The sequence below is a fragment of the Delphinapterus leucas genome, chromosome X (assembly GCF_059928025.1).
Source record: "Delphinapterus leucas isolate spDelLeu-1000000601 "Yukka" chromosome X, BTC_Dleu_Yukka2, whole genome shotgun sequence".
NCBI classification, from domain to species: Eukaryota; Metazoa; Chordata; class Mammalia; order Artiodactyla; family Monodontidae; genus Delphinapterus; species Delphinapterus leucas.
In genome coordinates this window covers 87,113,595-87,185,683 of record NC_143150.1, presented here as the reverse complement: position 1 = coordinate 87,185,683, position 72,089 = coordinate 87,113,595, and the positions used below count along the sequence as shown (strand labels likewise).

The following is a 72,089-nucleotide window of genomic DNA, read 5'->3' as shown; positions in this document are numbered from 1 at the left end:
AAACAAGACAAAAAAAAACCCTAAGAATGGGAGAAAATCTTTGCAAATGAAGCAACAGACAAAGGATTAATCTCCAAAATATACAGACAGCTCATGTAGCTCAATATCAAAAAAAAAAACAATTAAAAATGGGCAAAAGACCTAAATACACATTTCACCAAAGAAGACATACAGATGGCCAAGAGGCACATGAAAAGATTCTCAACATCAGTAAGTATTATAAAATTGTAAATCAAAGCTACAATTTGGCATCACATCACACCAGTCAGAATGGCCATCATCAAGAAATCTACAAACAATAAATGCTGGAGAGCGAGTGGAGAAAAAGGAACCCTCTTGCACAGTTGGTGGTAATGTAAATTGTTACAGCCACTATGGAGAACAGTATGAAGGTTCCTTATAAAACTAAAAATAGAACTTCCTTATGACTCAGCTATTCCACTACTGGGCATATACCCTGAGAAATCCATGATTAAAAAGACACATGTACCCCATAGTTCATTGCAGTACTATTTACAATAGCCAGATCAGAGAAACAGCCTCAATGTCTAATGATAGATGAATGGATGAAGAAGATATGGTACATATAGACAGTGGAATATTACTCCGCCATAAAAAGGAAAGAAATTGGGTCATTTGTAGAGATGTGGATGGACCAAAGATTGTCATACAGAATGAAGGAAACAAGAAAGAGAAAAACAAATATCATATATTAATGCATATATGTGGAATCTAGAAAAAAGGTACAGATGAACCTATTTGTAGGGCAGGAATAGAGACACAGATGTCGAGAACAGACATGTGAACACAGTGGTGGAAGGGGAGGGTGGGTCGAATTGGGAGATTAGGTTTCACATAAATACTCTACCATGTGTAAAATAGATAGCTAGTGGGAACCTGCTGTATAGCACAGGGTGCTCAGCTCGGTACTCTGTGATGACCTAGATGGGGGGAGAAGAGTGGGAGGGAGGTCCAAGAGGGAGGGGATATAGGTCCAAGAGGGAGGGAATCAGCATATAGCTGATTCACTCCATTGTACAGCAGAAACTAACACAACATTGTAAAGTAATTTTACTACAATAAAAATAAAAGATTATATCTAAGTCTATTCATGTTGCTGCAAATGTATTATTTCATTCTTTTTTATGGTTGACTAATATTCCATTGTATATGTATACCACACTTTCTTTATCCATTCCTCTGTCAATGGACACTTAGGTTGCTTCCACGCCTTGGCTATTGTAAAGAGTGCTGCTATGAACATTGGGGTGCATGTATCTTTTTGAAGTATGAATTTCTCCAGATATATGACCAGGAGTGGGATTGCAGGATCATATGGTAGATCTATTTCTAGATTTTTAAGGAAGCTCCATACTATTCTCCACAATGGCTGTACCAATTTACATTCCAACCAACAGTGCAAGAGGGTTCTTTTTTCTCCACACCCTCTCCAACATTTATTATTTGTAGACTTTTTAATGATGGTCATTCTGACTGGTGTGAGGTGATATTTCAGTGTAGTTTTGATTTATGTTTCTCTAATGATTGATGTTGAGCATCTTTTCATTGTTGGCAATCTATATGTCTTTTTTGGAGAACTATCTATTTAAGTTTTTGGCCCGTTTTTGTATTCAGTTGTTTGTTTTCATATTGAGTTGCATGAGCTGCTTGCATATTTTGGAGACTAATCCTTTGCCAGTTGCTTCATTTGCAAATACTCTCTCCCATTCTGAGGGTTATCTTTTCATCTTGTTTACAGTTTCCTTTGCTGTGCAAAAGCTTTTAAGTTTCATTAGGTCTCATTTGTTCATTTTTAATTTTATTTCCATTAATCTAGGAGGTGGGTCAAAAAAGATTTTGCTGTGATTCATGACAGAGTGTTCTGCCTATGTTTTCCTCTAAGAGTTTTATAGTGTCTGGCCTTACATTTAGGTCATTAATCCACTTTGAGCTATTTTTGTGAATGGTGTTAGGAAGAGTTCTAATTTCATTCTTTGTATGTAGCGGTCCAGTTTTTGCAGCACCACTTATTGAAGAGGCTGTCTTTTCTCCATTGCATATTCTTGCCTCATTTGTCAAAGATAAGGTGCGATATGTGCATGGGTTTATCTCTGGGCTTTCTATGCTGTTCCATTGATCTATATTTCTGTTATTGTGCCAATACCATACTGTCTTGATTTCTGTAGCTTTGTAGTATAGTCTGAAGTCAGGGAGCCTGATACCTCAAGTTCCATTTATCTTTATCAAGATTGCTTTGGCTACTCGAGGTCATTTTTTTTTCAACATCTTTATTGGAGTATAATTGCTTTACAATGCTCTGCCAGTTCCTGCTGTACAACAAACTGAATCACCTATATCCCCATATCCCCTCCCTCTTGCATCTCCCGACAACCCTCCCTATCCCAACCCTTGTTTTTTGTTTTTATTTCCATTACTCTAGGATGTGGGTCATAAAAGATCTTGCTGTGATTTACGTCAAGAGTGTTTTTCCTGTTTTTCTCTAAGAGTTTTCGAGGTCTTTTGTGTTTCCATAGAAATTGTAAAATTATTTGTTCTAGTTCTGTGAAAAATGGCATTGTTAATTTGATATGGATTGCATTGAATCTGCAGATTTCTTTGGGTAGTATAATCATTTTCACAGTGTTGATTCTCTCAATCCAAGAACATGGTATATCTCTCCATCTGTTTGTCGCATGTTTGATTTCCTTCATTAGTGTCTTACAGTTTTCTGCTTACAGGTCTTTTGCCTCCTTAGGTAGGTTTATTCTTAGGTATTGTATTCTTTGTGTTGCAATGGTAAATGGGAGTGTTTCCTTAATTTCTCTATCTGATTTTGTTGTTAGTGTATAGGAATGCAAGAGATTTCTGTGCAATAATTTTGTATCCTGCTTCTTTACCAAATTCATTGATTAGCTCTAGTAGATTCCTGGTGGTATCTTTAGGATTTTCTATGTATAGTGTCATGTCATCTGCAAACAGTGACAGTTTTATTTCTTCTTTTCCAATTTGGATTCCTTTATTTCTTTTTCCTCTCTGATTGCAATGGTAAAACTTCCTAATCTATGTTGAATAATAGTGGTGAGAGGCGGCAACCTTGTCTTCTTCCTGATGTTAGAGGAAATGTTTTCAGTTTTTCACCATTGAGAATGATGTTGTCTGTGGGTTTGTCACATATGACTCTTATTATGTTGAGTTAGGTTCCCTCTATGCCCACGTACTGTAAAGTTTTTATCATAAATGGGTGTTGAATTTTGTCTACCCTTTTTCTGCATCTATTAAGATTATCATATGGTTTTTATCCTTCAGTTTGTTAATATGGTATATCACATTAATAGATTTGCATATACTGAAGAATCCTTGCATTCGTGGAATAAACCCCACTTGATCATCGTGTATGATTCTTTTAATGTGCTGTTGGATTCTGTTTGCTAGTATTTTGTTGAGGATTTTTTCATCTAGGTTCATCAGTGATACTGGCCTATAATTTTCTTTTTTTGTGACATCTTTGTCTGGTTTTGGTATCAGGGTGATGGTGGCCTTGTGGAATGAGTTTGGGATTGTTCCTCCCCTCTGCTATATTTTGGAAGAGTTTAAGAAGGATAAGTACTAGCTCTTCTCTAAATGTTTGATAGAATTTGCCTGTGAAGCCATCTGGTCTTAGACTTTTGTTTGCTGGAAGATTTTTAATCACAGTTTCAATTTCAGTGCTTGTGATTGGTCTGTTCATATTTTCTATTTCTTCCTGGTTCAGTCTCGGAAGGTTGTGCTTTTCTAAGAATTTGTCCATTTCTTCCAGGTTGTCCACTTTATTGGCATAGAGTTGCTTGTAGTAATCTCTTCTGATCCTTTGTATTTCTGCAGTGTCAGTTGTTACTTCTTTTTCATTTCTAATTCTACTGATTTGAATCTTCTCCCTTTTTTTTCCTGATGAGTCTGGCTAGTGGTTTATCATTTTTTTTATCTTCTCAAAAAACCAACTTTTACTTTTATTGATCTTTGCTATTGTTTCCTTCATTTCTTTTTCATTTAATTCTCATCTGATCTTTACGAATTCTTTCCTTCTGCTAAATTTGGGGGTTTTTTGTTCTTTCTCTAATTGCTTTAGGTGTAAGGTTAGGTTGTTTATTTCAGAGTTTTCTTGTTTCTTGAGGTAGGACTGTATTTGTATAAAGTTACCTCTTAGAACTGCTTTTGCTGCATCCCACGGTTTTGGTTCATCGTTTGTTTTTTTTGTCACTTGTTTCTAAGTAGTTTTTGATTTCCTCTTTGATTTCTTCAGTGTTCTCTTGGTTTTTTAGTAGCCTATTGTTTAGCCTACATGTGTTTGTAGTTTTTACAATTTTTTCCCTGTAATTCATATCTAGTCTCATAGTTTTGTGGTCGGAAAAGATGCTTGATATGATTTCAATTTTCTTAAATTTACTGAAGTTGATTTGTGACCCAAGATGTGATCTATCCTGGAGAATGTTCCATGTGTGCTTGAGACGAATGTGTATTCTGTTGTTTTGGATAGAATGTCCTATAGATATTAGTTAAGTCCATCTGCTCTAATGTGTCATTTAAAGCTTGTGTTTTCTTATTATTTTATGTTTGGATGATCTGTCCATTGGTGTAAGTGGGGTGTTAATGTCACCTACTGTTATTGTGTTACTGTTGATTTCCCCTTTTATGGTTGCTAGCATTTGCCTTATGAATTGAGGTGTTCCTATGATTGGTGCATAGATATTTACAATTGTTATATCTTCTTCTTGGATTGATCCCTTGATCATTATACTGTGTCCTTCCTTGTCTTTTGTCATAGTCTTTATTTTAAAGTCTATTTTGTCTGATATGACAATTGCTACTCCAGCTTTCTTTTGATTTCCATTTGCATGGAGTATCTTTTTCCACCCCCCTCACTTTCAGTTTATATCTGTCCTTAGGTCTGAAGTGGGTCTCTTGTAGACAGCATATATACAGGTTTTGGTTTTGTATCCATTCAGCCAGTCTGTGTATTTTGGTGGGAGCATTTAATCCATTTACATTTAAGGTAATTATTGATATGTATGTTCTTGTTACCATTTTCTTAATTGTTTTGCATTTGTTATTGTAGATCTTTGCCTTCTCTTGTGTTTCCTGCCTAGAGAAGTTCCTTTATTATTTGTTGTAAAGCTGCTTTGGTGGTGCTGAATTCTCTTAACTTTTGCTTATCTGTAAAGCTTTTGATTTCTCCATCAAATCTGAATGAGGTCCTTGCTGGGTACAGTAGTATTGATTGTAGGTTTTTCTCTTTCATCACTTTAAGTATATCTTGCCACTCCCTTCTGGCCTGGACAGTTTCTGCTGAAAATCAGCTGTTAACCTTATGGGGATTCCCTTCTATGTTATTTGTTGCCTTTCCCTTGCTGCTTTTAATATTTTTTCCTTGTGTTTAATTTTTGATAGTTTGATTAGTATGTGTCTTGCCATGTTTTTCCTTGGATTTATCCTGTATGGGACTCTCTGCGCTTCCTGGACTTGAGTGACTATTTCCTATCCCATATTGGGGAAGTTTTCAAGTATAATCTCTTCACATATTTTCTCAGAACCTTTCTTTTTTTTTATTTTTCTGGTATGCCTATAATTCAAATGTTGGTGTGCCTAATGTCCCAGAGGTCTCTGAGGCTGCCCATCATTCTTTTCATTCCTTTTTTTTATTTTTCTCTGTGGCAGTTATTTCCACCATTATTTCTTCCAGGTCACTTATCTGTTCTTCTGCCTCAGTTATTCTGTTATTTATTCCATCTAGAGTATTTTTAATTTCAGTTATTGTGTTGTTCATTACTGTTTGTTTGCTCTTTAGTTCTTCTAGATCCTTTTTAAATGCTTCTTGTATTTTCTCTATTCTATTTCCAAGATTTTGGATCATCTTTACTATCATTACCCTGAATTCCTTTTCAGGTAATTTGCCTATTTCCTTTACATTTATTTGGTCTTGTGGGTCTTTACCTTGCTCTTTTGCCTGTAGGATATTTCTCTGTCTTCTCATTTTGTCTAATTTACAGTATTTGAGGCCTCCTTTCCCTAGGTGGCAGCATCTTAGTTCCTCTTGCTTCTATTCTCTGGCCCCATTGGTGGGGTTGGTGCAGTGTCTTGCATAGGCTTCCTAATTGGAAGGAATGGTGCCTGCATTCTGGTGGGTGGAGCTGAGTCTTTTTCCTCTGATGAGCAGGGCCATGTCTCGTGGTGTGTTTTGGGGTATCTGTGAGCTTAGTATGACTTTAGGTAGTCTGTCTGCTGACAGGTAGGTTAGTGTTCCTGCCATGTTTGTTGTTTGTTGTGAGGCCTCCAGTGCTGGTAGGTGCTGGCAGTTGGGTGGAGCAGGTCTCAGATTCAGACAGAGGCCTCCATGAGTGCTCTCAGCGATTAATAATCCCTGGGGCCAGCAATTCTCTAGTAATCTAGAATCCTGGACTTTGTTCTCCCACCCCAGAACCTGATGCCTGACTTCTGGTTGAGGGATCAAGACCCCACAAGTTGCTCCTCCTAGCAACAAAGGGGATTACAAAAAAACACTAACAAAACCCCAACAAATGGTAAAAAGTAAAATCAAACAAACAGAAACAAGGAAACACACACACACACAAGAAACAAAAAAAGAACCAAATAAATCAAAAAGCAAGAGAACAACCAGAGAAACAAAAGAAACCAAGAACAAAATCAAACAATTAAAAAGAAAGCTGACAAAAACACAAAACAAAAGCAGAGCACTAACTGAAGCATAAAGCAAAGAAACAAAGCAGACAAAAATGATTTTAAAAAAAGAAAAGAAAAGAAAAAGAGAATGGGGAAAGAAGAGAGAACAACAGAAAAGCAACATAGAAACAGAAGTATAAAAAAGTAGAAAATATACTAAAGAAAAAAAAAGGCAAACAAAACTCCAGAGAAATGTTAAAAACAAAATCAAACAAAGAGAAATGGAAACAAGGAAACACACACACACATAACAGATACAAAAACAGAGCCAAATAAAACAAAAAGCAAGAGAACAACCAGACAAAGAGAAGAACTCAAAAACGAAATCAAACAATTCGGATTAAAACTAACAAAAACATATAACCCATAAAGAACCCCAAAGCAGTGTGCCAACTGAAGAACAAAGGAAGGAAACAGAACAAACTGATAAAAATGATTTGAAAAAAAATGATAAAAAAATAAAAAGGGAAAAAACACAGGACAACAGAAAAGCAAAGTAGAAATGGAAATATAAAAAAAGAAAAATATATTAAAGAAAAAGAAGAAAAAACTAAGGGAAAAGAAGACAGAAAAACAGAAAAGCAAAATAAAAATTGAAATGTATAAAAAACTAAAAATGAAAATAAAAGATAAAAAATATGTTATAAAACATGGAGATTCCAGAAGACTAAATAAAATAAAACTAAAACAACAACAACAAACAAAAAAAAGAAAGGAAAAAAAAGTTACATCCAACAACAGAATGCATCAAAACTTAATAAAATTGAGAGACGGGCGCGAGCCGCAGCTAAAAGCATGGACCCCAGAGACGGGCGCGAGCTGTGGCTAAAAGCACAGACCCCAGGGACGGGCGGGAGATGCTCAGGCTGCTGCTGCTGCCACCAAGCGGCCTGTGTGCGAGCACAGGTCACTATCCACAAGCCTCTTCCACGGAGCCTGTGCAGCCCACCACTGCCAGGTTCCTGGGATCCAGGGACAACTTCCCCGGGAGAATGCACGGCGGGCCTCAGGCTGGTGCAACGTCACGCCAGCCTCTGCTGCCGCAGGCCCGCCCCACACGCAGTGCCCCACCCTCCCCTCCAGCCTGGGTGCACCAGAGCCCCCGAATCAGCGGCTCCTTTAACCCCGTCCTGTCTGAGCAAAAAACAGACGCCCTCCAGCGAACTACACGCAGAGGCAGGGCCAAATCCAAAGCTGATCCCCTGTGAGCTGTGAGAATGTGAGAACAAAGAAGAGAAAGGGAAATCTCTCCCAGCAGCCTCAGAAACAGCGGATTAAAACTCCACAATCAACTTGATGTACCCTGCATCTGTGGAATACATGAATAGACAACGAGTCATCCCAAATTGAGGAGGTGGGCTTCGAGAGCAAGATCTATGATTTTTTCCCCTTTTCCTCTTTTTGTGAATGTGTATGTGTATGCTTCTGTGTGAGATCTTGTCTGTATAGTTTTGCTTCCACCATTTATCCTAGGGTTCTATCCGTCCATGGTTTTTTTTTTGTAATTATTTTTCTTAATAATTAATTTTAATTTTAATAACTTTATTATACTTTACCTCCGTTCTTTCTTTGTTTCTTTCTTTCTTTCCTTGCTTCCTTCCCTCCTTTAGACAATGAATTATCCCAAATTGAGGAGGTGGTCTCTGAGAGCAAGATTTATGATTTTTTCCCCCTTTACCTCTTTTTGTGAGGGTGTATGTGTATGCTTCTGTGTAAGATTTGGTCTGTATAGCTTTGCTTCAAACATTTGTCCTAAGGTTCTATCCGTCCCTTTTTTTTTCCTAAATGTTTTTTAATTCAATAACTTTATTATACTTTATTTTATTTTACTGTATCTTCTTTCTGTCTTTCTTCCTTCTTTCCCTCCTTCCTTCCTTCCTCCCTCCCTCCCTCCCTCCTTTCTTTCCTTCTTGCCTTCTTTCCTTCTTTGCTTCTTTCTTTCTTTCTTTCTTTCTTTCTTTCTTTCTTTCTTTCTTTCTTTCCTTCTTCCTTCCTTCCTTCCCTCCTTTCCTTCTTTCTTTCTTCACCCTTCTACTAATTCTCTCTACCATTTCTCCCTTTATTCTGAGCTGTGTGGATGAAAGGCTCTTGGTGCTCCAGCCAGGAGTCAGGGCTCTGCCTCTGTGGTAGGAGAGCCAACATCAGGACACTAGTCAACAAGAGACCTCCCAGTTCCACGTAAATCAAATGGCGAAAATCTCCAAGAGACCTCCACCAGCACCCAGATTCACTCAACGACCAGCAAGCTACAGTGCTGGACAACCTATGCCAAACAACTACCAAAACAGGAACACAACCCCACCCATTAGCAGAGAGGCTGCCTAAAATCATAATAAGGCCACAGACACCCCAAAACACACCACCAGACGTGAACCTGCCCACTAGAGAGACAAGATCCAGCCTCATCCACCACAACACAGGCACTAGTCCCCTCCACCAGGAAGCCTACACAACCCACTGAACCAACCTTAGCCACTGGAGACAGACATCAAAAACAGCGGGAACTACGAACCTGCAGCCTGCAAAAAGGAGACCCCAAACACAGTAAGATAAGCAAAATGAGAAGACAGAAAAACACACAGCAGATAAGGGAGCAAGATAAAAATACACCAGACCTAACAAATGAAGAGGAAATAGGCAGTCTACCTGAAAAAGAATTCAGAATAATGATAGCAAGGATGATCCGAAATCTTGGAAATAGAATGAACAAAATGCAAGAAACAGTTAACAAGGACCTAGAAGAAATAAAGATGAAACAAGCAGTGATGAACAACACAATAAATGAAATTAAAAGTACTCTAGATGGGATCAGTAGCAGAATAACTGAGGCAGAAGAATGGATAAGTGACCTGGAAGATAAAATAGTGGAAATAACTACTGCAGAGCAGAATAAAGAAAAAACAATGAAAAGAACTGAGGACAGTCTCAGAGGCCTCTGGGACAACATTAAATGCACCAACATTCGAATTATAGGGGTTCCAGAAGAAGAAGAGAAAAAGAAAGGGACTGAGAAAATATTTGAAGAGATTATAGTTGAAAACTTCCCTAATATGGGAAAGGAAATAGTTAATCAAGTGCAGGAAGCACAGAGAGTCCCATACAGGAAAAATCCCAGGAGAAATACGCCAAGACACATATTAATCAAACTGTCAAATATTAAACACAAAGAAAGCATATTAAAAGCAGCAAGGGAAAAACAACAAATAACACACAAGGGAATCCCCATAAGGTTAACAGCTGATCTCTCAGCACAAACCCTGCAAGCCAGAAGGGAGTGGCAGGACATACTGAAAGTGATGAAGGAGAAAAACCTACAAACAAGACTACTCTACCCAGCAAGGATCTCATTCAGATTTGATGGAGAAATTAAAACCTTTACAGACAAGCAAAAGCTGAGAGAGTTCAGCACCACCAAACCAGATTTACAACAAATGCTAAAGGAACTTCTCTAGACAAGAAACACAAGAGAAGGAAAAGACCTATAATAATGAACCCAAAACAATTTAGAAAATGGGAATAGGAACATACATATCGATAACTACCTTAAATGTAAATGGACTAAATGCTCCCACCAAAAGACACAGATTGGCTGAATGGATACAAAAACAAGACCCTTATATATGCTGTCTACAAGAGACCCACTTCAGACCTAGAGACACATACAGACTGAAAGTAAGGGGATGGAAAAAGATATTCCATGCAAATGGAAACCAAAGGAAAGCTGGAGTAGCAATTCTCATATCAGACAAAATAGACTTTAAAATAAGGACTATTAGAAGAGACAAAGAAGGACACTACATAATGATCAAGGGATCGATCCAAGAAGAAGATATAACAATTGTAAATATTTATGCACCCAACATAGGAGCACGTCAATACATAAGGCAAATACTAACAGCCATAAAAGGGGAAATCGACCGTAACACATTCATAGTAGGGGACGTTAACACCCCACTTTCACCCATGGACAGATCATCCAAAATGATCCATCCAAAAATAAATAAGGAAACACAAGCTTTAAATGATACATTAAACAAGATGGACTTAATTGATATTTATAGGACACTCCATCCAAAAACAACAGAATACACATTTTTCTCAAGTGCTCATGGAACATTCTCCAGGATAGATCATATCTTGGGTCACAAATCAAGCCTTGGTAAATTTAAGAAAATTAAAATTGTATCAAGTATCTTTTCCGACCACAACGCCATGAGACTAGATATCAATTACAGGAAAAGATCTGTAAAAAATACAAACACATGGAGGCTAAAGAATACACTACTTAATAATGAAGTGATCACTGAAGAAATCAAAGAGGAAATAAAAAAATACCTAGAAACAAATGACAATGGAGACACAACGACCCAAAACCTATGGGATGCAGCAAAAGCAGTTCTAAGGGGGAAGTTTATAGCAATACAAGCCCACCTTAAGAAGCAGGAAACATCTCGAATAAACAACCTAACCTTGCACCTAAAGCAATTACAGAAAGAAGAACAAGAAAATCCCAAAGCTACCAGAAGGAAAAAAATCATAAAAATCAGATCAGAAATAAATGGAAAAGAAATGAAGGAAACGAGAGCAAAGATCAATAAAACTAAAAGCTGGTTCTTTAAGAAGATAAACAAAATAGGTAAACCACTAGCCAGACTCATCAAGAAAAAAGGGAGAAGACTCAAATCAATAGAATTAGAAATGAAAAAGGAGAAGTGACAACTGACACTGCAGAAATACAAAAGATCATGAGAGATTACTACAAGCAACTCTATGCCAATAAAATGGACAACCTGGAAGAAATGGACAAATTCTTAGAAATGCACAACCTGCCAAGACTGAATCAGGAAGAAATAGAAAATATGAACAGACCAATCACAAGCACTGAAATTGAAACTGTGATTAAAAATCTTCCAACAAACAAAAGCCCAGGACCAGATGGCTTCACAGGCGAATTCTATCAAACATTTAGAGAAGAGCTAACACCTATCCTTCTCAAACTCTTCCAAAATATAGCAGAGGAAGGAACACTCCCAAATTCCTTCTACGAGGCCACCATCACCTTGATACCAAAACCAGACAAGGATGTCACAAAGAAAGAAAACTACAGGCCAATATCACTGATGAACATAGATGCAAAAATCCTCAACAAAATACTAGCAAACAGAATCCAACAGCACATTAAAAGAATCATACACGATGATCAAGTGGGGTTTATTCCAGGAATGCAAGGATTCTTCAGTATATGCAAATCTATCAATGTGATACACCATATTAACAAATTGAAGGAGAAAAACCATATGATCATCTCAATAGATGCAGAGAAAGCTTTTAACAAAATTTACCAACGATTTATGATAAAATCCCTGCAGAAAGTAGGCCTAGAGGGAACTTTCCTCAACATAATAAAGGCCATATATGACAAGCCCACAGCCAACATCGTCCTCAATGGTGAAAAACTGAAAGCATTTCCACTAAGATCAGGAACAAGACACGGTTGCCCACTCTCACCACTGTTATTCAACATAGTTTTGGAAGTTTTATTCACAGGCATCAGAGAAGAAAAGGAAATAAAAGGAATCCAAATCGGAAAAGAAGAAGTAAAGCTGTCACTGTTTGCAGATGACATGATACTATACATACAGAATCCTAAAGATGCTACCAGAAAACTACTAGAGCTAATCAATGAATTTGGTAAAGTAGCAGGATACAAAATTAATGCACAGAAATCTCTGGCATTCCTATATACTAATGATGAAAAATCTGAAATTGAAATCAAGAAAACACTCCCATTTACCACTGCAGCAAAAAGAATAAAATATCTAGGAATAAACCTACCTAAGGAGACAAAAGACTTGTATGCAGAAAATTATAAGACACTGATGAAAGAAATTAAAGATGATACAAATAGATGGAGAGATATACCATGTTCTTGGATTGGAAGAATCAACATTGTGAAAATGACTCTACCACCCAAAGCAATCTATAGATTCAATGCAATCCCTATCAAACTACCACTGGCATTTTTCACAGAACTAGAACTAAAAATTTCGCAATTTGTATGGAAACACAAAAGACCCCGAAGAACCAAAGCAATCTTGAGAACGAAAAACGGAGCTGGAGGAATCAGGCTCCCTGACTTCAGACTATACTACAAAGCTACAGTAATCAAGACAGTATGACTGGCACAAAAACAGAAAGATAGATCAATGGATCAGGATAGAAAGCCCAGAGATAAGCCCAAGCACATATGGACACCTTATCTTTGATAAAGGTGACAGGAATGTACAGTGGAGAAAGACAGCCTCTTCAATAAGTGGTGCTGGGAAAAATGGACAGACACATGTAAAAGTATGAGATTAGATCATTCCCTAACACCATACACAAAAATAAGCTCAAAATGGATTAAAGACCTAAATGTAAGGCTAGAAACTATCAAAGTCTTAGAGGAAAACATAGGCAGAACACTGTATGACATAAATCACAGCAAGATCCTTTTTGACCCACCTCCTAGAGTAATGGAAATAAAAACAAAAATAAACAAATGGGACCTAATGAAACTTCAAAGCTTTTGCACAGCAAAGGAAACCATAAACAAGACCAAAAGACAGCCCTCAGAATGGGAGAAAATATTTGCAAATGAAGCAACTGACAAAGTATTAATCTCCAAAATTTACAAGCAGCTCATGCAGCTCAATAACAAAAAAACAAACAACCCAATCCAAAAATGGGCAGAAGACCTAAATAGACATTTCTCCAAAGAAGATATACAGAATGCCAACAAACACATGAAAGAATGCTCAACATCGTTAATCATTAGAGAAATGCAAATCAAAACTACAATGAGATATCATCTCACACCAGTCAGAATGGCCATCATCAAAAAATCTAGAAACAATAAATGCTGGAGAGGGTGTGGAGAAAAGGGAACACTCTTGCAGTGCTGGTGGGAATGTGAATTGGTTCAGCCACTATGGAGAACAGTATGGAGGTTCCTTAAAGAACTACAAATAGAACTACCATATGACCCAGCAATCCCACTACTGGGCATATACCCTGAGAAAACCAAAATTCAAAAATAGTCATGCACCAAAATGTTCATTGCAGCTCTATTTACAATATCCTGTTGATGGAAACAACCTGGGTGCCCATCATCGGATGAATGGATAAAGATGTGGCACATATATACAATGGAATATTACTCAGCCATAAAAAGAAACGAAATGGAGCTATTTGTAATGAGGTGGATAGACCTAGAGCCTGTCATACAGAGTGAAGTAAGTCAGAAAGAAAAAGACAAATACCGTATGCTAGCACATATATATGGAATTTAAGAAGAAAAAAAAATGTCATGAAGAACCTAGGGGTAAGACAGGAATAAAGACACAGACCTACTGGAGAACGGACTTGAGGATATGGGGAGGGGAAAGGGTGAGCTGTGACAGGGCGAGAGAGAGTCATGCACATGTACACACTAACAAACGTAAGGTAGATAGCTAGTGGGAAGCAGCCGCATGGCACAGGGATATCGGCTCGGTGTTTTGTGACTGCCTGGAGGGGTGGGATAGGGAGGGTGGGAGGGAGGGAGATGCAAGAGGGAAGAGATATGGGAACATATGTATATGTATAACTGATTCACTTTGTTATAAAGCAGAAACTAACACACCATTGTAAAGCAATTATACCCCAATAAAGATGTTAAAAAAAACAATAAAATTAATAGTAATAATTATGTTTCCCTGGGGTCTCTGCTCTAAGTGTCCTTGCACACGCTGTGAGCTACAGCCCACCTCTGCCTCCCCAATAGGCTCTTCTCTGCCTCTGGGCTGGTCTCTGGACCTGCTGTGGACCCTGTGGGGACCACTCAGACTCTGATCTTGCCCAATTCCTGCGTGTGTTTGCCCCCAAAGTCCATAGCTCCCAGAGCTAGACCGTTTTCATTTGTGGAAACACTCATTGTCTACTCAGATATTCCATAGATGCAGGGTCTACCTAGTTGATCACGGGGATTTAATTTGCAGCTTGTACAGTTGATGGAAAGATTTTCCATCTTCTTCCTTAGTCACCCCGTCCCTGGGGTTCAGCTTTCGTTTTATCCTCACCTCTGTGGGTGGTCCACCCACAGGAGTCTGGTCCTGAGGCTGTCTTGGAGTTCTTGGGTCTGCCCTGTGCCACCCTGCACAGAGGTGGTATGACTTTTTGGATCACGGGGCCCTGGAGGCGCCAAATGCTCAGGGAAAACGGTGGCCACGGGCGCAAGAGATAGGGCCCTATAGAGGGCCTTTTCTGGCGCCCGGCATAAGGCATGTGAGGGCCAGCCCTGAGAGGGCTTTTTTTTTTCATTGCTTGGCAGCAAGAGCTAGCCCTGTGTGGGCTTCTTTTATTGTCATAAGCAGGCACTGGTGTTTGGGAAAATGTACAATAGTGGCTCCTCCCGCTGCGTGTGACTCAGCAATAGTGCCCTGCTTCCATGGCAGTCCGGTCTTCCTCCATAGGCTTTCCCTGCTGCTGATTTCCTCCCTCCTGTCCCCTCAGTCAGTCTCCCCACAGCCAACAGCATATCTCACTCTGGGCCTGTCCTCCAATCCCCACGTACTAGCTGCCAGCCCCCTTGCACACCTGTGAACACACGTCCCAGTCCGGGGCACATAGGGCCGAGGTATGGAGCATCTGTGTATTTCTCACACTGTCCCATCTGCCACTGATCAGCCACTTCATCCTCTTCTGACAGCTTCAAATGTTTCCCTTCTGTGCCAATCGATTTCCCCATCAGAGAGGGGGTTTCCCTGTTGCAAAAGGGTTTTCCCCAAATTCAGGAATCTCTCCTCTGCTACAGCTCCCCAACCCCTCTTGTATTTCTTGTATTTTTGTACTCTCCTACAAGAATCATATAGAAAATATTCATGTTTATTATCTTTTCTGTAAGCCAATGTCTATAATTAACCCATCTGTGTAAGACCACACTTATAAGAAAAAGCTTTTTTATTTTACTTGGTATAGGTAAAAAATAAAATGTTTTCCTCTTACAAAAAATAAAAGAAAACTCAGCCCTACAGGTAGATGAGATAAGGGTTTCTTTCAGGGCAGACATTGACACTTTGGGTCATTTATGTCGAACTTGAGCTGGAAACTTGAAGCCCTGAGCTCATCTCTTTTTTTCTTTTCTCACCTTCTCTAGCGCAGTTAGAACAACCAGTCAATATTATTATACACCTTAGTTTGATTAAAATGTTCAAAGTTATCAAATACATAGTTCTCCAGAACCTTGCTTTTCATGATGATATGATTAGGAGAGTCCAATCACAATATTTTGCATACCTCTATTGCCACTTAAGTCCATGGACTACTTCTTTACCACAGGAAATAGGGTCATTAGTACCTTTAAATCTAATCAGGTTAGATCACTTCTTCCTGAGGGCCTTTCCTGGCCACAGACCACTTCATCCTCAATTTAAATTACTTATCCTCTTCTCCTTTCTCTTAGCACCTTGAAAACTTCCTCCATAGCACTTATCAGTATTTGTCATAACTAATGTATTTGTATATATTTGTTAGAGGGATCCTTTTGAAACACCTGCCGCCCCGTTCCAGTGCAAGCCCCATGGTGAAAGTTTCCATTGTCTGTTTTGTTCTCCACTGTATATCCTGAGGGTCTAGTCCAGTGCCTGTTCCCTTATAGACTCTCAAGTACATTTGTGGGAGGAATAAATGAACAGAGGAATTAATGAATTAAAAAACAGAATGGAAAGGATGGAAGAATCGGTAGAGGGATTGGTGGATGAATGTATATATCCACGGTCTTCCCACCGATGTGGGAAGCAATGGGAAAACAGACAGGGATATGCCAGGGAGAGCCAGGGTGTGGAAGTTACACAGACGTGGATGGGGGATAAAGGATGGAAGGAGAAGGGGAGACTGAGCAGAAAAACCAGTCAGAAGACTGTAAAGACATAGGAAAGAGGGAGACAGAGAGGTAGCAGCAAAGAGAGAGGGAGGATGCAGGCGAGCTGAGGGAGAGGTGGAGGAGAGAGACAGCAAGTGGGACTGCAAGGTGACAAGCAGAAAGCCAGGGACAGGCAGAAAGAAAAGAAGCATCTCTCCCCAGCAACACACTTTACTGGGTGGTGATCAAAATAATGAATTCCAGACATCCCTCCTTTTCTTTCTAGCAACCAGCTCTTAACATTGGCCATGAAAACTTAGAGCCGTTTGTAAAAAATCAAGGCAACAAAGGTCTGACTCCACTCATTGCTTCTGGTGAAAGCCTAGTAGCTGAGGTTTTACCAGTGATAAGGCTACAGGGAAAGGGACAGGGACAAGTAGACACTCCTCATTCTGAAGCAAGCTCCATTCAGGTGGCTGTGTGGGAAGCACATCCAGGGAAGGTAATAGACTGATGTATGCATTGGTTTTGTAGAAAGGAAAAAGGAAATAAGTCCTTTGCCTACATACCATGGAAAATTCCCCATCGTGAGGCACTGGAAAGAAATTGAATCCTCCAGGGGCAAAACAATCATTCCAGGTGGAAGCCCTTGCTGCTGGTATTGGGCACTTATTATATCAAACCTCTAAAATGAAGTAGAGAGTTTAATATCACAAGCATGAAGAGGTTGTAACCATGATCAGTTGATCCCAAGGACATTTTTGCATGTGGTGTTAGACTAATGAGACTCAGTGGAAACAAACAGCCATATTTTGACATTTAAATGCCAGTATTCCCCAATTTTACATTTTATTGTAGTTCACCATGGGCCTGAATTGTTTCCTTAAGCTGATGGAGGATCACAGGCAACGTCTTGAGGACTTGCGTGGACCTAAATGCAGAAGGGCTAACCACACTGATTCCACTGTGACACACCGATCTTACTTCTACCGTAATATCTTCCCTCCCCTTCCCTGAGATAATGACTAAAAGTTTACAATGAGCCCAGTTTGGACTCCTTTGTGTAATGGTGTATGCAGCATGGGTATGGCCTCTCAATGGGATATTTAGGGAAGACAGAGAGAAGCAAGCAGGAGAGAGCTTATGGGAGTGCAACATCTGTTTCCCAATGGTTGACAGCAGCCCTCCGACAGTTAACACAGACCTAAACTAGAGGCTGATCAACCAGCACACTTGTGAGGCTTATTCAGAGTGGTCATCAAGGTAAAGTTATTGATGGATAAACGCTTTTCAACCTCAGATCCTTTTTTTTCAGGGATGAAGGTGGTGATTGGTGAGAAGCCAGAAAGAATAGTGCGTAACATTATCAATATACAATTTAATAGCTGAAAGCTTTTCCAAAAATCACAGTAGTGATATGTGTTGTCTATTTCAAAGCAATTGTAGAATGTGAAGTACATCAAATAATATGCTGTGCAGTGAAAGAGAACAGTTAGATATGTGGAAATAGTTACTGTAGAGGACCTGAAATGGCCAGTTTTAACTGTTAGTGATACAACTAAGGAATAGCAGAAGCTAGTGAGTTGGTGAAGGGATGTTTGCCCATTTGGGCATCCTGAATGTCAAGGTCAAAGTACTGAGATAAAATGAGGCCAGAATGAGGACAACCTGCTTACTGTGAGAACAAGATTAAGAATCAGACACTGGCTTCATGTTATGTGAGGTTAGTGCATGAACCCCTGAGGAAAAAACAGATGAGAGGAACCACTGGAATTCGGGAGGCCTTAACCAGCCATGGTATCAACAGACATTCTGGTTGCCAGTAGACCTGCTTTTGCATCACTGTTAGCCCTGGGAATGCAGAAGAGCACTGTCATTCTGATATAAACCCAGAAAAGGACAGCATATACTACCGTAAGACCAATTAGAACAGAACTCCCCAAGGAATGAATGGGGAACAAGAATTTCCATCTCCATGGTAACACTTGTACAAGTCAGCATTATTTCTAATCAGGATGATGGAAAGACACACATTCTGGTTTCTTGGTGTTTCTCGCCCCTCTACTATTCTCTCCACATGTCTTCAACAAATCCTTTCTTAAAAATTGACCATTAAAAACAAGTATGACATCCCCTTGCTGAGAAAGCTTAAACGTATTCTTATTGCCTTAGGTGAGAAATAGGATGGCACACATATGCATAGCAGAGTGGATACATCTTAAAAGCATAGTTCTCAGTTAAAATATTTGAATGTAAGAAAAATTTATGTACTATAATGCTTCCAGCAACGATGAATTAACAGGAATCCGATGTGCTCTGCCACCTAAATATCTATAAACCAAGAAAGTTATAAAGCTTTACGTCGTGGCTCCACGAGCCATGCAGGACATTGATCCCCAAGATAAGGGAAATTAAAAAGGTGATCCCCAGGATTGCCCAATTCCCCTCAACTTCTTGCCTGGATACGGCACAGGGAGATTGAACACAAACAGAGGTGAATAAGTGAAGGAGACAGAGCTGAGAATTCCAAGAGGCCAGTGTGACTAGAATATTCTGGGGGTAATGGAGGAGAGAGAGCTGCACACTGAGGTAGCCCTGGAGAGCTGCAGAGGTTTCCCATCTGGGTGCAGTGTATGAGAAAAGGGCAGTGGTGGTAGCTGACTTCCATTTTCTGGAGTGAGTAGTTGTGTGGATCATGGTGTCATTTACTGAGATTGTGAAGATGGGAGTTTTAAAAACAAGAGAGATGGGGGACGTGAGTGTGTGGGAGTGGTGGATATAGCAATACCACAGTGAGACAGACTCACTGTGAGGAGCCCTTGAAACATCCAAGTGGAGATGTCAAGTAGACGAATGAATATATGGATTTGGATCTCAAAGCTGAAGTTCGAACTGGGGTTGTAGATTTGGGAGTTGTAAGCATATTAGCATATATAGTTATAAAGCATCTAGCATATAGAGGGGCTGGTATAAAAACGAATACAATAGAAGTTCTCATCATAAAAAATTGTAACTATGTGTGATGATGGATGTTAACTGGACTTATTGTGGTGATCATTTCACAGTATATACAAATAATGAATCATGATGTTGTACACCCGAAACTAATATAATGTTATATGTCAATTATATCTCAATAAAAAAAAGAAAAAGAAAAAATAAGAATAAAAAATAAAATAAAGCGAATATAAAAGTCCACTATGGATTTTGTAAAAAAAGCACAGTTTCAAAATGAGATGGGAACATAGCATTTTCTATTAGCATATAGCGGTTTGTCAAGGCTTTCGCTTCTAAGGTCTGGTCACGTCCCACAGAAACGTGTTGCACAGGAAGGGCTGAGAGACACAAGCAGCTGACAGGGAAGGTTGCTATGCAACAGCTGAGGAAAGCCATCCAGACAGGCAGAATTGATGTTGGTCACTGGAGAGTAAAAGCTCTGGTCCTAGCAATAGCTTCCATTCAGACACAGGGGTGGACAGCCTGATATAAAAACGAATATAAAAGTCCACTATGTTTTTTTGTAAAAAAATAAAAAAATAGAAGTGCAATTTGAGGTGGGAACATAGCATTTTCTCCAGTCATTCTGGAAGCGCAGCAGCATGTGTGTCCTTAGGTAGGACCCCAGTAAGTTCTCCTTCTGCTTCACATTTTGCATATTGAGAAACCGGGCTCAGAGATGTCCAGTGACCCAAGCGGGCTTTCACACAGCTAGCGACAGACTGGTCCAACACTCCGTCCCTGGAATTCGGAAGTCCAGCCCAGCTTCTATCCACAAGATCACAGCTGCCCCAGGCCCCAGCCATGGAAGGAACCAGGCGAAACATTTACTCTGAATCAGGGCTTGCCATGGCTCAGACACACAAGTGCCTGATTGTCCTGGCCGCTCCAGTGGGCACCAGGAAGGCCTCAGGCAGCGTGTTTGTGCCACTCACAGCGAAGAGGCCTGACAGTCGGAGCAGGGAGTGGACCCCAAGGAGCAATTCTCACACCTGGATGGACCCACATAGAGCAGGCAAGGGGTGGGCCTGGGGCTCCTACCTGTTCCCCCTGGAATGCAGAGCGTGAGCTTAGGTCTCAGAGAACAGAAACCTGGCTTGTTGGGACAGATGTTGACAGGGCAGGAGAGGTGGGGTGGATCTGCTGCTCAAACTGAAGAAGGGAGGGTGCCTCAGTCCCCGGGGCCAGTGCTAGCGGAACATGGATTTTTGGAGTCAGCGAGACCCCGGCCCAAATTCTGCATTTTCAACCTACTGGCTCTGTGGCCTTGTCTAGGTCGTGCGATGTGTCCGTCTGTGCCTCAGCTTCCTGATCTGTAAAATGGGGATGCTGACATCCACCTCCCAGGGCTGCTGTGAGAGGAAGATAATGCCCAGCACAGCTCAGGCTGTGACACACAAGCTGCATGAAGAGTGGCTGGGGAAGCAGATGTTCCCCGTGTGTCTGGGGGCCCTAGAGATGGATAGTGGAGGGGAACACAAAGGGAACTGGTGTCCTCTCGCCATTTCCATTTCTCTTGTTGCAGTTGCAGACTGGGCTAGAGACCTCCGTATTGGTGACCTAGGGGTCACGCTGGGGAAGCAGGGCTCAGTGTATTCCAGACCACACTGGAGGAGCTTAGAGGCAAGGGGGAGGGCAGGGCTGAGAAGCATTGTGCAAAAGTGGGGGGACTGAGGGTATATGATGGATGGGTTGGAACCGCAGTACAGGGTGTGAGTGCCCGCGCCTGCGGTCGGGGGCGCGGAGGCGGAGGTGGGGAACAGTGAGGGGAATCTGGCGGGAAGGAGAAAACGCCCCCCACCCCGCCCACCCACTGGCGGAATCGCATGCGCACAGGGGACCTGGTGGGAAAGGCTTTTGTTGGGAAAGCGGGCCGGCTGGAGGGGTCCGCGCATGCGCAGGCTGCTCAGCCGCGCGGCGGGGAGGGGGGGGCGTTGCGCGGAGAAAAGGGGCGGGGTGGTCGGAGCTGCTGTGCTGGCAGCAGTAGGCGAGGGCGCGGCTGCGGGGTTCCTGGTGCTGAGGACGGACGCCATTGGAGCCCCAGGGAAGGTAAGGATCCAGCCCCAGACAGGACCGGGAGAGAGCGAGTGGAACGAGGGTACGCTGTGCCCTCCCCATCCCCAATCCCCCGCCCCCGGATCTGAACAAAGCCCAAGCACGCAGAACCTGAACCCCCTTAGACCCGCGGTCTAGATAGGAGCCTCCCCCCTCCACCGCCATCAGACGCAGGCTCCCCGATCCGAGCCCTCCTTACACCGGAGCCCACCATCCGAACCCCTTTAACAGACCCGTGTGCTCCGTGCTGAGCTTCCTTAGAGCGGAGGCCCCACCTCCACCCCAAACACTCTGAGATCAATCCAGTGGAGCTGAACGTTTTCCCCCCTTCCTGGAGTTGCAGTCCTGGCCTCTGAGACCTCCAGCGCTCCAGTTCGAGCCTCACCTAGCCCGAAGACCCCCACCCCATACACCTTGAGCGCTCCTGTATGAGCCCAACCTAGACCTGAATCAGCTGAATCCCCCCACCGGCACTTAGAGGGTCCCTGGGATTCATTTTCCCAGAGCTTCCAGCGGTCCCCGTTTGTCTCAGCCCTCTCATGTCATCTCCTCCCCACCGTCCTGGCCCCCTGCTCCAGGCATTAAATTCAGGCGCTTTATTTCTCCCTCTCTCAACGCATCTCCTATGGGACTCTTTGGACCCAGGCCCGCCAGTGCACCCCTTGTTCAAATCCGGCCGCTGGGCCGGGGAGCCTGCCTGTCCTAAACTCCCCTTTCAGTGTAGGGACTCCTCCGACCTCCTCTATCCTTCTCTTAGGGCTCTGTCTCTGAGGGAATCTACCCCAGCAGCCTTCACTCCCCCACCCACCCCGACCTTACACTGCCTGGTAACCTGATGATTGCAGCTCCCCACTTCCTGAGAGATCCGGCCTCCTGCTGGGTCCTGCCCCCCTCCCCGTGAAGAGGCCTCCCTGTCCCTCTCAGGCTGAGCTCTCTTCTCCTTGGGACCCCCAGCATGGCTGAGGGAAGCTACCACAAAGAATCTGAAGGGTACAACGTTGAAGACATGGACGAGGGTAGTGATGAAGTCGGGGAGGAAGACATGGTTGAAGGCAACGACTATGAAGAATTTGGTGCTTTTGGAGGCTACGGAGCCCTCACCAGCTTTGACATCCGTATCCTCAGAGCCTTTGGGAGCTTGGGTCCAGGCTTTCGCATCTTAGCGGTGAGGCCCCTTGTCGGCCACCTGCTAGCCCTGGGCCTTCCCTCCTGCGACGTCAGGGAGGATGGGAGGAGGGGGTGGGTGAAGGCTGGAGTTGAATGGGGAAGGACTGCCCAGCTTCACCAAACCTTCCCTCTCCTGCTGGGAGAAGGGGGATTTGGGAGGGTCTGGGGGCTGGTCGGGGGCTGGCCAGCACAGGACGAGTGTGTACAGCTGTCTGCCTTGCCCTCCCCTCCCTGGTCTTGCAGAATGAGCCCTGGGAACTTGAAAACCCTATGCTGGCCAGGACTCTGCTGGAGGCATTTCGGATGGATCCAGAAACACTTGCCAACGAGCCGGCTGCCCGTGCTGCCAACGTAGCCCGGGCCGCCTCCTCTAACCAAGCTGCTCGGGCCGCTGCTGCTGCTGCCCGTGCCACCTACCATCAGGTGGTCGCTAACCACTCAGTGGCCACAGACCAGGGCTCAGGAGGCGATACCCAGCCCATGACATCCGCTGCCGAGGCTCAGGCAGCCACCCTTGAGACAAGCCTTGCTTCTCCGCACAGCTCCCAGATGCTAGTCAAGAGCGAGATGGCCACCCCCGGGGCTCCAGCAAGGTCCACGCAGCCCCAGACATCCTCCCGGGCCCAGGAGGCTGCTGCCGAGGGCCCTAGTACGGCCTGTGCTTTCTCCCAGGCCCCGCGTGCCAGTGAGATGGATGCCACCCGGCCCAAAACAGCCTTCCTGGGTCAGAACGATGTCTTTGATTTCACCCAGCCGGCAGGTGTCAGTGGCATGGCCTTCCCACGCCCCAAGAGACCTGCCCCGGCCCAAGAGGCTGCCACAGAGGGCCCCAGTGCTGCCTCCGGGGGGCCCCAGGCAGCCTCTGCCGGGGAGGGGGCAGCCACCCGGCCAAAGACGACCAAGTCTGGGAAGGCTCTCGCCAAGACTCGGTGGGTGGAGCCTCAGAATGTTGTGGCAGCAGCTGCTGCCAAGGCCAAGATGGCCACGAGCATCCCTGAGCCTGAGGGTGCAGCTGCCACCTCTCAGCAGAGTGCGGAGCCCTGGGCCAGGATGGGAGGCAAGAGGACAAAGAAGGTGAGACCTCCCTGCTCTCTCCAACCCCCCTTGCTCCCCTGCTTTCTGGGCCCTCTCCTCTCTGCCTCCTCCTCTCCCTCGCCGCATCCCCTCCCTTCCCCTCCCCTCTCCTTCCCTCTCCTTCCCTCCCCTCTTCTCTCAGCTTGTGCATGTTTCTCCAAGACAGGTTAACTAGCATGTTTTTACTCCACGTAGTCCCTACCCTCGGGCCTGGAGGGAGAAGCGGTTGGCTCAGTGCCTGGCACTTAGTAAGCACTCGGCACGTGTCATCCGCTGTTCCTACTACCCTTATCTCCAAGTACCTGCTCTGGTTAAGATGTGTGCCAGGTGCTTTTGCACGGGTAGCCTGGTAGCCCTGAGTCTCTCCTCTGTCTAATGGTACAGTCCAAGCACCTGGATGACGAATATGAGAGCAGCGAGGAGGAGAGAGAGCCTCCTGCGGTCCCACCGACCTGGAGGGCATCGCAGCCCGCACTGACGACTGTGCGGCCTCAGATGGCCCCTCGGCCCCCCATGGCCCTGAGGTCCCAGGTACCCTCAAGGCACGTACTGTGCTTGCCACCCCGCAATGTGACCCTTCTGCAAGAGAGGGTAAGAAGCCTGCCCTTCCCCCATCTCACTCCTCTCCTCCCTTGCGGGCCTGTTCTTTGAGGTCGCCCACGCCTTGGTCTACCCGTGTGCTCCCTCCTTCTCCAGGCAAATAAGTTGGTGAAATATCTGATGATTAAAGACTACAAGAAGATCCCCATCAAGCGCTCAGGTAGGCAACCTGTGCCCCCTCCCTGAGCTCTGCCCTTCCCCCCTCCCACAACCCTGCCCTGTGGGCCTCCCATCAGATGCCCACACACACACATCAGGCCTGGCTGATGGCTCCATTTGCACGGTGTGGGGTCCTGAGTGTGCTCCCTTCAGCAGGGCTGACAGAAAAGCTGCAGCTCTGTGGCCCCTGCTCAGTCTCGGTGCTTTGCCCACCCCTCCCCTCCTGCAGACATGCTGAAGGATGTCATCCGAGAATACGATGAACATTTCCCTGAGATCATTGAACGAGCAACGTACACTCTGGAAAAGGTGGGTGCGGGGCCGGGGGCAGCTCTGTGGAGCAGGGGCTGCAGGGAACCCTTGCCCCCTGCATCCCCTCGAGGCCCAAGGGCAGGACTATGTGCTCTGGAAGGAAGCCCTCCCTGGCCTCTCCACCTGGGAGCTTGCTCTGCCTGCCTCCTTCCCTCCTTCTTGCCCTTCGTGCTCTCTGAGTGTCTGTGGTCTCCTGAGGTGGATCCCATTGTCTCAGCCAGTGTCAGTGCTCCCACAGGGTACTTCCTCTGCGGCCTCTCTTCTTCCTCCTCCCCCAGGGCTTGGGGCTCCCCGCCAAGGAAAAGCTCTAACGGGGAATTGAGTGACTCCCTGCAGGACACCCAACATGGATGTTTGATCTCACATTCTGTTTTCTCCCCCATGTAGAAGTTTGGGATCCACCTGAAGGAAATCGACAAGGAGGAACACCTCTACATTCTTGTCTGCACACGGGATTCGTCAGCCCGCCTCCTGGGAAAGTGAGAGAGCACAGGAGGGTGGTGGCCTTCCTTGGTGGTGCCTCCCCGCTCCTCTCAGAGAAACGGGAAAGTGGGGTTGGGGGGCCTAGCACGGCTCCCACCCAGAGTTAGCGGAGCAGTTAAGGGCTGGCAGGGGCAGTAGCCTGGGCCGAGGATTTGCTGCTCTCCGGGTTTCGCCCCTGCCCACCCTTCCCCACCCCCATCTTCCTAGGAAAGCAAGCTCCTTGGTTGCCTCTCCCTGCTAAGGTCCTGGCCAGGGCTTGGCAGAGTGGGCCTCGGGAGGGGGACGGGGGTGTGGGGGTGCTCTCCAGTGGAGTTGTGCTCCCGACGCAATGCGCAAAGGGCAGGGAAGGTCTGGATGTGCCTCTGGACACAGAGTTGCCAACCGTTTGCTCCCTGCCTAACCCCATCCTCGGCAGAGCCCTGGGAGGAGGTGTTAGCATCCCCATTTGATGGATGAAGGGACTCAGTCTCAGGCCGAGGAATGAATTGTCTGGACCAGGTAGCGCAAGCCATACAGAGTAGGAGGAGCTGCCCTGTAGCCCAGCAATCTGGGAGAGGCTAGTTGAGTGAGCCGGCTGTGGTCCCCCCGGGCAAATGGCTGCTGGACAGGATCCCTCCTTCTACACCTTCAGGACCAAGGACACTCCCAGGCTGAGTCTCCTCTTGGTGATTCTGGGCGTCATCTTCATGAACGGCAACCGTGCCAGCGAGGGTGAGTGGCTGGACCTGCAGCTGGGGGGTTGCCCGCCGTCTCACCTCCGTGTGCTAAACTCTTGTACCTCATCTCCCCTCGCAGCTGTCCTCTGGGAGGCACTACGCAAGATGGGACTGCGCCCCGGGTATGATTGGGGTCTCTCGGCTCCCACTCCTCAGTGTGTCTGTCCTTGGGCACAAGAGGCCCCGGGATTGCAGTGGCCTAGTGGTCTCTGCGGGGCGTGGCGTCCTGGACTAGGTAGAGCGCAAAGGGTCCCACCAGGGTGCGTGGGGAAACGGTCCTGAACACTGAGCACCCCCTCTGCTCCGTGTGCCTTCTCTGTTCCCAGATGAGAACTAAGAGAAACCATCGGACCTGGGGGCTCCGTCAAACCCCTCCCTGGGGCGTCGCTGACAAGTGGCCGTCTGGCCTCTGCTGCCGGCCCAGGCATCCATGGGGACACCCCACAGGCTGGGAAGCTCTCAGTCCTGCTGGGAGTGCTCCCGCCCACCCCGGGCACTGCCACTGTCTCTAGTCATGCGTTCCTTTCCTTGCACTCAGGGTGAGGCACCCATTCCTGGGCGATCTGAGGAAACTCATTACAGAGGACTTTGTGAAGCAGAAGTGAGTATCGACTGAGTTCACTTTGCCTCCCACTCAGGCCTTCCTCGTGTGCTGCTCTGCCTGAGGAAGCCATTCCCCAGCCCATGTCTTAACACCAGAGGGATGGGTGTCTGGTGTGAGTGTGGGGTGGGGGGGAATGTGAGTGTTGGGGGGAGGGCAATTCCAGGGAGGCTTGGGGAAAGGGAGCACATGCTGACTGCGAGCACCGGGTGGGGTGGTACAGCCCCCATCTCGTTCAGCACCTGCCCTCTAGGCAGTGTCCCCGGCTTTACATCTCAGGAGCCTGGGGCTCAGAGAGTGGAAGCCTGACATGGCTCCGGCTGGGATAAGGCCCATTTGGGCCTGGAGTCCAGCCCCGCTGACTTTCTAGCCCAGGCCCACCCCATCCTCGGTGCTTGGAGATCTCGTGTGCCCTCACACAGGCCCGTATGCATGTTCACCACCACCACCCCCGCCCCCCGCACCACACACACACACACACACACACACACACACACACACAGATGGTCGAGAGTATGCATGGAGTCCACTGCTCTTGGTTGACTGTTTCTTCCTGTACAGTCATTTTCTAGGGTGGACTGTCCCAGGGTTCAGCCAGGCCACGGACGAGCCACATGGTGGAGTGTGCTCAGAGCAGGGGGCCTGAAGAAATGGCTCCTCTGTTTACAACACACCCAACAGGAACCTGGGTTATTGTGACAAGGGGCACAAAACTCGTGGCCTTCCTATGAACAAATACCCTACACGTGCCCCCTGCACCTCCACGTGGCTGCTGGGCAGGACCAGTGGCCTAAGGGTGTGAGCACCTCAGTTTTGGAGGCAGAAACCCCTGGGAGTGAGCGTGGGAGTGAGGCAAGGGCTGCGGGGCCAGGGCAGGCCTCCTGCGGCAGCCAAGCTGCAGCCTCGGGGCTGGGAAGGGGCCACCTGGGAGCCACTGGTGCAGCAACAGGTCTGCCTGGCTGGAAGCAGAAGTTTATTTTCCTCTCTCACGCAGGTACCTGGAATACAAGAAGATCCCCAATAGCAGCCCACCCGAGTATGAGTTCCTCTGGGGCCTGCGCGCCCGCCACGAGACCAGCAAGATGAGGGTGCTGAGATTCATCGCCCAGGTAAGGCAGAGCCTCTGTTCTGGCTGGAGTTTCCCATACCTCGTTGGTCCGCTGAGGCCCAGAAAGGTTCCTAAGTCACTGACACAAGTTCACAGACGTAGTGAGTGGGTGGGGCGAAATCCCAGGTCTGGCACAGAATAATGGGAGCCCGATTCCAGTCGTGTGGGTTTCTATCATGATTTTGCAAAGCGCTCAGGAGGGCGTATGGCAGGAAGCAGGTGCTGAGCGAGGTGGGGTAGCTGTTCCGACGGCTGCTGTTCTTCCACCGCAGTATCAGAACCGAGACCCCCGGGAATGGAGGGCTCATTTCTTGGAGGCTGTGGATGATGCTTTCAAGACGATGGATGTGGATATGGCTGAGGAACATGCCAGGGCCCAGATGAGGGCCCAGATGAACATCGGGGAGGAAGCTCTGATTGGACGGTGGAGCTGGGACGACATACAGGTCGAGCTCCTGACCTGGGATGAGGACGGAGATTTTGGCGACGCCTGGTCCAGGATCCCCTTCGCTTTCTGGGCCAGATACCATCAGTACATTCTGAATAGCAACCGTGCCAACAGGAGAGGCACCTGGAGGGCTGGCGTCAGCAGTGGCACCAATGGTGCGGCCAGCACCAGCATGCTCGATGGCCCCAGCACCAGCTCCACCATCCGGACCAGAAGCGCCGCCAGAACCAGTGCCAGCTTCTTCTCCTGGATTCAGTAAGATTGGAGGTCATTAGATGAGACTCTGAAGGATGGGGTGTGGAGGGACTGGGAGGAGTCAGGGGAAGGCCTGGGGTGTCATGGGGGAACGAAGAGAGCCTGACGGGACACTCAGTTTGTTCTTCCTATCCCTGACGGTTCACCTGTATTGACCCTTGTGTTCCGGCCTTTGTGTCTCCCGGTTCCAGGCAGCGCTGAGGAGCTGCAGCAGCCCCCTGCCGAGCCAGAGTGCCTCCTCTGCCCCCTCCCCGACAGAGCACTCTAGGCAGCTACTCCCCGTCCATGGAAGATGGCATGCCAGATGACGCGCTCTCTGCCCTTCCTGCTTTCCTGTGTGCTTTTTGTCGTGCTGTCGTGTTTTGGGTATCAGTATTGCATTAAAGTTGCAAAATCAGTCGGACGTCTTCTCCTTTTCCTGGGCAGGTGTGGCTCTGAGTGGCCGGTGGTCAGGCCCTCCGGGACAGGCGGGGGCCGCCTCTCCCTAAAAGGCAGGCGGGTGTGGCTGGGTCAGGCACTGGGAGGCGCAGAGATGCCAGCTGAGTGTGGAGGCCAAGAGTTTCCAGGGGCTCCGGTCCATACAGTTTCATGATTTCTTACACTGTGTGGCCCCGGTTAAATGCCAGTGGGGGTCCTCAGGAGAAGGGGTGGGGTGGAGGGCCATGAACCGGTGCCACCGTCCCTCCCACCAAGGGACAGGATCCACAGACATCCCCTAGGACCCACCTCCGCCCCATCTCTGGAGGCGCTGTCCTGGAATCCTTCCCTCATCATCCACACCATTTCAGGACCTCCTCCCTCAGACCGAGTCTTAAGGACAATGAGGTAGGCCTCACAGTGACACTCTCACCCCTCCAGCAGGTAGAAGGAGGAGCCATTACTGCCGCAAGAGCCGATTCAGTGAAAGAAAGCTGTAGGCAGACCTGGCTCTGGCAGAAGGCTCCGGGGCTCTTCTCCATGGAAGCAGGGCTCTCCCGGCGAGGCCAAGGCCAGCCTAGGTCTCTTTGTCTTCAAGGGCTGCGTGATCCCTGCGGGGGCGGAGGCTAGAACTTTCATTCCCCAGGTGCACGACAGTGAGGGCAGAGACACTTTGGAACCCTGGGAAGGACTCCGTAGCAGGAAGGGGCCGTCTCGGGCTTTTCTGGGTCCCCCAGTGACGTCCACAGCTTGGAGGACAAGGCTCCAGGTTAAGAGGAAGGAGAGAGTAGTGTAAGGACCCCAGCCCCCCCACCCCCCGCTTGCCTCTTTGCCCCAAGAAGTGGTCCCGCTCCCTCAGCCAGACCCGGATCCTGACCCAGACCCAGCTACATCATTTGCCAGAGCCAGTGGAAGACAGAAACTCTGGTCACCTGGCTCAAAATGTATTAACCATCGCAAGAGAGCAGCAGCAGAGCACTGCACCTCTAGTGCAGACCTGCTGAGGGACGGCCCGGGCCGCACCCCCAGGAAGCAGGCTCTGTATGGACACCCCTCCCCTAAAGACAGGCTTCACGCGGGTTTCTGCCTTATTTGTTGCTGCTTTGATTTCTGCCTCCCTGGCTGTGGGCTTGATGCCTGGCCTTGGGGACACTCTGTGATTCCGACAGAGATTCAGGCCCCTTCCAGGTGCAGGTTTCCCGGTCCACGGCCCGGGATTTGGGAACCCAGCCCTGGCATGATGAATGACACTGGAATGTTTCTGGTTCCCTTGCCCTGGGACCTCCCAGGACCCTGCTGTGCACGCAGTAGGCACCTGCCTTGTCATGGACAAGGGTGGGGCACTCACCACAAGCCACAGGGATGAGCTGGAGCACTGTGTTCAGAGGACACCTGAGATAAGGCAGCTCATCTAGAAAGGAGGAGAGAGCAGCCCTCAGAGACAGGGTGCTGGGGAAGGTACCACCTCCCCAGGCCTCCAGGCTTGCAGCACTCTCCCCTTCCACCCCCTTCCCCATGGTTGTCTTCACCTGGGCCCTGCTCCCCGACACTCTGCAGGGAGCAGTGCTGAGAGCAGGGTGGGGAGGGAGGAAGGAGGGCACTGGGGATCGCGGAAAGACACTGGGTCCCCCAGAAACCTGCACCTGGAAGGGGCCTGAATCTCTGAGGATGGTCACCTCGAAGACGGCCGACCTCCTCACCCACAGGGCAAACATGAGACCAAGGCAGGCCTCCCTCCCGGCCCCAACCTCAGCCCTTCCACGGGCTCCCCCACCACAAAGGCCCACAACAGGTCTCAGCAACTGTTTTCTGAGGCCCTACTATGCGCCGGGGCCGTGGCTGAGGTGTGCGTGCACCTTGGCAGCTCCCGCAGCTTTCTCCCCAGCCCAGGCCTGTGCCCTCTGACTCCTGGGACACTTGTTGATGGACAAACACTCACCGATTCACTTGTTTCCAGTTACTGACGATTATGTATAAAGTCGTTCTGAATATTCGCATGCCACTACTCGTATGGCCTTGACGTCATTCACCAGACAGCCCTGATGGGAGGTGATGATCAGGCCCATTCCATGGATGAGGACACTGAGGCTCGGAGAGGGAGGACACTTGCCCCACGTCCCACAGCCAGGAAGGGGGCAGTGCTGGGACTCGAGCCCAGGACGCTTTGAGGCCAAATGTGTGCTCTGCCCACTGCAGTCTGCTGCCACTGCCTTCGAGGGACTCACAGTGTCGTGGGGTGACACCCCCAACTCTCACCCCTCTCTGCAGACACCCACCCTCCTGACCACCCGGGAAACCCATACAGCTCCCCATCTCCCTTCACTGAGCCAGCACCCCACCCTTCACGGTCTCCCTGCCCCTGAGGTTCATCGTGGGCTTTTAAGGCCTGCCACTGCCCACCCAGCCTCCCGACACATCCTCACTCCTGTGTCCTGGAGAGGCCAACGCTTCAGCATCCTCATCAGAAATGGACTCGCACACCTGAGGGTGACACAACAGTCCCTTTCCAGGCCAGCTGCCCTAGTATGGGGTTCAGCAAATACATGCAATATATTTTGAAACGGGTGACCTACCCACGGGTTACAAAGTTCAAGAAGTGAAATGGGGTGCACACACCCAATGACCACATGAAAGAAGAAAACTATAAAGACTGGATACTAAGAGTTGGTGAGGGTGTGAAGCAAATGAACTCCCCTACACTGTCCATAGAAGTCTTCATTTGCAGGAGGCCTCCGGAAAACAGGAGGGATTAGAGCATGTGGCTACTTCAGGCAGCCTGGACGGAGGAGGCATCAGAGATCAGGTCTAGGCGAAAGTGAGCCTTCTGAAAGCAGGGAGGGAAGACGTGGGAAGATGTAGCTTCACTATGAGCAGCGCACTGCTTTTAGCCAGGCATCTGAGAGAGCTGAAAGCCAGATAATCATGGGCCTTTCGGGAAGGCAGCAGCTACAAATTATCTTTAAGTTTGTCTCTGAAGCTCTCTAGGACACTGAGGGGTCCCAGTACCCAGAATCAGGACACAGAGGATGAGCCCTGGGATCAGGCCACCCTCACAAATCTCCTCCTCTTGCTTCCTTTCCCAACACGGTGCGGCGGGGGGGGGGGGGGGGCGGGGGGGAAGGGCCCCAGGCACAAGGTTTGGAGGCAGGAAGGACAAGGGCAAGGGCAAGAATCAATGCAGAAGGGCGTTCCCGATGTCCAACCTCAGCTGTAGTTTCACATTCTTGTCAGAAGCATGCTTTGTCCTTCTGTGTGTGGGCGGGTTTCGGAGGCCTGCAGAGGCTGGCGAGACTCCCCTGCTTGCTGCCCACAAGGAGAACATTGCAATGACTGCTAAAGCCTTGAATATTTTCCTTATCAGAGGTCCACGTTTTGGGTGTTCGCTCATTTGCAAACTGAGCTCCTCCAAATGAAACTAATAGTCAAGGTTTCTCTTTATCAGTTGTACTGGGGTTTCACTGGCCACCAAAAATGTATCCATTTAAGTGTACAGTTCCATGGACTTTGACAAATGCTACCATCCATGTAACCACCACCTCAGTCAAGAAAGAGAACATTTCCCATCACCTAATAAAGTTCCCTTGTGCCCCATCCCAGTGAATCCCTACCATCCACATCCAGCCTTAGGCAACCACTGATCTCCTCTCTATATTGCTTACAGGTTAGAATGCTGTTTACGAGAGCCTGTTATACACATAAATATGCAATATGTAACCTTTTGTGTCTGCCTTTTTTCCCCTCTGCTTCAATGCTTTGGAAATTCATCCATGCTGTGGCACAAATCAGTAGACTAAATTAAAATTGTTCCAATTCACAAGCTGATTGTCTCTGTTGAAATCACACAAATACACCAAAATCTCCTAGAACTGGTAGGTGAATTTACCCAGAGTGCGAGATACAAGATTACAGCACAAAATCAATCATATTTCTAGATACTAGTAAAACAGCATTGGGAGAAATGAAACTTAAGAGAGGAACACCACATACCACTCACAAATGAGGGCGATTCTTAGTTGTGAATCTAACAAATGACACATAGTATTTGCATTCTGTAAACTGCAAAACACTGAGGAAAGAAATAAAAGAAGACCTAAATAAACGGAAGAACATACCACGATCATGGATTGGAATATTGACTGTAGTAAAGATGTCAGTTCCCCCTAAATTTATCGATAGGTTTAATGCAATTCCAATAAAAATCCCAGCAGCACGTTTTCATTTTGTAGGTATAAACAAGCTGATTCTAAAGCCTGTACAAAAAGTAAAAGAAACTAAAATAGCCAAAACAACTGTGACAAGAAGCATAAAATTGGAGTCACATTATCTCATTTAAAACTTATAAAACTACAGTAAACAAAAGTCAGTGTGACGATGGTGAAGCAACAGACACACAATTAAATAAATTGGAGGGAAGATTCCAGAACTAGTTTCACAAAATATGGCCAATTCGTTCTGGACCAAGGTGCAAAAGCAACTGAATGAAGAAAGGATTGGCTTTTCAGCATATGTGCGGGAGCAACTGGACGTCCATCTAAAAGAAAAAGAACCTCACACCTTATCCTAAAACCCACTAAAAATGAATCTTAGATATAAACCAGGAACATGAAACTGTAAAACTTTTAGAAGGAAATAACACAAAATCTTCAACCTGGAGTTTGGCAAGGACGTTTCAGGTATGACACCCAAAAACTCTTTTCCTCTGTGAAAGGCATTGTTAAGGGTTTGAAAAAACAAATCCCAGGCTGGGAGAATGTATTTAAAAATTACATATCCAACAAAGGTCTTGTATCCAGGATATATAAAGAACTGTCAAAACTCAACGGAAAGAAAATAGTGGAATAAATATCTGAAGAGACAACTTCAATAAAAAGAATATATAGGTGGCAACTGAGCACATGAACAGATGTTCAACTTCCCTAGCTCTCAGGCAAATGCAAATTAAAACTAAGGTGAAATACCTGTCTTCCTATTTAAAAATGCTAAAACGTAACAAAACCCAAAACAAAACAAGAAAGAAAGAAGCAAGCAAAGAAACAAACCAAGGAAAAAACACCTGACAATACCAAAGGATGTTAAGGATGGGCAGCAACTGGATTTACCACAGGTTACTGATGGGAATGCAGAGTGGCACAGCCACTATGGAAAGAGTTTTACTGCTTCTCATGAAGTTAAACTTACACTTAGCCACGTGACCAACAACTTCACCCCTGAAGTATTTCCCCTAGAGCAGGTTAAACGTGAGTTCACACAAAAACCTGTACACGAGCGTTTATTACAACAGATCTGTTCATAATCAACAAAGTCATGCAACAACCCAGATGTCCTTCAACAAAGTGCATTATTCCCATACAATTGAATACTATTCAGTGGTAGAAAGGAACGAACGTGGATGAAACTCAGTAACATTATGCTTAGTGATAGAAGCCAGTCTCAGGTTACTTTTTAAATGGCTCCATTTGTAGGATGGTCTTGAAAAGACAAAACTAGTGTGACTGAGAGCAAATTGGTGGTGCCATGGTTAGGCATGGTTAGGCATGGAGGTAGAGCATGACTACAAATGGATAGCACTGGGGACTTCTTGGGGGTTGCAGAAATGTTCTGAATACTGATTGTGATGGTGGTTACAAGAAGCTATACAAGTAAGTGTTGAAATTCCTAGAAGGGGATGTCCAGAAGAAGTCTATGTCACTGAACATTAATTTAAAAATAAAATAAAATAAATAATGATGCAATAGCCTTTTTCAGTCAAACAAACGAAAAAAAAGTATTAGAATTGTCCACCAGTGGCCTGTACAACAGAAAATACTGAATGCATTTCTTTAGGATGAATGAAAACCATGCCAAATTTATGCCCAGATCAACACAAAGGAACAAATACCTATAGAAATGGTTAAATATGTGGAGGGGGGGAGGGGAAGGGTTTCTAAAAGATTCCTTTCTTTAAGAGTTAACTGAATGTTTTCAAGACAAATAACAATGCATTATTGGGGATATAATATATGTATAAATAAACTGTATGGAAACAAAAGCAAATAGATGGGATTATAAAAATAAAGGCATACATGTGTGTAAGGAATCTTATTCTTTGAAGATGAAATGCCCGAAGTGAGAGAGTGGCATGGACTTATATATACTACCAAATGTAAAATAGATAGCTAGTGGGAAGCAGCCACATAGCACAGGGAGATCAGCTCGGTGCTTTGTGACCACCTAGAGGGGTGGGATAGGGAGGGTGGGAGGGAGTCGCAAGGAGGAGAAGATATGGGGATATGTGTATATGTATAGCTGATTCACTCTGTTATAAAGCAGAAACTAACACACCATTGTAAAGCAATTATACTCCAATAAAGATGTTTAAATAAATAAATAAATAAATTTAAATATGTATAGTATACTCTTCTACAGGAACCACTTAAATATAAAACAAAAGGAATAAGTAATAAATATGTAGATTAAAACGGAATACTGAAAACTACATCAGCAATACATAAGATGGCAAGGGAATGGGGTGAAAGAAAAAATGAGAAAGCAAATCAAGAAATTAAGGAAAGAAAGGGAGGAAGGAAAGGAAGATGGAAGGAAGGAAGGAAGGAAGGAAGAAAGAACGATAGATAGAAAGAAAGAAAGAAAGAAAGAAAGGAAAGAAAGAAAGAAAAGAAGGAAAGAAAGAAATCTGCTTGAAATAAGATGGTGGATTTAAAGCCAATACTATTTCTACTTAAGCTAAATGTAAATATTCTAAACCCTACAAATAAAACACAGAGATTTCTAGATAGAATACGTGTAGAATTCCATAGTATGATGTTACATAGGAACTCCCTCTAATATAGAGACAGAGATAGGTTCAATGAAAAAGATATGCCATGTGAAGACGAATTGTAAGAAAAAAGAGAAGGTATAATAACAGATAAGGTGGATTTTAGGATCAGGAGTATTAACTAGTGATAAACAAGCATATTTAATAATGAAAAAATGGGCTAATTACTCAGGAAAGCACAACAGTTCTCAATGCACTGGATAATTGAAGGTTAAATTACATAGAGGGGGCTTTCCTGGTGGAGCAGTGGTTGAGAGTCCGCCTGCCGATGCAGGGGACACGGGTTCGTGCCCTGGTCCGGGAGGATCCCACATGCCGTGGAGTGGCTGGGTCCATGAGCCATGGCCGCTGAGCCTGCGTGTCTGGAGCCTGTGCTCCGCAACGGGAGAGGCCACAACAGTGAGAGCCCCGTGTACCGCAAAAAAAAAAAAAAAAAAAATACATAGAGGGAAAACTGACTGAACTTAAAAGAGATATAGATGGACAAATGTATTTAATAGTTGGAAATTTCAAACAGTTTTTCTGAGATTCTGGTATAATAAATAGACAGAAGGCCAATAATGATAAAGAGAACTTTAACAACACTATCAACTAATTAGACCTAATTATAGTACATTCCACTCAATAGCAGTGGAATACACATCCTCTTCAAAGGCACATGGGACATGCAGCAAGAAAGAGCCTCTCTTGGCGTTACAAAACAATATTGCATCAATGAAGAAGGATTGAAGTCATGTAGAGGATGTCCTCTGGGCCCAATGGAATAAAACAAGAAATCCATAGCAAGAATATTTCTAGAGAATCCCCAAACTTTGAAATTTAACAAGGATTTCACAATAACACACGGTCAAAGAAGAGGCACTAGGGAAATTTGAAAGTATGTTGAACTAAAGGGAAATGTAAACACAACATATCAACTTTTGTGTGATTAAGCTAAAGCATTGCTTAGAGAGAAATTCTCACTTTGCATGATTATATTCGGAAAGAAGAAAGGGCTAACATCAATGAACTACAAAACTAAGATGCTACCAAAAGAAGTAAAAATTAAACCGAGAGGAAGTAGAAAGAAGGAAACAATAAAGATATCAATGAAATGGAAACCAAAGAAATAATAGAGAAAATACAATGAAGTCAATAGCTGGTTCACTCCAAAGATTTATACAATTTATAAACTCAGTGTAGACTAATCAAGAAAAAAAGTATTGATAGCTAAGACACAAGCGGCCAGTATCAGGAGTAATAGAGGAGATATGACTTTAGAGTGCAAAAAATGCTAAAACGACAATAAGGGAATAATATGAAAAACTTTATTTTAAAAATTGACAACATAGAAAAAATGAGCAAATTGGTAGAAAGACACAGCCTATCAAAACACACTCAAGAAAACAGAGAATACTCGAGTAGCCTTATATCTCTTAAAGAAATAGAATTTTTGGCTAAAAATCTTCCCACAAAGGAAACCGCAGGCACAGTTTTGGCCTCACTGGTGTGTTCTACAGAATATTTCAGGAAGAAATAGTGCCAAATTTGTACAATTCTGCCAGAAAGAGAAAGAGGAAGGAGTACTTCCCAATTCACTCTCTGAAGCTATTGTCCTTATACAAAACTATCCTTATACCAAAACCAGACCAAGACATTGCAAGAAAATATAGCTGCAAACCAATATCCCTCAAGAACATAGACACAAAAATTGGTAACAAAAGGCTAGCAAATCGAACGCAACAATACATAAAAGAAAATTTTTATGACCAAATAGGGTTACTCTCAAAATGTAAGTTCTCTTGAACATTTGGAAATCAATACATGAAGTTAATCATATTAATAGACTACAAAAGAGCGCCATACCATCACCTCAAATGATGCACATCCTAGGCAGAACAATGACACCCAAATGTATCTACGTATTAATCTCTGTAGCCTGCGAGTATGTTACCTTACCTGGCAGAAAATACTTTGCAGATGTGATGAAGTTGAGGATCTTGAGATATGGAGATTATCCTGGATGATCTGGGTGGGCCAATGGAATCACAAAGATCCTTATGTATATGGGGGTGGCAGGAAAACGAGAGTGAAGAGTAGGACATGTGATGTCAGAAGCAGAGGTCAGAGAAGAGAGAGGTTGGAAGATGCTATGCTGCTGCCTTTGGACATGGAGAAAGGGACAGGAACCAAAGAGTAGAGGTGGCCTCTAACGTAGGAAAGGCAAGGAACAGATTCTTCCCTAGCAGTCTCAGAGGAACATAACACTGTAGACACATTGAGTTTGGCCGTGTAAAACCCATTTCAGATTTCTGCCCTCCAGAACTCTAAGATAACAAACTTGTGTTGTATTAAGCCACTGAAGCATGTGGTAATTTGTTAGAGCTGCAAGAGGATACTAATCTAATTCGGAAAAAGCATTTAACAGACTGTAACACCTACTCAGATGAAAAGTTCTCTGGAAACCAGGAATAGGAGAGACTCCTCAACCTGATAAAGGTCACCTAAAACATACTTCACAGTTAAAAGGTGAAAGCTTTCCTCTTAAGATCTCTCACCACTCCTGATCAGCACTGGACTGGCAGTCCTCACTAGGGCATTAAGGCAAGATTTTAAAGTATACAAAGTGGAAAGGAAGGAGTAAAATTGTCTTTATTCATAGATGAAATAAACCATCTATATGGACAATCTTTAAGTATCTTTTTAAAAAATTACTAGAACTACTACTGATGAGATAAGCAAGGTTGCAGGATATGAGGTTGGTAAACAAAAGTCAGTTACAGTTATCTATTGTGAAAACAAGCAACTAGAATTTTAAACAAAAATGTCATTCATAATTCATGCAAAACATGAACGACTTACAGGTGAATTTAACAAAATGTGAGTGAAGTTGTAAAATGATACACAGTAGGAATTGCCTAGAGAAATTCACAACCAAGTAAATAAAACGAGAGATGGATCATGTGTTTGGATTTTTATTATTTTTTTTGCGGTACGCAGGACTCTCACTGTTGTGGCCTCTCCCGTTGCGGAGCACAGGCTCCGGACGCGCAGGCTCAGCGGCCATGGCTCACGAGCCGAGCCGCTCCGCGGCATGCGGGATCTTCCCGGACCGGGGCAAGAACCCGTGTCCCCTGCATCGGCAGGCGGACTCTCAACCACTGCGCCACCAGGGAAGCCCCCCATGTGCCCCCATGTGTTTGGATTTTAAGGCTCAAATATGTTAAGAAGTAAAGTGTCCCACGGTTGATCTATTGATACACAGCACTTTGAATGACTAGAAAGCAACAGGATACTTCTACAACGTCTACTGACATACAAAGGATTGGAATAGCCCAAACAACACAGAAAGAGAATCACATACTTGGAATTCTCACATTGCCTAACTTTGTAACTTACTACAAAGGTACAGTCATCAAGATAGTGTGGTACTAGAAAAAGGATAGACGTATAAACAAATAGAAAATGAATAGAAAGTCCAGAAAGAGACGTACACATATAAGGGCAATTGCTTTTCAACAATGGTGCTAATGTAATCCATTGGGGCAAAACACGCTTTCAACAAATATTGAAGAAGCATTGAGTATGCATATGGAAAAATGTGACTTTCACATTACTTCAAATGACATACAAATATAAGCCAAAATAGATAATATGCATACATGTAAAGGGGAAAATTATAAAACTTGCTCATGAAAAACCTGTTAGTTAGTTAGGCAAAGACTTCTTAGAACACAAAAAGCATGAGCAGTAAAAGAAAAAATCAGAAAACTATAAAGAAAAAATTTTAAATGCAAATGAGAAATTTTGCTCCTTGGAAGATCCTGTTAAGAAAATAAAATCCAGTCACGGAAGAAAAGAGCACATTTGTAATACAGAACTTACTTGCACATCTGAATATATAAAAATCTCTTACAACTCAATAACGGGAACCCATAACTTGTTTTTAAAATGGGCAAAATATTTGAACAGTCATTACCCTAAACAAGATACATCAAAGGCAAGTAAACACATATAAAGTTGCTCAAAATCATTAGTCAACAGGGAAATAAAATTTAAACCCAAATGAGATGGCACACCACAACTACTAGAATGAATACAATTCATATGGCTGAGTATGGCAAGGGCTGGTGAGGTGGAGCCACTACAGATTTCAGACATGTGGGCACAAAGATTAGGTACTTCCATAAAAGTTTGGCAGCTTGTTATCAAGGTACGCATACGACTACCGCGTAATCTAGTCATTCCAACCCTAGGTATTGAACCCAGAGAAATAAGAGCACATGCCAACAGCAAACTTGTACATGGATCTTGGTAGCAGCTTTATTCATAATGTCTCCAAACTGAAAACATCCTAAATGTCCATCAATTGGTGACTGGATTATCAAACTGTGGCATATCCCTACAAAGGGTCGAAAGGAACAAACCACCAACATAAACAATGCCTAGGAAAATCAAAAGAATTAAGTGGAAGACCAGAAACAGAATACTGCATACCTTCTGATTCATTTTATACACAATTCTTGAGAAGTCAAAACTAAAATGAGACAAGGAAGGTTGTTGATTGCCCAGGGCTAGAAGTGGGATGAGGAGAATGACTGCAGAGGCACATGGGGAACTTTGTGGGACACTGGAAATGTTCTCTATCTTGATATTGGTGGTGGTTACACAGACGTTCCAATTTGTCAAAACTCATCAAAGTGTACACTCAAATGAATATAGTTTATTGAGTGTAAATTGTGTCTCAACAAAACCAAGAAATAAATGGAGCGTATAAAAAGCAAAATATCTGAAAGCAAGAAATGAACGGATACATTCTCAACAGGTAAGACATGGTAGAGGGAGAATCAGTGTGCTAGGTAAAAATACACAAGATAAAATATAGAGAGAAAAAAGGATGGAAAATACAGAATAGGTAGTAAGAGATATAGTGGATGCAGAGGCTCACATAGGCCTGCTATTTTAATTGCAGTTCCATGAAGACGTGACAGAGAGAAAAGGTTCTAGGCCACAGTTGAACAGATAGGGACCATGGTGCTTCCAAAACTGACAAATAACATGTCCCTTTGAGACTCAAGAAACACTAAGGAGCCGAAGCAGGATAATTCTGAAGTAAACATCTCTTAAATTTGTATAGTCAAACTGCTGAAAAGCAAACAAGGAGAACATCACAAAAGCAACCAGGGAAAATCAAGCCATGGTCTTCAAAAGAGGGCGATGAGACTGACAATTGACTTTGAACATAGTCAAGGAAGCCAGAAGTATGTAGAATGATACATTCAACGTGCTGAAAGAACAGAACGGCCAATGTAGAGCTCTATAACCAGGAAAAAGATCCTTCAAGATGAAGGTGAAATAAAGATATTTTCAAACAACCAAGAGGGTGACTCTTTCATATTCTTACCATATGATCCAGCCATCATGCTCCCTGAGATTTACCCAAATTTGCTGAAAACTTTTGTCCATGCAAAAACCTGCACACAAATGTTCATAATTGCTAAAACTTGGAAGCAATCATACAGCATGGTGACCACAGTTAATAATAATGAATTGTATAATTGAAGTTTGCTGAGAGAGTAGATATCAAGTGTTCTCACCACGAGAAAAGGGTAACCATGTGAAGGGATGGATATGTTAATTAGTGTGACTGTGGTAGTCACTTCACCATGTATATTTATGTCAAATCACCTCACCGTACCTCCTAGATATATACGATTTTTATCTTACTAAAGCTGAAAAAACAAAAGATGCCTGGCAACAGGTGAATGGGTAAACTGTGGTACATCCATAGAATGCAATACTATTCACTAATAAAGAGAAATGAGTGATCAAGCCACAAAGAGACATTTAGGAACCTAAAAAGCGCATTGCTACATGAAAAAAGCCAATCTGAAAAGGCTACCTTCTCTATAGTTCCAAGTGGACAATATCCTGGAAAAGGCAAAAGTATGGAGACAGTACAAAGGTCGCCAGGATTCCAGGGGAGTGAAGGAAAGAGGAATAGGTGGAAGAAAAAGGCAATTTTAGGACAGTGAGACTATTTTGTATGTGGCAGTAATGATGGACACATGTCATTTTACGTTTGTCAACAGTACAACACAAAGAGTAAGAGTTGACCCGAATGCAAGCTATGGGCTTTAGTTAATAATTTTCAATTGTAACTCATGGACCACAATAACGCCAGATGTAAATGACAGGGGAAACCAAGAGCAGGGTGCAGGTGGCGGGGAGAAGGAGTACGTGGCAACTCTCTGTACTTTCCGATCAATTTTACTATAAGCATGGACTTGAGTCATGAGTCCCAGACTTTTAGTGCATATGGCAGAACAGGTGTAAAATGAGCATGTTATTGATGGTGGGGAAAAGGGGAGATGTTACTGAAAGCTTTGGACTACACTGCAATCAAAGTTAATAAAGAATGTATATTATTTTTTTTAATTTACTATAAGCATAAATCTGCTCTAAAAACAAACTCTATTAATTTAAGTTAGAAAGGGAAAAGGTTTCCCCAGCACATCCACACTAAAGAAGGTACTTAAGTGTGTTCTTTAAGAACAGAGACAATGACCTCTGATCAAACGTAAAGACATGGAAGTAATGAAGAGTGACATACAAGATAAACATGTGGATATATTTAAATGATATTGGCCTTATAAACTGATACTAAAAATAATAACGTCTCTTGAGGTTAAAACTGTCTGTGTTTGTGTGTTTATATCTATGAGGGATTAAAATTCATTACAGCAACAATATTAAAGTAAGGAGTGGGTAAATATAGACCACGTGTTCTAACGTACTTACATTTTCTGCGATGAGATAAAGGGACCAATTTATTTTAGACTTTGAGAAGTTAAGAATGCAAGTTGTAGTCTCCAAATAACCACTAAAAGAATAGTAACAGAGTGAATAACTATCAAGGTGATAGAGGTGAGAAATAGAAAAAAATTTAAATTAATCAAAAAGAAGACAGCAAAACTAAGAGATAAATGAGCATAGAGAAACAGGAATAATAGAAAATAGTAAGATGGTAGATATAAAGCTAAGTATATCAATAATCACATTAAAGGTAAATACTCCAATCGAAAGCAACAACAACACAAAGATTAGCAAGCTGATTGAAGGAGGAGGAGGAGGAGGAAGAGGAGAAGGAGGAGGCAGAAGAAGAAAAAGAAGGCAATATATGCTTACGGTATATGTTGCTTCAAATATAAGTATGCAGAAAAGTTAACATTACAAGTTGGTAAAATATGTACCTGAAAAGTACTAATCAAAACAAGCTGGTGTACCTCTTTTTATATCAGAAACTTTGGCCTCTGAGGCAAAAAACCATTACCACAGGTAAATATAATGAGCATTAACAATCATAAAGGGTTCAAATTCACCAGGAAAATAAAACACTTATGAGTCTGTTTGCACCAAATAATGTGATCTCAGTATATGATGTAAACCTTGGCACAGCTGCAAGGACATATACATTACTCCACAATCATAGTGGGAGATTTCAAAACACTTCTCTCCATAAACGATACATCACACACATAAAAATTTGCAAAGACATGAGAGATTTGAAAAATACAGTGAACAAACTCGACAATATATATTTATACGTTCCTACCAACACTCAGCTCAACATTCAACTCCACAACTGCAAGATACACAGTCTTTTCAAGTGCTAACAAGGTTTACCAAAAAAGACCACATGTTGACCATAAAGCAAGTCTCAGAAAATTTCAAGACAATGAAATAGTGGAGTATATTCCCTGACCAAAATGCTATTAAGCTATAAGTTAATAAACAACAATAACTAGAAAATCCCCCGTTTTAAAATTAATATCCTTCTAAATTACCCAGAGCTCGAAGAAGAAATCAATGAAATTATAAAACATTTTGAACTGACTAATAATGAAGATTTGGGGGATCCAGCTTCAATATGTATACTACCAAAAAAGAAAGGCAAAAAAATCAATGACATGTGCGTCTGTCTCAACAAGGTGATAGAACAGCAGATTTAACACAACGAGAGGAGGAGAAACGAAATAAGAACAAGAGCATTAATCAGTTAAAGATAAAATAGCCAAGGTTGGTTCTTGGTAAAGACAGCACAACTGACAGTCAGCTCATGTAAGCTCGAACAAAAAAAGAGAGAAGTTATCTTAAATTCAATGTCTGGAATGAATGAGGAGACATGATCATAGATGCAATAAAGATATCGAAAGATCATTAGTCAACTTTATGCAAGAAATGTGAAGAGTTAGATATAATGTACAAGTTTCAAGGAAGCACAACAAAATGACACCAAAACAAACGAAAAACCTAAATTGTCCTATAAATACTAAATGAATGGAATCTGAAGAAAACAACAGCAAAAACGATTTCCATATTCTGATGGTCCCACCAATCAATTCTACAAAACTTGAAAGAAGAAAGAACAGCAATCTTACATACAAGGCAGAAAGTATAAAAAACAGGACTCACTTCCCAGCTTGTTCTAGGAGGCCTAAACATTATAAGACATGAAATATACAGGCCAGTATTTCACATAAACATAGAAGGAAACATTGTGAATGAAACACTGGCAAAACCAATCCAGTTATATGCTTTGAAAGGATAATATATCACAAATAAGTCAAGACTACTCTAGAAATGAAGTGGTTCAACACTTGAAAAATGAATGTATTTCATAGAATTAACATATTAAGGATAAAAATATTATATTTCCTATAGATGCAGAAAAAGTATTGGGTGAATTTGATTGTCAAAAAATAAACGAGGACGGCTTGAAGATGGCGGAAGAGTAAGACGCGGAGATCGCCTTCCTCCCCACGGATACACCAGAAATACATCTACACGTGGAACAACTCCTACAGAACACCTACTGAAGGCTGGCAGAAGATCTCAGACCTCCCAAAAGGCAAGAAACTCCCCACGTACGTGGGTAGGGCAAAAGAAAAAAAGAAAAAACAGAGACAAAAGAATAAGGACGGCACCTGCACCAGTGGGAGGGAGCTGTGAAGGAGGAAAAGTTTCCACACACTAGGAAGCCCCTTCGCGGGCGGAGACTGCGGGAGGCGGAGGGGGGAGCTTCAGGACCGCAGAGGAGTGCACAGCGACGGGTGCGGAGGGCAAAGCAGGGAGATTCCCGCACAGAGGATTGGTGCCGACCGGCACTCACCAGCCCGAGAGGCTTGTCTGCTCACCCGCCGGGGCGGGCGGGGCTGCGAGCTGAGGCTCGGGTTTCGGTTTCGGACGGAGCGCAGGGAGAGGACTGGGGTTGGCGGCTTGAACATAGCCTGAAGGGATTAGTGCACCACGGCTAGCCGGGAGGAAGTCCGGGGAAAAGTCTGCACCTGCCGAAGAGGCAAGAGACTTTTTCTTCCCTCTTTGTTTCCTGGTGCGCGAGGAGAGGGGTTTAAGAGCGCTGCTTAAAGGAACTCCAGAGACAGGCGCGAGCCGCGGCTAAAAGCGCGAACCCCAGAGACGGGCGCGAGCCGCGGCTAAAAGCACGGACCCCAGAGACGGGCGGGAGACGCTAAGGCTGCTGCTGCCGCCACCAAGGGGCCTGTGTGCGAGCACAGGTCACTCTCCACACCCCTCTTCCGCGGAGCCTGTGCAGCCCGCCACTGCAAGGTTCCCGGGATCCAGGGACAACTTCCCCGGGAGAACGCACGGCGCGACTCAGGCTGGAGCAACGTCACGCTGGCCTCTGCCGCCGCAGGCCCGCCCCGCACGCAGTGCCCCTCCCTCCCCCCCCCACCCCCGGCCTGAGTGAGCCGGAGCCCCCGAATCAGCGGCTCCTTTAACCCCGTCCTGTCTGAGCAAAAAACAGACGCCCTCCAGCGACCTACACGCAGAGGCAGGGCCAAATCCAAAGCTGAGCTCCTGTGAGCTGTGAGAACAGAGAAGAGAAAGGGAAATCTCTCCCAGCAGCCTCAGAAGCAGCGGATTAAAGCTCCACAATCAACTTGATATACCCTGCATCTCTGGAATACCTGAATAGACAAGGAATGATCCCAAATTGAAGAGGTGGACTTTAGGAGCGAGATCTATGATTTTTTTCCCTTTTCCTCTTTTTGTGAATGGGTACGTGTATGTGAGATCTTGTCTGTATAGTCTTGCTTCCACCATTTGTCCTAGGGCTCTATCCGTCCATGGTTTTTTTAAAAAAAATTTTTTCTTAATAATTAATTTTAATTGTAATAACTTTATTATACTTTACCTTCGTTCTTTCTTTCTTTCTTTCCTTCCTTCCTTCCCTCCTTTAGACAACGAATCACCCCAAATTGAGGAGGTGGTCTCTGAGAGCAAGATTTATGATTTTTCCCCCTTTACCTCTTTTTGTGAGGGTGTATGTGTATGCTTCTGTGTAAGATTTTCTCTGTATAGTTTTGCTTCCAACATTTGTCCTAAGGTTGTATCCGTCCCTTTTTTTTTCTAAATATTTTTTAATTCAATAACTATATTATACTTTATTTCATTTTTACTGTATCTTCTTTCTTTCTGTCTTTTTTCCTTCTTTCCCTCCTTCCTTCCTTCCTCCCTCCCTCCCTCCCTCCTTCCTTTATTTCCTTCTTTGCTTCTTTCTTCCTTCCTTCCTTTCCTCCTTTCCTTCTTTTTTTCCTCATACTTCTACTAATTCTCTCTACTTTTTCTCCCTTTTATTCTGAGCCGTGTGGATGAAAGGCTCTTGGTGCTCCAGCCAGGAGTCAGGGCTCTGCCTCTGAGGTATGAGAGCCAACTTCAGGTCACTGGTAAACAAGAGACCTCACAGCCCCACATAATATTAAACGGCGGAAATCTCCCAGAGACCTCCATCTTAACACCAGCATCCAGCTTCACTCAACGACCAGCAAGCCACAGTGCTGGACAACCTATGCCAAACAACTACCAAAACAGGAACACAACCCCACCCATTAGCAGAGAGGCGGCCAAAAATCATAATAAGGCCACAGACACCCCGAAACACACCACCAGACGTGAACCTGCCCACTAGAGAGACAAGATCCAGCCTCATCCACCACAACACAGGCACTAGTCCCCTCCACCAGGAAGCCTACACAACCCACTGAACCAACCTTAGCCACTGGAGACAGACATCAAAAACAACGGGAACTACAAACCTGCAGCCTGCAAAAAGGTGACTCCAAACACAGTAAGATAAGCAAAATGAGAAGACAGAAAAACACACAGCAGACGAAGGACCAAGATAAAAATGCACCAGACCTAACAAATGAAGAGGAAATAGGCAGTCTACCTGAAAAAGAATTCAGAATAATGATAGTAAGGATGATCCGAAATCTTGGAAATAGAATGGACAAAATGCAAGAAACAGTTGACAAGGACCTAGAAGAAATAAAGATGAAACAAGCAACGATGAACAACACAATAAATGAAATTAAAAATACTCTAGAAGGGATCAATAGCAGAATAACTGAGGCAGAAGAACGGATAAGTGACCTGGAAGATAAAATAGTGGAAATAACTACTGCAGAGAAGAATAAAGAAAAAAGAATGAAAAGAACTGAGGACAGTCTCAGAGACCTCTAGGACAACATTAAATGCACCAACATTCGAATTATAGGGGTTCCAGAAGAAGAAGAGAAAAAGAAAGGGACTGAGAAAATATTTGAAAAGATTATAGTTGAAAACTTCCCTAATATGGGAAAGGAAATCGTTAATCAAGTCCAGGAAGCACAGAGAGTCCCATACAGGATAAATACAAGGAGAAATACGCCAAGACACATATTAATCAAACTGTCAAAAATTAAATACAAAGAAAGCATATTAAAAGCAGCAAGGGAAAAACAACAAATAACACACAAGAGAATCCCCATAAGGTTAACAGCTGATTTCTCAGCAGAAACCCTACAAGCCAGAAGGGAGTGGCAGGACATAATGAAAGTGATGAAGGAGAAAAACCTGCAACCAAGACTACTCTACCCAGCAAGGATCTCATTCAGATTTGATGGAGAAATTAAAACCTTTACAGACAAGCAAAAGCTGAGAGAGTTCAGCACCACCAAACCAGCTTTACAACAAATGCTAAAGGAACTTCTCTAGACAAGAAACACAAGAGAAGGAAAAGACCTATAATAACGAACCCAAAACAATTTAGAAAATGGGAATAGGAACATACATAACGATAATTACCTTAAATGTAAATGGACTAAATGCTCCCACCAAAAGACACAGATTGGCTGAATGGATACAAAAACAAGACCCTTATATATGCTGTCTACAAGAGACCCACTTCAGACCTAGAGACACATACAGACTGAAAGTAAGGGGATGGAAAAAGATATTCCATGCAAATGGAAACCAAAAGAAAGCTGAAGCAGCAATTCTCATATCAGACAAAATAGACTTTAAAATAAGGACTATTAAAAGAGACAAAGAAGGACACTACATAATGATCAAGGGATTGATCCAAGAAGAAGATATAAAAATTGTAAATATTTATGCACCCAACATAGGAGCACCTCAATACATAAGGCAAATACTAACAGCCATAAAAGGGGACATCGACAGTAACACATTCATACTAGGGGACTTTAACACCCCACTTTCACCCATGGACAGATCATCCAAAATGAAAATACATAAGGAAACACAAGCTTTAAATGATACATTAAACAAGATGGACTTAATTGATATTTATAGGACACTCCATCCAAAAACAACAGAATACACATTTTTCTCAAGTGCTCATGGAACATTCTCCAGGATAGATCATATCTTGGGTCACAAATCAAGCCTTGGTAAATTTAAGAAAATTAAAATTGTATCAAGTATCTTTTCCAACCACAACGCCATGAGACTAGATATCAATTACAGGAAAAGATCTGTAAAAAATACAAACACATGGAGGCTAAAGAATACACTACTTAATAATGAAGTGATCACTGAAGAAATCAAAGAGGAAATAAAAAAATACCTAGAAACAAATGACAATGGAGACACAACGACCCAAAACCTATGGGATGCAGCAAAAGCAGTTCTAAGGGGGAAGTTTATAGCAATACAAGCCCACCTTAAGAAGCAGGAAACATCTCGAATAAACAACCTAACCTTGCACCTCAAGCAATTAGAGAAAGAAGAACCAAAAAACCCCAAAGCTAGCAGAAGGAAAGAAATCATAAAAATCAGATCAGAAATAAATGAAAAAGAAATGAAGGAAACGATAGCAAAGATCAATAAAACTAAAAGCTGGTTCTTTGAGAAGATAAACAAAATAGATAAACCACTAGCCAGACTCATCAAGAAAAAAAGGGAGAAGACTCAAATCAATAGAATTAGAAATGAAAAAGGAGAAGTAACAACTGACACTGCAGAAATAAAAAAAATCATGAGAGATTACTACAAGCAACTCTATGCCAATAAAATGTACAATCTGGAAGAAATGGACAAATTCTTAGAAATGCACAACCTGCCAAGACTGAATCAGGAAGAAATAGAAAATATGAACAGACCAATCACAAGCACTGAAATTGAAACTGTGATTAAAAATCTTCCAACAAACAAAAGCCCAGGACCAGATGGCTTCACAGGTGAATTCTATCAAACGTTTAGAGAAGAGCTAACACCTGTCCTTCTCAAACTCTTCCAAAATATAGCAGAGGGAGGAACACTCCCAAATTCCTTCTACGAGGCCACCATCACCTTGATACCAAAACCAGACAAGGATGTCACAAAGAAAGAAAACTACAGGCCAATATCACTGATGAACATAGATGCAAAAATCCTCAACAAAATACTAGCAAACAGAATCCAACAGCACATTAAAAGGATCATACACCATGATCAAGTGGGGTTTTTTCCAGGAATGCAAGGATTCTTCAATATACGCAAATCTATCAATGTGAAAAACCATATTAACAAATTGAAGGAGAAAAACCATATGATCATCTCAATAGATGCAGAGAAAGCTTTCGACAAAATTCAAAACCCATTTATGATAAAAGCCCTGCAGAAAGTAGGCATAGAGGGAACTTTCCTCAACATAATAAAGGCCATATATGACAAGCCCACAGCAAACATCATCCTCAATGGTGAAAAACTGAAAGCATTTCCACTAAGATCAGGAATAAGACAAGGTTGCCCACTCTCACCACTCTTATTCAACATAGTTTTGGAAGTTTTAGCCACAGCAATCAGAGAAGAAAAGGAAATAAAAGGAATCCAAATCGGAAAAGAAGAAGTAAAGCTGTCACTGTTTGCAGATGACATGATACTATACATAAAGAATCCTAAAGATGCTACTAGAAAACTACTAGAGCTAATCAATGAATTTGGTAAAGTAGCAGGATACAAAATTAATGCACAGAAATCTCTGGCATTCCTATATACTAATGATGAAAAATCTGAAAGTGAAATCAAGAAAACACTCCCATTTACCATTGCAACAAAAAGCATAAAATATCTAGGAATAAACCTACCTAAGGAGACAAAAGACCTGTATGCAGAAAATCATAAGACACTGATGAAAGAAATTTAAGATGATACAAATAGATGGAGAGATATACCATGTTCTTGGATGGAAAGAATCAACATTGTGAAAATGACTCTACTACCCAAAGCAATCTACAGATTCAATGCAATCCCTATCAAACTACCACTGGCATTTTTCACAGAACTAGAACAAAAAATTTCACAATTTGTATGGAAACACAAAAGACCCCGAATAGCCAAAGCAATCTTGAGAATGAAAAACGGAGCTGGAGGAATCAGGCTCCCTGACTTCAGACTATACTACAAAGCTACAGTAATCAAGACAGTATGGTACTGGCACAAAAACAGAAAGATAGCTCAATGGAACAGGATAGAAAGCCCATAGATAAACCCACGCACATATGGACACCTTATCTTTGATAAAGGTGGCAGGAATGTACAGTGGAGAAAGGGCAGCCTCTTCAATAAATGGTGCTGGGTAAACTGGACAGGTACATGTAAAAGTATGAGATTAGATCACTCCCTAACACCATACACAAAAATAAGCTCAAAATGGATTAAAGACCTAAATGTAAGGCCAGAAACTATCAAACTCTTAGAGGAAAACATAGGCAGAACACTCTATGACATAAATCACAGCAAGATCCTTTCTGACCCACCTCCTAGAGTAATGGAAATAAAAACAAAAATAAACAAATGGGACCTAATGAAACTTCAAAGCTTTTGCACAGCAAAGGAAACCATAAACAAGACCAAAAGACAGCCCTCAGAATGGGAGAAAATATTTGCAAATGAAGCAACTGACAAAGTATTAATCTCCAAAATTTACAAGCAGCTCATGCCGCTCAATAACAAAAAAACAAACAACCCAATCCAAAAATGGGCAGAAGACCTAAATAGACATTTCTCCAAAGAAGATATACAGATTGCCAACAAACACATGAAAGAATGCTCAACATCATTAATCATTAGAGAAATGCAAATCAAAACTACAATGAGATATCATCTCACACCAGTCAGAATGGCCATCATCAAAAAATCTAGAAACAATAAATGCTGGAGAGGGTGTGGAGAAAAGGGAACACTCTTGCACTGCTGGTGGGAATGTGAATTGGTTCAGCCACTATGGAGAACAGCATGGAGGTTCCTTAAAAAACTACAAATAGAATTACCATATGACCCAGCAATCCCACTACTGGGCATATACCCTGAGAAAACCAAAATTCAAAAAGAGTCATGTACCAAAATGTTCATTGCAGCTCTATTTACAATAGCCCGGAGATGGAAACAACCTAAGCGCCCATCATCGGATGAATGGATAAAGAAGATGTGGCACATATATACAATGGAGTATTACTCAGCCTTAAAAAGAAATGAAATTGAGCTATTTGTAATGAGATGGATAGACCTAGAGTCTGTCATACAGAGTGAAGTAAGTCAGAAAGAAAAAGACAAATACCGTATGCTAACGCATATATATGGAATTTAAGGGGAAAAAAATGTCATGAAGAACCTAGGGGTAAGACAGGAATAAAGACGCAGACCTACTGGAGAACGGACTTGAGGATATGGGGAGGGGGAAGGGTGAGCTTTGACAGGGCGAGAGAGAGTCATGGACATATACACACTAACAAACGTAGTAAGGTAGATAGCTAGGGGGAAGCAGCCGCAAGGCACAGGGATATTAGCTCGGTGCTTTGTGACAGCCTGGAGGGGTGGGATAGGGAGAGTGGGAGGGAGGGAGACGCAAGAGGGAAGACATATGGGAACATATGTATATGTATAACTGATTCACTTTGTTATAAAGCAGAAACTAACACACAATTGTAAAGCAATTATACCCCAATAAAGATGTTAAAAAAAAAAATCTAGAAACAATAAATGCTGGAGAGGGTGTGGAGAAAAGGGAACACTCGTTGCACTGCTGGTGGGAATGTGAATTGGTTCAGCCACTATGGAGAACAGTATGGAGGTTCCTTAAAGAACTACAAATAGAACTACCATATGACCCAGCAATCCCACTACTGGGCATATACCCTGAGAAAACCAAAATTCAAAAAGAGTCATGTACCAAAATGTTCATTGCAGCTCTATTTACAATAGCCCGGAGATGGAAACAACCTAAGTGCCCATCATCGGATGAATGGATAAAGAAGATATGGCACATATATACAATGGAATATTACTCAGCCTTAAAAAGAAACGAAATTGAGTTATTTGTAATGAGATGGATAGACCTAGAGTCTGTCATACAGAGTGAAGTCAGTCAGAAAGAAAAAGACAAATACCGTATGCTAACACATATATATGGAATTTAAGGAAAAAAAGGATGTCATGAGGAACCTAGGGGTGGGACGGGAATAGAGACGCAGACCTACTGGAGAACGGACTTGAGGATATGGGGAGGGGGAAGGGTGAGCTTTGACAGGGCGAGAGAGAGTCATGGACATACACACACTAACAAACGTACTAAGGTAGATAGCTAGTGGGAAGCAGCCGCATGGCACAGGGATATTAGCTCGGTGCTTTGTGACAGCCTGGAGGGGTGGGATAGGGAGAGTGGGAGGGAGGGAGACACAAGAGGGAGGACATATGGGAACATATGTATATATATATAACTGATTCACTTTGTTATAGAGCAGAAACTAACACACCATTGTAAAGCAATTGTACCCCAATAAAGATGTTAAAAATAAATAAATAAATAAACATCCAAGGACGTGGAGAAAAGGGAACCCTTGTGCATTGTTGGTGGGAATAAAATTGGTATAGCCACCATGGAAAACAATGTGGAGGCTCCTCAAAAAATTAAAAGTAAAACTACCATAAGATCCAACAATCCCACTTCTGAGTATACATCCTAAGTAAAGGAAGTCACTATCTCGAAGAGATATCTGAACTCTCCTGTTCATTTCAGCACTATGCAAATTAGCCAAGATTTGGAAACAACCTAAGTGTCCATTGGCAGGTAAATGTGTAAAGAAAATGCAAGATATATATATAACGGAATATTATTCAGTCATAAAAAAACGAATGAAATCTTGGCATTTTGACAATATGAATGGGCCCTGAGGGCAGTATGCAAAGAGATATAGGTCAGAAAGTGAAAGGCAAATACTGTGTGTTCTCACGTTTATGTGGAATCTAAAAAAGCCAAACTCATAGAAACAGAATAGATTGGTGGTTGCCAGCGGCGGGAGAGTGGGGGAAATGGATGATGTTTGTCAAAGGCTACAGACTTCTAGTTAAAAGATGAAAAAGTTCTGGGGGTCTAATGCACAGCCTTGTGATTATACTTAACAATACTGTAACACATACTTAAAAGTTCTAAGGGAGTAAATCTTAAATGTTCAAACCACACCACACACACACACACACACACACACACACACACATTGTAATTATGTGATAAAAGGAAGCTGTTAACTAACCTTATTGTGGTAATCATTTCACAGCACGTACCTGTATGAAATCATCACGTTGTATCCCTTAAGCCTACACAATGTTATATGCCAACTATGTATCAATAAACTGGTAAATAATTTAAAATGCAATATAAAAATAACATCCATTTATGATTTTTAAAAATCCTCCTAGCAAACTAGGAATAAAAGGGAACTGTCTTAATCCAATCAGAATATCTTTTAAAAGCCTACAAAATCCACCTCACTTAGTGATGAAATGTTGAAAACTTCCCCTATGAGATCATGAAAAAGACCAGGCTATCCATTATCACCACAGACATTGCCACAGGGGAAGAAAGTAATAAAAGTGATCCTGCAAGTACAGCCTTAAAGGAATCAGAGAACACGGGTATGAGTGTTCACCACAGTAACATTTTTAATACTGCAGGGCTGGAAAGCTACTGAAATGTCCATTAAACATAGAAGGTATAACTAAGTTGTGGTATGTTCATACAAATTTAATTATTATTCAGTAATGGAAATCAATAAACTACAGCTAACACTACAACAAAAATGAACAGCAATACATAAAAATATAATGTCGCCAAAAGAAAGCTAGATTATAAGAATACGTGTTTAGGGGTGCAGGAGGGATAAATTAGGAGTTTGGGATTAGCAGATACAAACTACTACATATAAAATAGATAGAAAACAAGGTCCTAATGTATAACACAGGGGAACTATATTCAATGTCCTGTAATAAACCACAATGGAAAAGAATATGAAAAAGAATATATATATATATATATATATCTGAATCAGCTTGCTGTACAGCAGAAACTAGCACAACATTATAAATCAACTATTCTTCAATAAAAAGTTTCTTTAGAAGGATACGTATTTATTATGTGTAATAAGTTTCACAAACAGGTAAAATTATAGTGCTAAAAGTCAAATACTGGTTAGATTTGCTGAGGTGGCAGATGGTAGTGACCAAGTAGAGGCACGATGGTGCTTTTGGGTTGCCGGCAACGCCAAATCTCTTGACCTGGATTGCAGTTACTCAGTCGTTTGTGATGTAAAAATTTACTGAGCAGAACATTTACGTTTCGTGCAATTCCATTTTTGTGTTGTATTCCATTGAAAAGTTAATACTATTCAGATAAATAGACTCCCACGACCATACATAAAGAATAGAATCTTCGGTGATTTGTATATTTTCTGACCACTGTAAACTATAAAATGTCATTAAAACTATAAACTGATAACAAAGATCATTAGAAAATACCCCATATGTTTGTAAACGAAGACATACCTCCTAAACAACCCATGGCTCTGAGAAGAAATCATTGAAATTAGAAAATATTTTGAACTAATATTGAAAACTTGGGGACCATTGCCTGCTATAATTATGAAATCTCTACTCTTGGGATGGTTTGATTACCCAGGGAAGAACCTCCTGCATCTATGGGAAAAGGCAAGATGCCGGCACTTTGTATAGCAAATTGGGCATGAGGCTGAGGATCGAACTTTTATGTACAGTACATTTTTCACTTAAATCCCTATGTTGGGTTTGGATGCCTGCTTTCCCCTGACCCCGAGGTTCCAAGTCCATAAGTCTGCTGATTCACTCCCTCCAGAGAGTAAGTCTCTCCTCAAACTCCCTAGGGTTTGGAGAAGGCAATTTGTCCAGGCTACAGGTTGTTGAGAGGGGCTCTGGGTGTCTAAATGTTTCATAACTATACCTAAGAGCAATCGTGCAATTTACAACCCCCACTACTACCCCTAACTTGTAGGGGTACTTGCCATTGCCAATCTCGCAGACAGTTTGAAGGTCTGGTGAGGGAGGTTAAAGACTGTTGCTTTGGGGCTTTCCTCACTGCTCGGCTCTTAAATCAGCTAAGTCAGATAGCACTCATCTGTCTGCTTTCCACCTTCTAATACTTTATAATTATTCTTGTCTCCTCGCCCATCCTTTTTGTCCTTGTGGGGTTAGGCCTCTAAGAAAAAGGATCTAGCCAGGTGAGAGGGAGGAGGAAGAGACGGAAGAAGAAAGAATGAGCAAGAGAATGGATGAAGGACACAAACAAAGGTGCCGCTGTGGAACTTGGAAGCAGGAAGAAGGATGCACTGACAAGATGAAACAGCTCCTTACCCTGTTTTGGTCTGTTTGTTAGTCAGATTCCAAGAAGTGGGCATCCCGTTGGACTTCATGTTTACACCTTCAAGAGTGGGCTGGACACCTTATGTGAGAGTCCCATCATGCTGCAAACGATGGAAGAAGGTAGTTGCCCCCCACGTGAAAGAGAAGGCAGTTACCTAAAGAGGCAATAAGACAATGCTGGGTGGCAGGATGCCAAATACCGATGACATTTCCTTCACTGAACCCACCACGGAAATTAGGTCCCCTATTGTTCACGCTCATAGCTCCTTGTTGTTTAATTCCATATCACTTATCATAATTTGCAATGGAACGGTAATGTCTGCAATTAATTTTACGATGCACTGTCCGATGAAGCTGGAAGCTCAAAATAAATGGCCTATATTAGGCCAATCATAATTGCGTGAGTGAATTCTTAGTCACTTCATACTAGGGACAGGCGAGGGGGAGGGAGGAAGAACAAAATACAGAGGGAAGGAAGGAGGGCAAAGAGCAAGGCAGAGTGGAGGACCAGAAGGAAAAACTAAGGAGGGAGAGAAGAGGCGAGGGATACGGGAAGACAGAGGGGGGAGAAACTGAATGACAATGAAGGGAGGACAGAGCGAGGCGGGAGAGGAGAGATGAGAGGGAGATGACGTATGTTGTTGAAGGGGTCGTAGCACAGCTTCGCCCACAAGAATCCTATGGGCCAGCCAGCATGATGCAGAGAATGACGTCTGTTTTCATTGTGCTGTGCATGTGCGTGCGCGCATGCATGCACCTTCGTGTTTTCTGTGTAGTGATTGCAGGGATCAACGTGCCTGTGGAAATTGTGAATTCTTTCCATATGAGCGCTTTGCTCATATGGAAAGAATTTGCTCGAATCTCTTCTCCCAAGGGCCTTTGTGTCAAGACCACCTTTGCTTTCCGCCCACAGTCCAATGCATCACTCAGCTTCAGTTTCCATGGTAACCAAGGTATTGTTTCCTGTCATGTCTAGGGACTAAGGATGAGACAAAGAGAAAGGCAGAGAAATGTGTGAGCTCTGTCTTCCTCTGAGGTACACAAGCTACTATTTAGGGATTTAAAAATCACATTCTATTTAATTCTACGTTGCCCTGCACCCACTGCCTGGTGGAGGAGGATAGAAATTGTAGAGCAGCCCAGTATGAATCTAGAATTTCTACCTCTCCACAGTGCACTTACATGGTTAGGAGACGTAGGCTTCCTTGACCTTTAGCCACCTTCTTACCAGCAATTTTTTGTTACCTCCAAACCATGCCCATGGATTCCAGGACTCTGGCTACCCAACTCACTTCCCCTGTTCTCACCTTGTAGCCTCTGTCTCACTGTGTGGGTTTCCAGTAGCCCCAATTTTCTAGCACGAACCTCAGTTACAGCCAGGTTTCAGAAGTACTGCTCCCAGAAAAGTTCCATGATCCCCAGTAGGGAAGTCACACAGGACAGATGACTCCCTCCTCTCCTCTTTGTTCTGGGAGACCTCTACCCAGACCATGAGACCAGTTGATAGAGCTCCCACTTCCTGCCCCACTCCTGTTTTAGCAGGGCCTTAGGGAGACTCAGAGGAGAGAGGTCTCTGCTAGCCTCCTGAATTTGGAAAGCAGCAGAACTAAGCAAGCACCTCTTTCCCACCCCCTTATCCCAAATAACCAATTACCTCCTTTGCATTTTCTCCTCATTTCAGAGGCCGGACAAACACGGTCCCAGGCAGGACGTGAGATGTCTCAGGGCACCAGTTTGTGAGAAACAGCAGCACAAAACCTGGGGGTATGTCCCCATCTACCCCTCCCTTCTCTCTCAGTGTTGTAGGATGTCTCTAGAAGTCCATTTGTCCAGCCCTGCTATCATTTACGGGGTCCCAGCTGCCCACCACTTCCTGTGTACTGCAACCCCTCAATCCAAAGTGTCTAAGGAATCTCATTTCCACTCCAACTGAATGACCCGCACTGAACCGAAACCAAAGGCTTGCCCATCCTCCTGACCTCGGGGTCTTTTTCAGATGTCCATCTGTTTTTGGAAAGGGGGTTTGCCTCGTATCCACTCTCAGTATCCACTTGCCAGGTGCTTCTCTGTGTCATACCTCTTTCAGAGGATACCAGATCTGCTTGGATGCTGGTCTCTGCCTGGATGTCTGGGAAGAGAGTCCCTTGGAGTAGGACCAAAGAGGAACAGTAATGCAAGGAAGGTAATGTTTTCCTGGAATGTCCTGCTCCTTAAATCGCCCCAAACACCACTCTAGACTGTATGGGAGAAGCACATTTTAACAACAGGTGAAAGGTAACTGAGGGAATGATAATAGGGAACAAAACTACTAGGAAATGATGGCTAAATATCAATGTTCCTAAAGTCCAGGGAAAATCACCCAGCTCCTGCTCTCCCCCTCAAAAAAAAGTTAAGGCCTTCCGGGAAGATTCCATTCTGGGTTGATCTCTGTTCCTAGCTTTTCTTGAAGACTGCCCTTTTCTCTCCCTTGAAAAGGAGAAAGTCCCCTCCATTAATATCCTCCATTGTAAGGATTTCTTCTTCTCTTAGCAGTGGGATCTACCCAAATTTTCACCCTCCCCTGAATATGCAAACACACAGAGACACTCACAGACATGCCAATAGAACTATCAGTGGCACGCAATAATCCCTAACCCATACATTTCTCAAAACTGAAATTTGTCAGTCTAGATTAACCTTCAGAACTCAATCTGGATCTCTTGGACTTCAAACCGCATTTCCTCATCCTCTGGCCATTGCTGGTGCACTAATCTCTCATTCTCAGTTTGGCCTTGCATGGGGTTGTAAGTATAAGCACATCTGTAAGTAAGAGTATGAAGCATGGGGCACGTGGGTTATAATTTTAACAAAGTCACTGTCTCCAGTTGATCTAATCTTTACCCTCACCTTTTAAAAGATTTAACCGCTGCAGATGACCACTGTTTCTCTTGCATCTCCATCTTCTCCTGCTCTAGCGGTTATTCCCACAAGCATACAATCAAGCTCCACTGTCCTCCATTTTAAACAATACCTTCCCTTGGTGACACTTCCCTACCAACTATTGTTCCATATATGTGCTGCCCTTCACAGCAAAACTTTCATGATAAGTTGTCTCCACTTCCACACCTCCGCCTCTGACAAGTCTTGCATGCCCTTCTGTCTTCTAAACTGCTTTTTTCTTGTTCTCCAATAACTAGCATGATGTCAAATCAAAGCATCATTCCTCCGCCCCTGTTTGACTTCTTAGTCTTTGAACTTGCTGCCTACTTCCTCTTCCTTGAAATCTTCTGGATTTCATGAAATCGCTCTCTCCTGGTTTTCTTCCTTCCTGTGTGGATCGTATTCCTTTGACTCAGTTTTGGGGGCTCCTCTTCCTCTAAGCTCGTCTACAGGTTGCCACACTCTAGGTTGTGGCTTTGGGCTCTCTTTTCCTTCTTTTGTGCATTTTCTCTCTTAGAAGTTTCTTTTAATCAATTTGTACACATTGAATATGTACAGCTATTTGTATGTCAATCATACCTCAATAAAGCAGTCTAATAAAATGCTTCTTTTCCTTTTATGACTATAAATAATATCTACATCTGCCAATCTCTGTGTGAATCAGGGTGTGCGATTATGGTCAACAGAACAAGGCTCAGGATCGCTTAACCAAAAATAAATCTTACTCAAGGATATCAGGTTGCTCATGTTGTCCATTGAGACCTGGAGAACCAGGATTGGAAAGCAAGCAGGAACTAGGTGAGCCTGAGAAGTAGAACCAAACATGAAAGTCATGCCTGAAGAATAGCGTAGTTTTGATATTTTTGCTTCTAGCATTGCAGAGGTTGCATTGGGGGCTATATCTCCCATATCATTTCCTATTACAAACCTTTATATTTATCTGTTTTATAAATAATTTAAAGAATATCTGTACTTTTATACTGATATATAGGCATGCATAGATGTATGTAAATCTAGCAATATACTATGAACACTCTAAGTACCTTTAGATTTTTTTATTTTTAAAACTCAACTTCCTTAAGATGTAATTCAAATACCATATAACTCTTCCTTTACAGTGTACAATGGAGTGGTTTTTAAATTAAGTACACAGAATTCTGCAACTGTCAACACTGTCTAATTTAAGAGTATTTTTATCTTTTAAAATGAAACCCAATATTAGGTCATCTAAAATACATAATGCACTACCTTGTATAAAATGGATAACCAAGGACAACTTACTGTGTGGCACAGGGAACTGTACTCAGTGCTCTGTGGTGACATAAATGGGAAGGGAATCTAAAAAAGAATTTATATCTGTATATGTATAACTGATTCACATTGCTGCACAGCAGATACTAGCATAACATTGTAAAGCCACTATACTTTAGTAAAAATAAAATAAAATATATAATAATTCAAATTTGAAATCAGCTAATTAAAGAGCTTCAAAATACATGAAGGAATTACTGACAATAATAAAGGAATAGACAAATCCACAATCATAATTGTGGACTTTTAACATCTTTCTGCCAGAAATTTACCCAACTAGACAAAAGAAAATCACAAAAGATATTAAGTTGAACACTAACAAAAAAACAATTTCACCTAACTGATATTCATGAAACCTAACACCTACCAAATTCAGAATACACATTCTTTGTAAGTGCATATGGACTATCCACCAAGATAGACTGATTTCTGAGCCACAAGACATCTCAATAATCATCAGAGGACTGATATTATTCAGTGTATATTATCCAGCCAAAACATTATTAAGTGAGCTACCTATAATAATAAGATAACAAGACATACCTCTATTTGGAAATAAACAACATACTTCAAAATAACCAATGGATTAGGAAAAAATTACACGGGAATTTATAAAATATTTTGAACTGAATCGAAGTCAAATTTATGGGGCACATCTCAAATCAATGATCTTCTTCCTTAAGAAATTAGAAAAAAAGAATAGAAAATTAAACTCAAAGTAAATAGAAGAAAGAAATGATAAAAGGAACAGTGGAAATCATCAACAGAAAAAATTCAGAAAGTTAACAAATTCAAAAGGTCATCCTTTAAATTATTAATAAATTCTATATAACCCTAGCCAGACAGATCAAGGAAAAAAAGACTCAAAATTGTGAGATATGTAAAAATAAAAATAACAATAGAGCATAGAGTAATTTAAAAGAAAGTAAAATATGCCATAAGAGCTGGATAACAACAATTTGGGATGGTAGATGAAATGGGCAAAATTCCTTGAAAAATAAAACTTATGAAAATGACACAGGGAAAAATAAAATATGTAAATGTTCCTATAGAGAATGTATAATCAAAATGCTCCAAAAAGCAAACTCCATCCCAGTCAGCTTCACTAGTGTATTCTCTTAAACACTTAAGGAGGAAATAATGCCAATTGTACACAAATTCTTCCAGAAAATTGATTAGAAGTGAAAATGTCCCAAGTCCTTCTATGAGGCCAGTATCAACTGGATAAAATGTTAAGTTGCTTAAAATTTACAAATCAAGTAATGTAATGTATGTCATTAACAGAATAAAGTCAAAAATTATATGGTCTTCTCAATAGATAAAGAAGAAGATTTTGACATGATTTAATATACATACATGGTAAAAACTCTCAGCAAATTAGGAAAAGAAGGAAATGTCCTCAACCTGATAAAAGATATTAATGAAATATCCATGGGGGCTTCCCTGGTGGCACAGTGGTTGAGAGTCTGCCTGCTAATGCAGGGCACACGGGTTCCAGCCCTGGTCTGGGAGGATCCCACATGCCACAGAGCAACTAGGCCCATGAGCCACAACTACTGAGCCTGCACGTCTGGAGCCTGTGCTCCGCAACAAGAGAGGCCGCGATAGTGAGAGGCCCACGCACCATGATGAAGACTGGCCCCCGCTTGCCACAACTAGAGATAGCCCTTGCACAGAAACGAAGACCCAACACAGCAAAAATAAATAATTAATAAACTCCTACCCTCAATATCTTCTTAAAAAAAAAAAAAGAAATACCCATGTGTAACATTATACTCACTGGTGAAAGACTCTTTAGTTCATAAGATTGGGAATGTCTCCATTATTTAATATTGTACTGGAGGTCCTCATTGGTGCAATAAGGCAAGAAAATGAAACAAAATCATAAAGATTGGCAAGGAAGAAATGAAAGTGTGATTATTTACAGAATGTATGATTTTGTTCATAGAAAATCATATTCAATCTACAAAAAATTGCTCAAAATAACAAGCATGTTTAACATGGTTTCAGGATACAAAATCAATTTTTAAAAAATCCACTGTGTCTACACACTAATAATGAATGATCAAAAAATGCAATTTAAAAAATAACACCATTCAAGGATGTGGAGAAAAGGGAACACTTGCACACTGTTGGTGGGAATGTAAATTGGTACAGCCACTGTGGAAAATGGTATGGAAGTTCCTTGGAAAACTAAAAATAGAACTACCATATTATCTAGTAATTCCACTCCTGAGTATATATATGAATAAAATGAAAATATTAATCATAAAAGATATATGCACCTCAATATTCATAGCAGCGTTATTTACATTAGCCAACGTATGGAAGCACCCAAGTGTCCATCAACAGATGAATGAAGATGTGGTATATATATATATATATATATATATATATATATATATACATACATATACACACACACACAATGTAATATTACTCAGCCATAAAAAAAGAATGAAATAAAATCATTTGCAGCTACATGGATGGACTTGGAGGGTATTATTCTTAGTGAGGTAAGTCAGAGAAAGACAAATACTGTATGATATCACTTATAGTTGGAATCTAAAAAATACAACAAACTAGTGAATATAACATAAAAGAAGCAAACTTACAGATATAGAGTACAAACTAGTGGTTATCAGTGGGGAGAGGGAAGGAGGACAGGCAAGATAGGGGTAGGGGATTAAGAGGCACACATTACTATGTATAAAATAAGTAAACTACAAAGATATATTGTACAGAACAGGAAATATAACCAGTATTTTATAATAACTATAAATGAAGTATAATCTATAAGTTTTGAATCACTATGTTGTACACCTGAAACTAATATAAATTATAAATCAATTATACTTCAATAGAAAAAATTCTAGGGAGTTCCCTGGTGGTGTAGTGGTTAGGATTTGGCTCTTTCTATGCCGTATCCCAGGTTCAATCCTGGCAGGGAACTGAGATCTCACAAGCCATGTGGCATGGCCAAAAAAAAAAAAAAACAAATATTATAACCAAAAAATAAATAAATAAAAAATAATGCCATTTAATATAATATCAAATAACTATAAATATCTAAGAATAAATCTAGTAAAAGTGTACAAAATTACAACACCTAAAACTACAAAATATCACTAAGAGAAAATTTAAAAGACCTAAATAAATGCAGAAAGACTGAAAAAAATCAATAGTTTTATGTTATTTCTCCCCCAAAATGACCTATAGATTCATTTTGATCCCCATCAAAACTGAAGAAGACTTTTTGAAGAAATTGACAAATTGATTCAAAAATTATGTAGAAAAACAAAATATTTAGAAGAGGCAAAATATTCTTGAAAAATATGTTACATTAACCTACTTCAGGACTTGCCATAAAGTTACAGTAATCAAGACTAAAAGGGATTGACATAAGAGTGGACAAATAGGTAAATGAAAAATAATGGACTCCAGAAATCGACCCAAATTCACAGTCAACTGATCTTCATCCAAGGCATCAAGCAAATTCAGTAGGTTAAAGTGTCAATGTCCTCCAGCCAAAAACCTCCAGAAACATATCTGCTACTAAACAAGTTGCAACAAGGGAGAACACACAAAATGGAGAATCATGGGTTGCGTCAGTAAAAGGGTATTTAAAAGAAACTATCAAAGGATTTCAGCTTTGGTTGAATGATTTGGGGAGGATCTAATGAGGGGAGGGTTCAATCTAGTTTGAATGCTTCAGAAGGCACGGGCAATTTTGTAGGTAAGCTGGGTATTCAGCTTATCTACAGGGAGAAGGGACCAGAAGGAGGATAAATTTTTAATTGGTAAAGAAAAAGCAGTCACTCATTTTGGCCAAGAGAGTGAGTGTACAGTATTTTATGTGTGGCACAGAGACATTTTTTTGCATGTACTTAGACAATTATGGAGCAACCATGCTTCATCTCACTGTATCGTGGTCTCAGAGTAACCTTGTCTGAGATTGGTATTCTGTGGAAATGCTTATGTTTGTCAGTAGAATAACATGGCCCACCTGTGAGTGGCAGGCCAGCTTCTGGATGTTAGGGACTACTCTTTTTACTGTTCTGAAGGTAAGCCTTTTTTAAATATAAATAATCCTTCGGGGCGAAAAATTTTAGATTTACAGAAAAGTTGCAAAGACATTCAAAGAACATTGATGTCCTTTCCCTTGTAGGTTAATTAAGCCTTTAGTACTTAATTAATAGGGGAAATAGGGAAGATGTTTCTGCTAGAATTTTGGCAGGGGCTACTGTTTCTCTCTTGCAGCAAGTACCAAGAGTGATCTTTCTAAGGATCTTCCCAGATCTTTTATTGTGGGCATCTAATGGGGTTCCTGGAGGAAAAGCTCATGAGATGGTTTGAAACTCTTCCGGGGACCTTATACTCTCCTGGTAGCCCACTCTCAGCCTTTAGAAATTTCTTGAAATTTTCTAATTTAATCTTCTTAATAGCTTACATGGCATTCAGGCAGTTTCTGTCCCAGGTAAGCAAACGTTCAGGTCCTCTTTCTACCTACAAGCAACTGTCTTTCACTAAATTTTGTGTTTGAAGTTTTCCATGAGACCTCAATTCTCTGACAGGTTCCAAAATAAATCATTAATTTGCAGTTTTCCCACCTCTTCTTGTTTTATGAGTAGGTATGAATGAAAAATATTGCCTGCCATATCAGTAAACAAATGATGTTGCAGCCATCAAGCCATCACATTACAGCCTCCCTGATGGTGAGCCCTGAGGGAACTCAGGATGGAAACATGATGCCCACCATCTATCAGTCAACTGCTGCAGCTACCACAATGGTGTACCCTGAGAAGACTCAGGATGAGAAAGCACAGGATACTGGACCCAGATATCTGAGGTGCTTTTCAAAGGAATGTTTTCAGTGAGCCAGGCCCTTGCATCTTCCCATACATAGAAAAGTGCTAAATTCCTTCACTTGAGATATCTGGTTTTCTTTAACTAATAGTAATCTTTCAATGTTCTACTACCTGGTCTTTGTTGCAAAACTCCTATATATCTTGCCTCCCATCCTTGCCTCTTCAGAGCAGTCTCTCAGAGTTATCTGAGATGCTGTGTCCTAGGCTTAAGTATTCAGTTTTGTCTTCTGAATAAAACATAATTCTCAACTTTTAGGTTGTGCATTTTTTTTCAGTGGACCTAAGAATGAGGCTCTTTATAGCTCTTGGCATTTCTGAGTTCAAAGAAGCCCAGAAGTACTCAGTAAGTCTTTTTAACAGATGGTGCTACATCAGTTGAATATCCATATGAAAGGAAATTTGATCCTTGACCCATATCAAACTTCAGATACATCCTTACACTGTCCATTGTTTGGGCCTACTGAAGATACCAATGTCAGACCACCTGTGTGTTTTTAAAAGTTCTACCAGTTTTTTCTTATTCCAGCAGAGGCCCTTTGCCTATTATTGCTCTGATCCTTTGTCCACATAGATTCAGTACATAACTCTAGGGGCTATTGATCTCTGCTCACCAATCAGACATGTCCTGCTATGAAATTTTGTTTCTTTAAACTTCTTTACATATACAGCTCTTTTGTGTCTTTTTAAATGTGTGCTTTTTTCCAGTTTGCTTATTTACTTACTTTTTATTTTATATTGGAGTATAGTTGGTTAACAATATTGTGACAGTTTCAGGCATACAGCAAAGCAATTCAGTTATACATATACATGTATCTATTGTTTTTCAAATTATTTTCCCATTTAGGTTATTACATAATATTGAGCAGAGTTCCCTGTGTTATGCAGTAGGTCCTTGTTGGTTATCCATTTTAAATATAACAGTGTGTACATGCCAATCCCACACTCCCTATCTCTTCCCCCCACCCTTACCCCCTGGTAACCATAAGTTCATTCTCTAAGTCTGTGAGGCTGTTTCTGTTTTGTAAATAAGTTCATTTGTATCATTTCTTTTTAGATTCTGATATCATATGATATTTCTCTTTCTCTGTCTGACTTACTTCACTCAGTATGACAATCTCTAGGGTCATCCATGTTGCTGTAAATGGAATTATTTCATCCTTTTTAATGGCTGAGTAACATTCCATTGTATATATGTACCACATTTTCTTTATCCATTCCTCTTTCGACAGACATTTTTGTTGCTTCCATGTCTTGACGATTATAAACAGTGCTGCAATGAACATTGGAGTGCATGTATCCTTTCAGACCATCATTTTCTGTGGATATATGCCCAGGAGTGTGATTGCAGGATCATATGGTAGCTCTATGTTTAGTTTTGTAAGGAACCTCCATACTGTTCTCCATAGTGGCTGTACCAATTTACATTCCCACCAACAGTGTAGGAGGGTTCTTTTCTTTCCACACCCTCTCCAGCATTTGTTGTCTGTGGATTTTTTGAAGATAGCCATTTTGACAGGTGTGAGGTGATATCTCATTGTAGTTTTGATTTGCATTTCTCTAATAATTAGCAATGTTGAATATCTTTTCATGTGCTTCATGGCCATCTGTGTGTCTTCTTTGGAGAAATGTCTATTTAGGTCTTCTGCCCATTTTTTGATTGGGTTGTTTGTTTTGATGATTTACAAACAGCCACATGAGCTGTTTGTAAATTTTGAAGACTAATCCCTTGTCAGTCTCATCATTTGCAAATATTTTCTCCCATTCTGTGAGTTGCCTTTTCATTGTGTTTATGGTTTCCTTTATTGTGGAAAGGCTTTTGTGGGTTTTTTTTTTAACCTTATCAAGTTTTTGTCTTAGTTGGTATAATTATCACAATGGTCTGTCATGATATTCTATGTCTTAAACAGAAGTGGCACACCTATGGTACTTATTTAAATGGAATGTTCAGGAAAGGTGAATTGAGGACTGCCTGCCACAAGCCATTCCTGACTAGAAGCCTTCATGTTTATTTTTCTGAAATAAAATTGAAATAATATCCCACAAAAACTTTTGTAAACTTCATATCCCATGTACATGGACATATTTGAATATTTTAAATAAATTTTAACCATATATTTATTAATGCCTGAATGTTACAATGCAGTATGAATGTACCATAATTCACTTAAACAACACCCTCCTGATGTTCATTTACATTCTCTCCTGGTGATAAGCAGGAAAACCTATGGGTTTAAATAAGTATAGGAGATATAATTGGATAGATAGTTTTCAAATGTACAGACATGTTTTTAACTATGCCTGAAAATAACATTTTATGTTAGAAATTTTTGAAAGGACTAAATTGGTGTATTTGATGGAAAAATTCTTGGTCACTAAAATATAAGGAGATACAGATGAGATAGTAAGAAAAGACTACCACTATTTCCAAGTCCCAGGACCACAAAATTTAACTGAGCTGAAGATAGAGGTAGAAACCGAGCAAGAAGGGAGAAATTTCACATAAAACTGGAATGGATCAAGGTAAAATAACTAAGCAGAATCACGGTAAAATAACTGGGTCTTTATAAGACCAAATTGCATATTTCTGTTATTTTTAGAAGACATAGCCTGGAAGAGGGGGACCATTCCTCTCATTGGTGGCATGTTTGATTTCATGGAAGTTGTTAGTCCTCATGGCAGTCTGCTGTCTTGCTGCTCTTCTTGCCTCTTCTGCTGCCAGAGATGGTCAGTTTACCCAGGGTTGGTTGAATGAGGATATTAAAAAAATCTTGGACACACAATATGTAATATTTTATTATTCCTATTATGGTTGTAATGGATGTGCTGTACACAAAATTCTGATTAATCTCTGAATTTTTCCTTAAGATTAATTTCCAGAAGTTATGCTGCCAGGTTACCTTCCCTTTACATATTGCCAAATTCAACTGAAGATTCTTCTTTTTTATGATCAACTTCAAAAACCTTCTACAAAATTAATTTTCCCCGAACTAGGCATAAGTTATGAGAAAATTACAAGAAAGGAAAATTATAGATTAGTCTATGTCACTAAAAATGGATGCAAAAACACATGTTAGAAAATAGAATCCAGCAATATATAAAAAGGATAATACATCACACTGGAAAACCTATCAGTGTGATTCCTATTTTCACAAAAAAAGAAAAATCATATGATAATCTCAATAAGTACAGAAAAACAATTTGACTAATCCAATAGCCATTCATGATTTATTTTATAAAACTCTTTTAGAACTAAGGAATATAAGAAAATTAATTATTCTGATAAAGACTACCTCCAAAAATCTACAGCAAAATCATAATTAATGGTGAATTACTGAAAGTATTCTTCCTGAGACCTGGAATGGTAGGAGTGGGACAAGGATGGTCATTATCCCCACTTTTGCTCAGCAATATACTGGCAATCCTACCTACTGAAATAAAGCAAGAAAATAGATGACATAATTATGTGCATATACAATTCAAAAGAACCTACAAGCTCTTAGAATATGTGCGTTTAACAAAGTCAAAGAATACAGGGTCAATATATAAAGACCAATCATTTCAGCAAGCAACAGATGTTTCAGAAAAAATTGAAACCACATCATATACAATAGCATTTAAAAAGACCAAATACAAAGGAATTAGTATAATGAAAGATGTACAAGTAAACCACAAACTATTATTCAGAGAAATTTAAGAATTTCTAAATAAATGTCATGTTCCTGGATTGGAAGAATCAATATTGTAAAGATGTAAATACTCCCCAAATTTTCTCTACAAATTCTATACAATTCCAATAAAAATTATAGCAGGGTTTTTTTAGTGGAAATCAGTAAGACGATTCTAAAATGGACTTAGAAATACAATGACAAAGAACAAAGACAATCTTAAAGAATAAAAAAGCTGAAAGACTCATATTCATGTCAAACAAACTTTAAAATAAAGCCTGTTACAAGAGACAAAGAAGGACACTACATAATGATCAAGGGATCTATCAGAGAAGAAGATATAACAATTGTAAATATATATGCACCCAACATAGGAGCACCTCAATATATAAGGCAAATACTAACAGCCATAAAGGGAGAAATTGATAGTAACACAATAATAGTGGGGGATTTTAACACCCCACTTTCATCAATGGACAGATCATCCAGACAGAAAATCAATAACGAAACACAGGCCTTAAATGACACATTAGACCAGATGGACTTAATTGACATTTATAGAGCATTCTATCCAAAAGCAACAGAATACACATTCTTCTCATGTGCACATGGAACATTCTCCAGGATTGACCACATGCTGGGCCACAAAGCAAGCCTCACTAAGTTTAAGAAAATTGAAATCATATCAAGTATCTTTTCTGACTGCAAGGTTATGAGATTAGAACTCAACTACAAGAAAAAAACTGTAAAATGCACAAACACATGGAGGCTAAACAATATGCTACTAAACAACCAATGGATCAGTGAAGAAATCAAAGAGGAAATCAAAAAATACCTAGAGACAACTAAAAATGAAAGCATAATGATCCAAAACCTATGAGATGCAGCAAAAGCAGTTCTAAGAGGGAAGTTTATAGCAATACAATCTTACCTCAGGAGACAAGAAAAATTTCGTATAAACAACCTAACCTTACACCTAAAGCAACTAGAGAAAGAAGAACAAACAAAACCTAAAGTCAGTAGAAGGAAAGAAACCATAAAGATTGGAGCAGAAATAAATGAAATAAAGAGGAAGAAAACAATAATAGCAAGATCTATGAAACTAAAAGTCGGTTCTTTGTGAAGATAAAATTGATAAACCTTTAGCCAGACATATCAGGGAAAAGAGGAAGAGGACTCAAATCAATGAAATTGATGTAGAATTTATTTAACCTGTGACTGTATCATCATTACAATAAAATGATTTTCCCTAATTGAAAAAATATCTGGCTCCATCAAAATGCTGATTCACATTTTTATTGATACTGAGTAAAATTTATGAATTAACTTAAGGGGAAATCATTATGTTCTTATGTTGAATAATCTTATCCAAGAACAAATGAAAACTTTTATTTGTTTGAGTTTACTTTGTTTCTTTTACAGGCATTAAGAAATTTTTCTCAACAGACATTAGTGTTTGTATAAAAGCTATTAAGATCTTATGGTAATTTACTATTCTGTTTATTGTATTGAACTCTCTTTTCGTTTGCGTAAACCTTATCATTGATTCTGTTGGGTTTTTCAGTTATACGAACATACCATCTGTAAATAAAAGCAGTGTTAATTCTTTCTGAGTTTTTGTACCTCAGATGGATCTCTAATTGATTTATCTAGTTGCATTGGTTAGCACCTCCAGGACAGTGATGAATATCGGTGGAGATAGTGTGCATCCTTGCATTTGTCCTGATCTCTTAAAGTGTTTTTTATGAGTTTCATTTTTATTCATTTATTAATTTTTAGATTCCACATATAAGAGATATCATATGGCATTTTTCTTTGACTTATTTCACTTAGCATAATGCTCTTGATGTCCATCCATGTTGTCACAAATGGCAAGATTTCCTTCTTTTTTATGGCTGAATAATATTCAAATGTATATATATCACAGTTTTTTTATCCATTTCTCCATCAATGAATACTTAGGTTGTTTCCATATCTTGGACTAATGTAAAATGCATGGTGTCTTACCATTAAGAATGTTGATGGAATTCGTATGAACATAGTGTGTGTGTGTGTGTGTGTGTGTGTGTGTAATATACAATATTCATAAGTGTTAGCCTGTACTATTCTTTTTGGTACTGTCTTATCCAGTTTAAGTTATCCATGTTTTAGTTGTCTCACAAAACAGTTATGAAGTTTCCTTCATTTTCAATACTCTGGAAGAGTTTCTGGAGCACTGGGACTATCTGGTCTTTGAATTTTGGGAGATTGCCCCTTTGAAATCATCTAGACCTGGTGCTTTTAGTGGGTTAGTTATAATTTTCCTTTTTCTCTTTCTATGGAAATTGGTCTGTTTAATCTGTCTATCTCTAATAGGTTCAACTTTGGTAAACATTGTTTTCCTATGGAATTATACATTTCATCTAGATTTCAATTTCATATGCATAGAGCAACAGAAAGAAATACTTTATTATTTTTTAACATACTCCTGTTTCAATAGACATTATCCCTTATACTACTCTAGATTGTATATTTGTAATTTCTATGTTTTTATTAATTAAGTTAGCTAGCATGTTGCCTATTTTGTGATTTTTTTTCCCAAAAATCTATCATTTTATTAACTAGATCAAACATTTATCTCTCCTTTAACTCATTATTTTCTCATGTCATCTTTGCTTTTCCTTCTTTGGCTTTCTTTTGGTTATTTTGCTGCTCTTTTTCTAGTTTTTTGATGTGGATATTTAATTAATTTATTTTCCTTCCTTCATTTTAACTGATGAAATGTCTAAGACTATGAAATTTTTTCTCTGATCACTGTTTTAAATGTGTGCCACACATTCCTGTATTCAGTGTTTTCATTGTCATTAGTTTAGAAATCCTATAATTTTTCTTTATATTTCCCATGTTACCACAGAGTTTTTTTTTTTTATTTTATTTTATTTTTTTAAACATCTTTATTGGGGTATAATTGCTTTACAATTGTGTGTTAGTTTCTGCTTTATAACAAAGTGAATCAGTTATACATATACATATGTTCCCATATGTCTTCCCTCTTGCGTCTCCGCCCCTCCCACTCTCCCTATCCCACCCCTCCAGGCTGTCACAAAGCACCGAGCTAATATCCCTGTGCCTTGCGGCTGCTTCCCCCTAGCTATCTACCTTACTACGTTTGTTAGTGTGTATATGTCCATGACTCTCTCTCGCCCTGTCAAAGCTCACCCTTCCCCCTCCCCATATCCTCAAGTCCGTTCTCCAGTAGGTCTGCGTCTTTATTCCTGTCTTACCCCTAGGTTCTTCATGACATTTTTTTCCCCCTTAAATTCCATATATATGCGTTAGCATACGGTATTTGTCTTTTTCTTTCTGACTTACTTCACTCTGTATGACAGACTCTAGGTCTATCCATCTCATTACAAATAGCTCAATTTCATTTCTTTTTATGGCTGAGTAATATTCCATTGTATATATGTGCCACATCTTCTTTATCCATTCATCCGATGATGGGCGCTTAGGTTGTTTCCATCTCCAGGCAATTGTAAATAGAGCTGCAAT

General features: G+C 41.9%; 1 protein-coding gene and 1 non-coding gene across 4 annotated transcripts; both read left to right on the top strand.

The window, feature by feature from the left end:
* The first annotated feature begins 21,455 nt into the window (after positions 1-21,455).
* LOC111171054 (melanoma-associated antigen D4) lies at positions 21,456-29,036 on the top strand. 3 transcript variants are annotated; one of them, XM_022566709.3, is made up of 13 exons: positions 21,456-21,640; positions 22,601-22,811; positions 23,057-23,887; positions 24,272-24,478; positions 24,584-24,647; positions 24,876-24,955; positions 25,346-25,437; positions 26,073-26,152; positions 26,237-26,279; positions 26,696-26,758; positions 27,753-27,867; positions 28,139-28,569; positions 28,761-29,036. In XM_022566709.3, exons 2-13 carry the CDS (start codon positions 22,602-22,604, stop codon positions 28,768-28,770), a joined length of 2,226 nt encoding a protein of 741 aa, XP_022422417.1. In that variant the 5' UTR covers positions 21,456-21,640; position 22,601; the 3' UTR covers positions 28,771-29,036. The 3 variants fall into 3 exon arrangements, with proteins under 3 accessions (XP_022422417.1, XP_022422418.1, XP_030616891.1); XM_022566710.3 differs by lacking the exon at positions 21,456-21,640 and having other exon boundaries at positions 22,478-22,811; XM_030761031.2 differs by lacking the exon at positions 21,456-21,640 and having other exon boundaries at positions 22,478-22,811; positions 28,139-28,581.
* LOC115802467 (small nucleolar RNA SNORA11) lies at positions 27,378-27,506 on the top strand. The gene has a single exon (XR_004022941.1). It is a non-coding gene; the product is annotated as a small nucleolar RNA SNORA11 (small nucleolar RNA).
* Positions 29,037-72,089: the final 43,053 nt, after the last annotated feature.

Excerpts from the sequence above, each read along its gene's own strand:
- LOC111171054 (XM_022566709.3), top strand. The coding sequence starts at position 22,602 with ATGGCTGAGGGAAGCTACCACAAAGAATCTGAAGGGTACAACGTTGAA. Across the intron at positions 24,648-24,875 it reads GATCCCCATCAAGCGCTCAG|ACATGCTGAAGGATGTCATC; the intron begins GTAGGCAACCTG and ends CCCCTCCTGCAG. Across the intron at positions 26,280-26,695 it reads AAGATGGGACTGCGCCCCGG|GGTGAGGCACCCATTCCTGG; the intron begins GTATGATTGGGG and ends CCTTGCACTCAG.